Below are 72,089 nucleotides of genomic sequence, written 5' to 3'. Positions count from 1 at the left end.
GGTGTAGACTTTACCGTGAAATGCTTGCTTACAAGCCCTTCCCAATGATGCAGAGTTTAAAAATATATATACAGTATATACAAAAATAAAGAGGAATAAAATACACAAGAATGAAGCTATATACAGAGAGTACCAGTACCAGATCAATGTGCAGGGGTACGAGGTATTTGAGGTAGATATGTACATGAAGGCAGGGTAAAGTGACTAGGCATCAGGATAGATAATACTAAGAGTAAGAATAAAGAACAGAGTAGCAGCAGCATATGATGATTGTTAAAGTGTGTGTGTTTGTGTGTGTGTGTGTGTGTGTGTGTGTGTTGTGTCGGTATGCATGTATGTGTTATGTGTGCGTATGTAGTGTATGTGAATGTGTGTGGGTTTTGTGTGAGTGTCAGTGTAGTGTGTGTGAGTTGTTGTGTATATAGTGTGTATATATAGTCTTGTGAGTGTGCATAGAGTCAGTGCAAGATAGGGTCAATGCAGATAGTGTGGGTAACCATTTAATGAACTAATTATTTAGCAATCTTATGGCTATTTAGCAGTCTTATGGCTTGGGGGTAGAAGCTGTCTCGGAGCCTGTTGGTCCGAGAGCCTGACGCTCCGGTACCGTTTGCTTGACAGTAGCAGAGTGAACAGCCTATGGCTTGGGTGGCTGAAGTCTTTGGCAATTTTTTGGGCCTTCCTCTGACACCGCCTGATATGGAGGTCCTGGATGGCAGGGAACTCGGCCCCAGTGATGTACTGGGCCGTCCGCACCAACCTCTATAGCTCTTTCCGGTCTAGGGCGGTGCATTTGCCATACCAAGCGGGGATGCAGCCAGTCAAGATGCTCTCGATGGTGCATCTGTAGAACTTTTAGATGATCCGAGGGTCCATGCCAATTCTTTTCAGCCTCCTGAGGGGGAAGAGGTGCTGTCGTGGCCTCTTAATGACTGTGCGTGTGTTTGTGGACCATGTTAAGTCTTTAGTGATGTGGACGCCAAGGTACTTGAAGCTCTCGACCCGCTCCACTACAGCCCTGTTGATGTGGATGGGGGCGTGCTCTCCCCTCGTTCTCCTGTAGTCCACGATCAGCTCCTTGGTCTTACTGATGTTGAGGGAGAGGTTGTTGACCTGGTACAACACTGCCAAGTCTCTGACCTCCTCCCTGTAGGCTGTCTCATTGCCGTCGGTGATCAGGCCTACCGCCATCGTGTCGTCAACAAATTGGATGATGGTGTTGGAGTCGTGTGTGGCCATGCAGTCGTGGGTGAACAGGGAATACAGGAGGAGAATAAGCAAGCACCCCTAAGGGGCACCCGTGTTTAGGGTCTGCGTGGCGGAGGTCTTGTATTTGGTGTGAGAGGGATCCTAGTCAATATCAAAACACTCCTGAGTGGCGCAGTGGTCTAAGGCACTGCATCGCAGTGCTAACTGTGCCACTAGAGATCCTGGTTCGAATCCAGGCTCTGTCGCAGCCGGCCGCGACCGGGAGACTCATGGGCGGTGCACAATTCGTCCAGGGTAGGGGAGGGAATGGCCGGCAGAGATGTAGCTCAGTTGATAGAGCATGGCGTTTGCAACGCCAGGGTTGTGGGTTCGATTCCCACGGGGGGCCCCCCGATTCCCACTGGGGGCCAGTATTAAAAAATAATAATAATTGTATTCACTAACTGTAAGTCGCTCTGGATAAGAGCGTCTGCTAAATGACTTAAATGTAAAACTTTCCCAATTCTGTATCATTCATTTACTCTTTCTATTATTACTCAACTACTCTAGTACTTTTCCATTCTCAGTGTTCAAGGTCTATGCAAATGACTTTGGAGGGGTGTGAATGGTGTTCTTAGATATCAAGATAATGTAAGTATTTGTTTAAGGGTAAATAGCACATGCATATTTCAAGATGTTAATGATTATGTGTATTTCATGAGTCAAGCAAGAGAGCCCCCATCTACACACACACCCACCCCACCTCCATCTACCCACCCCACCCCCAGTATACATAAGAGAATAGGGAAGAAGGAGAGTTATTCAGAAGCAAATGAGCGTCAGTCTTACAGCTCTGAGACCATCAGACAGAAAGGACCTGGAATCCTCCTTGAGCTGCCAGAAGCTTCTACAAGACAATCCTGCCATCATCACCATGGACTTTACGAATGGCTGTCAGGATGGGGGCTAATTGACACATTATTGTTAAAAGAGCAACCAACTGACTACAGATTGCTGAATGCTTTTATTTCCGTCCAAACCAAAAACTGTGACTGTGTGGTGTGTACAGTATGTGTATGTGTGCACGTAAATGCACGCTTGTGAATGATTTTGGGGGCCCATTAACTTTTGCAATCCTTTGTGCCCCGAAATCATAGCACAGGCTCCAACTTTCTTCCGTAGCAGATATGAGCCATATAAGTATGAGTTTTTCCTTCATTATGCTTATCCCATTCCTTGTCTGGAGTCCCCCATGTTCCAAGGCTCTGTAGGCCCCCGCATGGCAGGGACAAGGTCCTTCTCTCTCCCAACGGCCTCCATTGTTCAGGGGACCTTTCCTCTCATTGCTGCCCATGGCCGGACATGGCCCCCAACCACCCACCCAAGCCAGTGGTATCAGGTCAGGCACGGCGCAGGCCTGCCCTCCAGACTGGACCCCCACCTCTCCCAGTTTGCGGATCACTAAACAGGACAATCACTCTATCCATCTTTTCATGGGGCATTGTGGAGCTGCCCAGAGTTGAGAAAGGGGCTTCTTTCAGTGGGAAAACTTTTCTCTCTTTTTTCATTATGCTTTTTTGGGGTTGCGGATGGGTTAAAAGAAAAGCCCTCACAGACTATGTGTCTCTTATTGCAAGGCCTTCTCCCTTTTTGGAGCACACATCCAGGATATGAAGAGGAATCAGGACATCAAAGCTGGAGATAGACTGAGCGTGAGAATGCCCCCCCCCCCCCCCCATCCTCAGTATTCAAACCAACTGTCAATATACCTATCAAGGAGTACATTTACATGCACACTAATAATTCAATATTAAACTGATTATGGTAGTAGGCCGAGTATGGCATTAGTCATGTAAACACCTTACTCTGCTTATGTTAATGGGTGTAAGGTCATAAAGAACTAAGCATACGCCGATTAAAACACCTGTTTTTCTGAGCAATATTTTGAATTATTGGGACATGTAAATACCTTAATCGGAGTTCCAGCGGTGTATTACAGATCTGTCATTCTCATTGAAACCAAGTCTAAGAAGCATTAGTTCTATGTAATCTAGTTCTATGCTTCGTGTTCTTGAGTTTGTTTTTGCATCTTTTACTTTCGGTTTCGTACACCAGCTTCAAACAGCTGAAAATACAATATTTTTGGTTATGGAAAATATTTTTCACAGTGGTTTAGATGGTACAATTATTCTCTACACAGTGACTGCTTGTTTTGTCACATAAACTGAAATTAGGCAAACTATTCGAATTTTAGCAACCAGGAAATGGCGGAGCGATTTCTGCATATTGCATCTTTAAGCAGCACAGCTGGTAATACACTGGTGTCCCCCAGCGACCAGTTCTTACATAAAACGTCCTCTATTCAGGCTGCAAAGGCGTCATTTTCCTCCTTCATTTGATTGAATGGCCCGCTCGCCTAAAAAAAACAGAGAAAATGTTTTTACTGTCTTAATAAAACCCACATTTCCACCACCATTTATAGATGTTGCACACCGCGTTCAGGTTGCAGCAGCCTGTAGTTTACTGCTGGCTGAATGTGGTGCACAACATCAGTAAGTAGCATTAGTCAATCTAGCATGGTGGTGACAGTATGCATATTTTACCTGTTTTTTTAGGCCAGTGGGTGATTAAATTTAGTTAAGGAGTAAACAGATGTCTTTGCAGCCTGAATGGAGGATGTTTTATGTAACAACTGGTCACTGTTTTGGTAAACAGCTGAGGGATGGGGCTGGAGAAATGTAACCACTCTTAAATTCATAGACAGAGCTATGGATGCAAGGACTGACCATCCATGATATCAACATTATAGTTTTAACATGTTTTGAGGCTATACATTGTTTTCAAACAATAGAGTAAAGTTTATATTTTGGGTTATGGAGTACAACAGTTGAATTAATCTCAAGAGGTATTTATAAGTTATATTCTTAGAGAATCAAAACAACTTAGGTACAGTTGTCAGAGGCTAATTATATTCCATGACATGTAAAGCAACAGACGATTGTTGTGACAGATATACATAAATATAAAGTTATTCAATTTAAATCAGCTGACATAATCACTCAAATGTAATTCATTGGTCTATGCAAAGATTACAATTTAAGAATGCCACGTGCTTCTAGTAACTGAAATTTCACTGAAAATCGTGAGTAAATCTTCTAATGATAGTGTTTTTGCACCGTTACACCCATAATGTGGGAGGACACTATTGTTGGTTAAATTGATAGACATGACACAAAGCTATACTGACAGTAGCAGGCATTAATTCATCAAAATGTCACTAACAGATTATTAGAGTGTGAAGCCAATTTCATGACTCACTTAACAAGAACTTGAATGAGCGACCTACCCACTCCAGACCCTTAATTTAAAGGCAAGATCCAACAATATGAGACAAGATCATAAAAAATTCAATCTGTTAAATCCTGAGTGAGATGATCAAGGTAAATACGCACTATTTAAAGGCATATTTGTAGTTTTGCAGTTCAAAATCACACACACTTCTATCACAACACACTATCTATTTCACCACTTACGCGACACACTGTAACGGAAAATTGTAATTTATAATGGTAATTCTGGGTATTATCAACAGTAAAATACAGTGAAACATATTTTGTTGGCAGGGAAAGAATTGCTGTATTTCGAATGATACTGTAATTCCATCCAACAGAATACAGTGCCGTACCGTATTTTTGGAGCGCCAAAATCCTTTTGACCACTAGTGGTTACATGGTATTGTTGTTTCTGTAGTGTAGCCTTGTAAGAGGCTACATTTGTTGCACCCGTTAGTGAGAGTGCTGTAGTAGTTAGTTGATATGTGGTAGTAATGCCCCATCAATTTAAAATGGATATGGGACAGATTGGAGTGGCAGCAAGTCTTAACCCTTTAAAGCGCAACTGCCCCTAAAAAGCAACTTATCGTTTTGAAAATGGCCTATGTGGCATCGATATGAGTCAGAAACTACAAAGTGTAAATATAATAATTTAGGTCATAAAGTCAGTCTCGTCCAAAACAGAGATATGCAAGATGATAGGTAAAAATTGTATGTCACGGAATGAAGGATACATCAACAGTTTTCCGTGGGTTGGGTTTATTTTAATCCTGCCCTCATCCCCACAGCTGGCAGCACCCAAGTAATCATCAATTCGGAGCGGGCTGCATAATGCCCATGGTCAATTTGGTTTGACATTCGATATCCCTATAGGGTTAGTTAGGGACCATCAGTAAATTACACAATGGTAAGGTCAATAGCTCCAAATTTCAATGACTTAAAAACCTCAAACCAACTAATTGTAGAAATTCATATACAAATATTGAAAGCATTTAATGAGACAACTAAAAGATGTGCAACATGAAAATATTGTCCAATTTACATTGTGTCATTTATTGACGGTCCTATCTATCCCCAGAGATAGGCTATCCAAAGGCAAACCAACTTTGCAACGGTAAAACACCAGCCGGCTGAAGTTTTTTGGCGAAATAATTAGGCTAACTCTTCCCACCTGCGAACACACACAAGAGACACCCATATTTAACCACACCCGGAAACCAACTCACGTTTGAATTCAATCATGTCATGGCAGCTAGCATTCCTTAATGAAACAAATCTAAAATGATGCCAAATCAGGAAGTGCAGTCTCCCTTTAATGGTTGAGCATTTTTCAATGTGCTTTTGGTCTGTTTTGCTCTGGAGTTGCTGCCAGTTTAGAAGTCTTTGTTAAGGCCTCTAGAAGTTACCTGGCTACCCAGACTCCTTGCTCTGGCCAAATGCTATGCCACGCCCACAGATGTTAGTTTCTTCTCCGAAATGAGTCTGGATCTGAGTACCTCCCCGACCGTTCACAAAATGTGAATACAGTCGGGACCGTCTGATTGGTCCAAAAACCGATAGGTTGGGCCAGAGCCAGAACTCGAATCGGTAAAGCAGAAGTTTGAAAATCCGTCATTTGCTTTGAAACTTGGATTGGTTAGAGACAATTCAATCGCTGATGGATTTGTTTTGTACAACGCCCCTCGTGCCCCTTCTCACCACAAACGACTTCAATGATTGCAGTCTCAGACTAAAGTATATATCGAACGACAGAGGAGCGGAAGAATTCAGTGTGAGTCGTCAGGCTACTCTAGAAGTGGAAGTGATATAAAACACAAAATATTCATTGATATGCTGTATGTGTAAACACATTACCTAGCAGCCAACCTGCTTGCACCAATCCCATGTAATTACAGTAAAATACTGTGAAATACAAACCCCACCTCCCCACAATGAATTTCATTCATCCATTTATTCACTCATTCATTTCAATTACAGTAGCATTTACTTTTTTACAGTATAATACAGTCAATTCTACATTAGTGTACTGTGTGTCATTACACAATACTTGCTTTGATACTGTATTTAGATTATAGTAGGTGTACTGCAACATGAAATACAGTAACTTACTTGCCAATGAGCTGCCTGTAAGTTACTGTCAAATTCAATGCTACCCCTTTACAGTGTACATTATAGTTTTACATGAGCACGAGTTGACCACATGAGATGGCCAACATAAAGCAGTTATGTCTGGCACACAGGCTTCCTCTGACCTATGAACCCGGAGATACTTCTGGTGTCAACCATGTTCTGTATGAATGGACCTACTGAATATCAGATGTGTTCCCTGTGGCCTTTTTGCCAGAGCCCCTGTTCGAGAACAGAGATTCCTGTCTTTCTCAGTCTGATGTATGGAGTCAGAGCGTCTCAAAACTCATTGAACCATTCAAGCAACCACACTTCTGAGAAACAGCACTTTGCGGAACTGTAATTCTTACTATGGTAGTCCCATCAGTAATCTATTTACTATTATTGGTCAGTCAGATAGATCAAGGCAAAGCCAGTGTCTCACCTACTCAGTGAGTTTTATGTCTAACCAAACATTTGAGTTTGACTCATTTTGTCTTTCACACACTCACACACACAGAAAGAGAGAGAGAGAGAGAGAGAGAGAGAGAGAGAGAGAGAGAGAGAGAGAGAGAGAGAGAGAGAGAGAGAGAGAGAGAGAGAGAGAGAGCAATCTGCCATGTCTCCATTAATCTCTGCAGAAAGAGAGGGGTCTGCCCAGGGTTTGGCCTCCACTGGGGGTGAGTTGGGAATCCATTTGACTTCATTTGGCACCAAATTAATCTTGATCACCATAAGCCAAAATGGCTTTGACGGGAGAGTGTCTTTGGGAGTGGTGGAGAGATGGATCACAGAGACAGTGGTGTGAGGGAGTGTTGGGCCCCTCACAATGAGATTAAATCCTGTGAGTCTCATTTTCAAATTGCATGCAATGGTGATGATGTAATTTGTGTGGAATAAATGTTATTTCAATAATCGAGGGGCCATGTATGTTAATACATTATTATGTGTAAGTGAAAAAACAGTGGAGAGTGAGAAAGAAAAAGAGATGTATGTACAAAATCTAATCAAATCAAATTGTATTGGCCGCATACACATATTTAGCAGATGTTATTGCGGGTGGAGCGCAATGCTTGTGTTACTAGCTCCATCAGTGCAGTAATATCTAACAAGTACTTGACATGGTGGCTTAGCTCTGTGACAGCCAAACCAGATCAACATCAACATACAAAACTTGTGTTTAGTTTATAATGATGGTGGCAAAAATGATTTATTATGACCTCTTTAAATTGAGCTTTCACTTATTAACATTGTTATGTGGAAGATATTCAGATTCCCCATTCAGGTTTTGTTTTTGTGCAGTGCAGACTTCAGAGCTGTTCTTTTGATTTACAGCAGGGGTCGGTGGGGGTCGGGCACTGCCATAGCCCATAGACTGAGAATGCTGCCCATTAATCTTTGATACCTGCTACACAGTACTTTAGCACTCCTTGTGTAGTTGGTTTTCCATTATAGGTCTGTGATTTATTGTGGCATCAGGGGGTCCCTGAGGTGGTCTGCTTCCAAGGGCCACGATTTATACTTTCAGAGACGTCTCAACGTAGGACCAGCCCCTCTAATGAAGGAGAGGCCTGGACCTTCATTGACCAGCTGGTTCTGAACTCTGTAGTACCAGGTCCCCATACTAAACTACTACTCACTGAAGAGTAAGACACTGAGAGAGTTGATCCATCAATGGAAATAAACCATCTACTCTGATTCGCATATTCACACAACAGAGCCTTTAACTAACAGTAGCCTATTAGTGTAAAGTCTTCCATTTTCACAGCTCAATATGTGTGCAATTATCAACTGGGCAGGAATCTCGCTCTGTAATGTACAATAGACACCCACATTACTAAAACTGAAACTTCATGACCAGCAAACTTTTGCAGAAGTTTACCGAAGCACATTTCACAATCCATAGGCTATACTGAAAATGTCGCCCCGCCCTTAAGTCGTTAACCTCTATAGGTCAAGGATGTCTTGAGGGATGACCCTGTATTAGCATAGGGTGCATGCATGACACCCTCTGAGGAAAGAAAGTGAACTCAATGCATCTGAGTCCATTGTGGAGAGTGGAGACAGTTGGGGGGGGCTTGACGAGTGTCAACGTGGAGCAATCATCAAAGACAAAGAGAAGTGGGAGGAGGCAGTGGCTGGGAGATGGTGGGAGGTGGTCAGGTGGGTGTTATGTTAAGTGATTGACAATCTGTAATCCTCTCATTAGGCAGCTATTTGTTTTGGGATATGCAGCAGCACAGGTTGGAGGCAAGACACCAGAATTCATCACCTGGCCTACAGCTGATTTACTGCACACCTGTGGGAGGGAGTTTCAACAGCAGCAGGGCCTCGGGACACAGTGTCAGGCCACCCTCCACTACACAGCAGCATTCTAATTCCTAGAAAATCTTTCTTTGTTCTCTCTCTCCCTCTCTGATAAATGACTGTGGTCCATTTAAACAGTGAGCATGTCCTCTTTAAAACACATATATTTCATATATTAACATAAACACAATACAAACACACAGTACTAGCTATATACAGTAGATAATACCACCCACCCTCCATTAACATGGAAGAGCACTCGTATTGTATGTTACTAACAAAGCAGAACTCCTTCAAGAGACTACATATCATCTCACTTCTACGGCTATAAAAAACGGCATTGCTTTCTTTCAGAAGGGGAGAGGCACATAATTGTAGCTTTGCTATCACAAAGAATAAGAAAGGAGTGAATTCCTAGTGCTCATGAAGCATTAAACCAACAGAAGGGCCATGCAATAATCTACCACAAAGCTCTGACATGTGAAATAGAAGTATGCATGTCAACCAGTGTGAGATCATCCAGGCTCTGTCGCCGCCGGCCGCGACCGGGAGACTCATGGGCGGCGCACAATTGGCCCAGCGTCGTCCAGGGTAGGGGAGGGAATGGCCGGCAGGGATGTAGCTCAGTTGATAGAGCATGGCGTTTGCAACGCCAGGGTTGTGGGTTCGATTCCCACGGGGGGCCAGTATAAAAAAAATATGTATTCACTAATTGTAAGTCGCTCTGGATAAGAGCGTCTGCTAAATGACTAAAATGTAAAAAATGTAAATGTAATCATGCTAACAAAGGACGGAAGGAGTGGTACTGTGTGCTGCAGCTGCAGAGGGAATGAACCAGAGTTGCCTATGGATGTCATCATCATTCATGAATCAGATACTTGCCAATGATGGTTCCCATTTTACAATAAGCGTCTCAAATACCTGTGTATTAATGTGGTAGTAAAATGCACATACAGTGCCTTCAGAAAGTATTCACACCCCTTAACTTTTTCCACATTTTATTGTGTTGCAGCCTGAATTTATAATGGATTAAATGTAGATTTTGTGTCACTGATGTACACACAATACCCCATAATGTCAAAGTGGAATTTTGTTTGTAGATTTAAAAAATAAATAATAACAAACGGAAAGCTGAAATGTCTTGAGTCAATAAGTATTCAACCCCTTTGTTATGGCAAGCCTAAATAAGTTCAGGAATAAAAATGTGCTTAACAAATCACACTCATTCTGTGTTCAATAATAGTGGTTAACATGATTTTTGAATGACTACCCCATCTCTGTACCACACACATACAATTATATGTAAGGTCCCTCAATCAAGTGGTGAATTTCAAGTACAGATTCAACCACAAAGACCAAAGGTTTTTCAATGCCTCGCAAAGAAGGGCGCCGATTGGTACAGACGCTGAATATCCCTTTGTGCGCGGTGAAGTTATTAATTAGGTTTTGGATGGTGTATCAATACACCCAGTCACTACAAAGATACAGAGTTCTCACTTTAATATGTCCAAGGATCATTTAGCAGACTGACAACCTTTGTACAACTTTGAAAATAATATACCTTTAGTTTACATGCAACATAAAATAGGCATACCCAATACAATAGGCTTACCGTGCGCAACTATGGAGCAAAACAGACGGGGTTGGCTTAGATTGATGACAACATGTAAACTACACTGAACAAAAATATAAGTGCAACATGCAAAGTGTTGGTCCCATTTTTCATGAGCTGAAATAAAAGATCCCAGAAATGTTCCATACGCACAAAAAGTGGGGGGCTTGATGAGTGTCAACGTGGAGCAATCATCAAAGACAAAGAGAAGTGGGGGGAGGCAGTGGCTGGGAGATGGTGGGAGGTGGTCAGGTGGGTGTTATGTTAAGTGATTGACAATCTGTAATCCTCTCATTAGGCAGCTATTTGTTTTGGGATATGCAGCATCACAGCTTATTTCTCTCAAATGTTGTGCAAACATTTGTTTACATCCCTGTTAGTGAGAATTTCTCCTTTGCCAAGATAATCCATCCACCTGACAGGTGTGGCATATCAAGAAGCTGATTAAACAGCGTGATCATTACACTGGTGCACCTTGTGCTGGGGACAATAAAAGGCTACTCTAAAATGTGCAGTTTTGTCACACAACACAATGCCACAGATGTCTCAAGTTTTGAAGGAGCGTGCAATTGGCATGCTGACTGCAGAAATGTCCACCAGAGCTGTTGCCAGGGAATTTAATGTTAATTTCTCTACCATAAGCTGCCTCCAACGTCATTTTTAGAGAATTTGGCAGTACGTCCAACTGGCCTCACAACCGCAGACCACGTGTAACCACGCCAGCCCAGGACCTCCACAGCCGATGTCTTCACCTGTGGGATCGTCTGAAACCAGCCACCCAGACAGCTGATGAAACTGTGGGTTTGCACAACCAAAGAATTTCTGCACAAACTGTCAGAAACCGTGTCAGGGAAGCTCATCTGCGTGCTCGTCGTCCTCACCAGGGTCTTGACCTGACTGTAGTTCGGCATCGTAACCGACTTCAGTGGGCAAATGCTCACCTTCGATGGCCACTGGCATGCTGGAGAAGTGTGTTCTTCATGGATGAATCCCAGTTTCAACTGTACCAGGTAGATGGCAGACAGCGTGTATGGCTTCGTGTTGGCGAGCGGTTTGCTGATGTCAATGTTGTGAACAGCGTGCCCCATGGTGGTGGTGGGGTTATGGTATGGGCAGGCATAAGCTACGGACAACAAACACAATTGCATTTTATCTATGGCAATTTGAATGCACAGTGATACCGTGACGAGATCCTGAGGCCCATTGTCGTGCCATTTATCCACCGCCATCACCTCCTGTTTCAGTATGATAATGCACGGCCCCATGTCGCAAGGATCTGTACACAATTCCTGGAAGCTGAAAATGTCCCAGTTCTTCCATGGCCTGCATACTCACCAGACATGTCACCCATTGAGCATGTTTGGGATGCTCTAGGTCGACGTGTACGACAGCGTGTTCCAGTTCCTGCCAATTTCCAGTCACTTTTAACAGCCATTGAAGAGGTGTGGGACAACATTCCACAGTCCACAATCAACAGCTTGATCAACTCTATTAGAAGGAGATGTGTCGTGCTGCATGAGGCAAATGGTGGTAACACCAGATACTGACTGGTTTTCTGATCCACGTCCCTACTTTTTTTTAAGGTATCTGTGACCAACAGATGCATATCTGTATTCCCAGTCATGTGGAATACATAGATTTAATGAATTTATTTAAATTGACTGATTTCCTTACATGAACTGTAACTCTGTAAAATCTTTGAAATTGTTGCATGTTGCGTTTATATTTTTGTTCAGTGTATATTTAGTTTCCAAATGTTTATTGAGAAGATATAAATACATTTGCACAATGAGCACTTGCTGTCCCTCAAATACATAGTTACAGTTGTTGGTTAACTAGCTAGCGAATTTTAGCCATATTAGCGTTGAAATGAAATCAGTCAAAACACCGCAAAACAATACCAGAGGGGTATCCTACGATGCAGTTTTGAGGAGTTAGCGAGGTAACTTTGGTCAACTCTGAGTTCAACTCGGGATAACAGATCATACAAAAGTGGCTCACCTTTTAGCCAGGTACATTTCTATGGCAATGAATTCCAAAAGCCTATTTTACACCATAGCCTGCTGAATTTGCAAGATAACTTCTCTTCTAAAATAAAATTGGCACAAATTAAAATGTGCCGCTGACTAGCCCATGGATTTATGTTTCAGCATTGTCTCAATGAAGAGTTTTGCGTTTGACTAGCCATGTGCAACATGCATGCGCAGTTACAAGCCTGCTATAGTTAGCGGCAGGCGGTCTAGCAATATCCACCATCGTAGTACGGACGAAGCCTGGGCTGGAATGTGAAGTTAACTGAAGCTGGTTAGCTTTAGAAAACCCTGAGTAGATCTAGCTTGCTTCGTAGGATACCCATCAGGCAGTTTGAGTTTGAGTTTCAGCCACCTACCATTCCCCACATGGCAGCTTCTTGTCATTGTTTCTAGCTATCTGACCATTCAGAATCATAACAAAGCAGGGATTCTGGCCCTATCCATGCGTGAGCATTATTTTGTGACTTTGTCAGCCAACCCATCTATGGAGAGTGGATTTACACAGCTGCAGGGAACAGCATGACTTTTCTCTCAAAACAGTGCAGAGGTGAAAGATGGCTGTGGTAGGAAATCCCCACTGTAATTTTACCATACCCTACGTTTAGCTGAAAGCCCCTGCTGAAAGTATGTAGGGATTTTGGCACATGATTTGCATAATGTTCAAAATGTATGAAAAAAGTTAACCTTGGGTTATAAGAATAGTAGGCCTACCTTTTAGGCCATATGGGTTAGTGAAAAAAGCACAACGCAATGAACATCGATTTTGATTGAAAATAAGTTTTTTGTTTAAAAACTTGTAATAGTGAAAGAGTCACCCACATTCAGTCAGCAATAGTAAGTCTTGACCAAAAAAAAGCCTATTTTGGTAGTTTTACGGTAGCTATTCAATTGCCTATGGAGAGGAATGTTAAGAATGTGAAAAGCTCCTATTCCTATTGAAACGACTGTGAGATTAAATGTTATTGCCACTCTTAGAAAAATTGTGACAAATCTGATTTCGACTATTCACAGAATTGATCCCTTATTTAGATCCTCTTCCACACAACAACAATAATATTGATCTTCCACTCCCATGACTTGCAACTGTTCTAAAGGCAAAATAACATCCCTTTCTGTTCAAACGTTATTTTTTATTTATTTTTTTGAATGTTATATAACATAAGCAGTTCAACACGTTTTTATTTGGCCTACAGCCAATGGTATTTTAACCAATCACATGATTATCGATAACTTTAATTTCAATAAAACATTTCAACACTCCCATTAGTGCTTCGTCATCTTCTGCCTGGTAACAGCAATTCCTCCTATTGGTTTAGACTCATTTCGGTCGCCTCCCTAGTCACAGAGAGAGAGAGCGAGCGAGCGAGACAGAGAGATGGGGGGGGTCAGGTTTTTGGGGGGGGTCAGGTTTTTAAACTTTTCTATCATAAACTTTTCTATCATTGACCACGTTATTCATCTTGTACAGTACTATGGCCACACACACACAGCACTGTCAAGTGAGGTAGTGCACTTTTGTTGTTCCACTTTAATGACATAAAATTCAACTGAAACCTGAAATCAATATTGTTAATAAGCTACTTTGTCTAAATTAGAGATGTTTATAATGCAATTATTATTAGGTTTTAACGTAAACGACTTTGCACATCATGATTTACTCTTGACTTTGTATAAATTAGAGATGTTTATAATGCAATTATTATTAGGTTAGGCTTTAACGTAAACGACTTTGCACATCATGATTTACTCTTGAAATATTCAATAGCCTGCCTTATTCAATGGCTCTGATAGTTTTTAATGCTTTTTAAAGGTTTTGTGATGCATAGGCCTATTGAATATGCCTGCAATCTGAACAAGTATATAAATTGCTGTATAATGATTACGTTAAAGTGATTTAAAAAAGACATGTCCTACTGTTAAGTGTCTTTGTGTGGTAGAAGCTTGCCCATGTGCTCACCTCATGTTCGACAGGGTGACGAGAAGAGAAGCCGGGGCTATTCTCAGATGGCTTTTTTCATGAATGTGTCTATACCGCCCCCTATCAAAATCGAACCAATTCACATTAATCTCTGCATTACCAATTTCCCTATACCGACACTAGCCCTACATCCCTCCTCCCTCAAACCCCCACCACTCAGCGTCCCTTCTCCTCACCCCCTCCTGACTCCCCTCGGCTGTATAGGCTACGCCACCCAGAATACTGGGACCTCCCATTTCCATACCTATAGGAGTGGATCAGCAGCGATGGGAAGGACTTGGAACTTTAGAGGGGTAGTTCTTTAGAGTTATCCTCCTCTCGCTATAGACTCCTTAGCTCGGCTCTCTCAGACTCGCTGTTGCTTTGATCTTCTCCTTAACAACAGTTAACGTCATCGCATAGCCCTCTGAAGGGGAGTTTTGTCTAGAAGGGTGAAGCGTTGGAGCTCTCAGAGGGCTTACACTGTAGGAGCAGCAAGCAGCATCTACCGAGGCTCACTCACTCCTAACAAGAAGCACCTCTTTTGATTATTTATTCAGCCCTAAAACGCAAGCTACTACCGCAAAAGACATGGAACACCAGCTGTTGTGCTGTGAAGTGGAAACCATCAGAAGAGCTTACCAAGATGCCAACTTACTAAATGACCGAGTTCTACAGACAATGCTCAAAGCAGAGGAAAATTACCTTCCGTCTCCGAATTACTTCAAGTGCGTCCAGAAAGAAATAATACCTAAAATGAGGAAAATTGTGGCTACATGGATGTTAGAGGTGTGTATATTTATGATGTCTAGATTTATTGCTTAAAAGTTTGTGTCCAAACACTAACCATGCACTTTGGACGCAATGTATGGAATTGGTCGTTTTATGCATCGTACGTTTTATGAGCATGACCATTCATATTATGTAAACTTACTGACATGTAGTAGGCTAATCTTTCATTTGTGTACGGTTGTCCAAGTAGGCTAAAATAGATTTGGAACACGGTCGTAGCATATTAGGCTATTTCCCATGTATTGTGTGTGTTCAGTAATTACAACACTTGCAATGTAGCTGCTCGATTATTTTATTTGTCGGAGACTTAGGAAATGTATTTAGATTGAAAAAACATTCCAAATTAATAGCAATGTACACGTATGCAGTCTTACTCTTGCCAGTAGTATGCGCCATCTTTGTTGTCGTATGCGTAGGTTTTTAATATCATTAAAAAACTTTAATAATGTCAGCAATGACAGTAACTCAATCAGCAAGTCGAAAAGTATATCTTGGGTATGCACTTATAATCCTGTCGCACGGATAGCGAAAAATGATTATATAAAACCATAAAGTTTGTTTCGGTTTACTAATCAGGCTGCTGTTGCTGCAGTTTCTGAAGGTCGCTCTGGAAACATGATCATTTTCACCAAAAATGTAAATAAGAATGCATTTTAAATGGTCGGATATGATACTATATCGATTAATCAACATTTACATGTAGTTAGAGATTGAGTTTTATGTCGACATACATTTTTTATTAATTTCAGAAATTGTGAGTCAGCACAAGATCTTAATGTCGCAGGCTCCACGAGAAAGAGCGGTGTCGTGAAAATTAAATTGTTTTCATATGTTTCCTATATGAAAATTCGACACATCTTGAAACTATCCGATAAGGTATATCATAAGGATCATTTACATGCTAATTTGACAAACCGGGACAATTTTTACATATTTTCTTTTCTTTTTTGAAAAGATGACGAACTAGAAATTTAAGGGGAAAGTTGCATTGACGCCACCTTTGTGTCTTAGTAAGAAGCGACTGAAAACAGCCTAAATTCTCAACTCTTTCAATTTCCGTTTTAATTAGGCCTAAGCAACTGTTTCAGTTTTTCTAAATACATGATTTTATGTTAATTGCATTGGCAGACTATATCCTACTTTGCGCCACCTGAAGCCTACAATTAGGCCATAGCTATTGTTTTAAGGACAGCCTTTAGGAATGGAAGGATAATGCAAAAAATGTGTTGTGTTGTCATTACAGTATTTCGTTTTCACTTATGGACGGGCATATTTATTGGTATATACAATCGACCTGAATGCACTTATAGTCCTATATTATAGGCTACTGTAATTTGAGGCTATAGGCTAAATTGCTGTTTTCACTTCTAGGTGTGCGAGGAACAGAAATGCGAGGAGGAGGTTTTTCCCCTGGCAATGAACTACCTGGATAGATTTTTGTCTGTGGAGCCCACAAATAAAACCAGATTACAACTCCTGGGAGCTACTTGTATGTTTTTGGCCTCAAAGATGAAGGAAACGGTCCCGTTAACTGCAGAGAAGTTGTGCATTTACACCGACAACTCCATCCGGCCCATCGATCTATTGGTAAATGAGCAATGTCAATCTTCTAAATAGACACTGTATATGGCTGTAGTTATAATCCATCCAGTTGTGTTCATTTTAAAGACAGTTTGCATCAAAGAAAGAGTTTGGTTTCTTGTACATTTCACATGGTAGCATACAGCGGTTAGGCCAGTGTAGCGCAATTACATGACGAGGGCGACATCTCCCTCTAGTGGAAATAACGTAAAATGTAGAAGAAATGATGTGAAGCCACTTGTGAAGTTCGATTGTCTCATTGCGCCCGTCTGTCTTTCTTTGTAGCAAATGGAACTACTGACTCTAAACAAGTTGAAATGGGATCTAGCATCAGTAACACCGCACGATTTCATAGACCATTTCCTCTCCAAGCTACCGATCCATCAGAACACGAAGCAGATTCTGCGCAAGCATGCCCAGACATTTGTGGCTCTCTGTGCAACAGGTAGGCCCAGACATGAACCATTGTCTGTTAAGTGTGAGCTTTTTCCTGTCACTGCTCCATAACCACTTTTTCAGGGACCAATGGCTAATATATATGTCAGATGCAAGATTTACATTTTGTCTGCATTTTTCCCCACTTGTGAGGATAACTCTTTCTCCTTGAAGGCCCCCGGGTGGCCAATGGTCAATCTAAATGGTTGGGGGTATGGGCACTGGTGCAGGAATGTTTGAGTGTACAAGGCCTAGCATGTTTTATGGAGGGTGTCTCAGTCACTTTGTAGTGTGGACAAGTAGAGGAGATACTGGAATGGAGTCAGTGATCTCTTTTTCTCCAGATCAGTTTGATGTGATTATGAGTTTGCTTCTCACCACATTGGTTTGTTTGCTTAGTTGTTTCTCCCCAAAGTCAGGGTTTGCTCAATAGAATTTGAATCAGTTGTCATTGGGGGTATGTTTTAGGGCTATTGGAAGAGCAACAGGATATCCATTGTCCCCTACCTCATTCTGCCAGAGCCTAGAATGGCCTTCCTCACATACCCTCCATCTGCTGTGGTCTCTCTCTCTACCCCTATATACAATACTTGATAGCTTTGTCTGTTTTATTTACCACATTAATCCTATTGAAAGCTCAGGTGTACCATTTAGCCAATGATCTGTTTCAGATGTTTTGCTTTACGACTCAAGTACTTACCATCTCTCTTTCTTTTGTCTTCCCTATAGATGTCAAATTCATCGCCAACCCTCCCTCCATGATCGCAGCGGGCAGCGTGGCAGCAGCGGTACAGGGGCTGTACCTAAAGATCAAAGACGGTGCACTGTCATCCCAGAACCTAACCAACTTCCTGTCCCAAGTCATCAGGAGTGACCCGGTACGTCAAACACAGCTCCCCAGACCTTTACATTGCACCACACACATGCTTGCATTGACTGTTTGTCACAAACCCTTTCGCTACTATTGTCTTTAAGGTATTTTGCATCATTATGCTGACAGTATCTCTCTCTCATCACAGGACTGCCTGAGGTCGTGTCAGGAACAGATTGAGTCTCTGCTTGAGTCTAGTCTGAGACAGGCACAGCAACATAATGTCTCCACAGAAACAAAAAGGGTAGATGAGGACGTGGACCTGTCCTGCACCCCTACAGATGTGAGGGACATTAACATTTGAGTGTCATCCTCCTCATTTTTTTGGAAATATTTTTGAGGCTCTGGCCTTACCAAGAGGCCATCTGGGAAAAGAGGACATCAGCGCACCCTCGAGTCGTCACCCTCTGAACACCCTCTGGCAAACGCTTTTGTGCCACACCTGTTACGGTGCCCTGGCCTATATGGCCTCCCAGTGACGTGTGGCCGCCCTCAGCCAGGGCTGTCAAGAAAAGACTGAACACCTCACTTTTCTGAGACCACCAGTCATGTTCCCTCTCACTCTCCCATCCTGTCTGGCTCAAGACATCAACAAGGATGATAGCAAAAACGAATTCTTATGAAAGATACACAACTATATGGATGAAATGAAAACATTATAGTTTATGTGCAAGAGTAAGCCACAGAAATATACATTCTTACCACCCAATGTTGTACTAGGATTTTTAAATACCATAGACTGACTCTACATGCTTACTTAAAACATTCAAAATAACATCGAGTAGGAATTTTTAGTCTGTCTTTGTGTCTAGGTTTTTATTTGAAGTATAAATTCATTTATAAAAGAGAAGGGGCATTTTTTTTCTCTCTATTAGATAGGCATTTTACTTGCTATCAAAGCTCCCCTGTTTTTTTTGCAGTCTAGGCATCTGTGTATCCCCGCTTGCTTATGCGTTGTCACTTTATTATATTGTCTAGACTTCTAAAGAAATTCTGAGCCCCTAGTTTTGGCCTCTTCTCTTTTTAACTGGGTTGTATAACTCAACAGTATACTTTTAGTATATATTGCTCTGTTTTATTGTTTAGATGATTGTGGATTGCTGGTGCTGAGATTTGCCAAATAAGTTCATTCATTCTTCAATATAAGGACAATTACTTTATATTCAATTAGGAGTAAATTGAATGAACCAGCATTGTTTGGCTGTTGATTTATGATTTATTTTTTCCTCATTGTACATATTTCAAAAGCTAGCAATGACACGATAAGCTAAAGTCTAGCATTAATTGCAAATCTTTACCATGCAATCCACAGTTACGTTTTTTGTGTGGTTATATCTTACTTTCTAATACCATTCCATTTTTAAAAGCACTTTTAGTCAGTTTTTTTCTGACTCATAAAAAAAAATCACAGAAAAAATTAGAAAAAATGGAATGGGGTGGAGCAGGTCTCTTTTAACTGTGGTGTTCTGTGTGTTACAATTTTGCGTACAAGTCAACGCAGCCCAGCAGCAATCCCGTGTACCCTTGATGTAGAAGGGTATTATTTTGGAGATTGTTATGCCACAGTTCTTACAGGAGGGGTCTATAGTGAGACGAGGATTGTGTGTGGCATGTTTCAGCATCCTGTATCCCATCGCTTGAACGGCATCCAGAGCATTTGAAACACTAAAGTATCAAACTTGAACGCTAAAACAAAGATTAAGTGTGTTTATTATTGCATATTTTACTATTGGAGCCAGTGCAGATTAGAAACAGGATGCCAAAGTCTGTCTCTAACATTTTGTACACAACTATTTACCATAGTGCTTAACACATGCCTGCCCTCAAAATCATGTATGACAGTGTTTTCTCAATACAAAACTGAAAGAAAACACCATAGTTAAAATGCTGTTTAGAATGTGTAATTGAGGGGATAAAAATACAAAAAAAATGTTTTTGTTTAGAGATGATTTTGCACAAACCTGAAGACTTAGGCTATGTTTATGTGGCTTGCCTAAGAGAAGTGGATCACTAAGATGGGAAGGGTAACGTTGAAAAGTGGGAGTGGGAAAAAGGGAGGCAAAAAGGGTGACAGCTTGACAGCAACAAGTTTTTGTTGAATTGCTGAATTAAGGTGTTTGATTGTACATTGAGAAAAAGAGATGAGAGAACAGGATAATGGGAGAGCACACTCCTCCTTTTGAGCTGCTATGGAGGAATTCCCAGCAAAGTGTAAAACAAAATGAAAAACAACAAGAAAAAAACAATGCTTTTTCTCCTATTGTTTGCTGCTATATATTTTTTTAATACATATAAATGTCAATATACTGCCATGTAATAGGTTTGTAATTTTCTATGAGAAAATTATGTTGACATCTTTGTTTTTGTAGTTTTATGTCATCAGTTTTTACTTTAATATGATTTCATTGCTATTCCAAAAAGAGGAAAAATTAGACAATAGACATGGTTTTTATCAACAATACCTCATATTACAGTCAAGATTATCTTTAATTTAGTTCTTTTTTTTTTGTTCTTTTTTTATTTTACTTGTTTGTTCAGTGGCTGATAGTCCTGTTTAAACTGCTAATGGTAATGCATTGATCATTATCCAAATGGGTCCTGATGAGAGCAAGTAGAGAGAGCATTGATTGAAACTGGTGCCATAACAGACCGGATTGTATAACTCTTTTGAGTGTTAAGCTGTCTCATTGAAAGTCTTCATCCCCTTTAGGCCCCTGAAGGCCCATCTATTTTATATTTATAAAGCATTTGCTCGAGTTAAAACCCTTAATGAGTTTGAGTTTGTTAAATACCAAGCCATAGAATTATTTTCAAATCATCATGCCGTTATTCCACACAGTTCAGTTCATGCTATTCTAGATATCTTGTCCTCCACCAAGAAGCATAGCATATTTATATTTGTGTCAACTGCACAATAAACGGTAAATAGATTAAATCTTGGAACACTGCAGTTTTTTCTTAACTGATCCGCTACTGGAACATTGAACCAAAAGAATGGGCTACAGATATTATTGGCACACTTCCATCTGACCCAGACATCCTTCAATCAGAGTAATGAGTGTGAGAGCCAACAGTGGTTCACTTAGCCATAGACATGATGCTGCTATATGTTCTGGTTGTAGATGTGAGGTAGGTCTAGTGTTGCCAAGTGTTTGACAAATGATGTTGCTGCAAGCTGCTGAAATTTCTACTCGCTAACAAAGGACCCATGATGGAAATATTGTTTTTCTGTCTAGTGTAAGGAATAATTGTTACCTCAAAAAATGAAAAAAAATACATGTTGATGCCCCTGTGCTCAACTAAAGATGACATTACATATTTTTGTCATATTAATAAAAAGTGTTGTTAGTGAAAATAAAACAGAAGGGGTGGAGATCTTTGTCCAAACTTTTCAACAGAATGTGCTGCAGTGCTCGCCACCAGCTTTTTACCATTGCTTCTATTGTTAATGACGGTCGTGTGGGTCGCCCCTCTTACTGAGCTGTGGGTCAGGATCTGTGTTCATTGCAATGGGTCAAAGGTCATCTGGGGTCCAAGAAAATAAAGCAAAGATTCTGAAATGTCTGCTTTATGATGTCTGTTTTGTGTAACAGTCGCTGGTCTGAAATGCACAACCTTTTGCAGATCCATTCTAGAAACATGATTTGAATATCAAACTAAACTAGAATTAAAAGTGGATAAAAAACATCCTGTTTTGTCTTTTCTTGATGGGAAAACAAAAAAGAATGTTAATGTTGATGTATTTTACAATGTCACATGATACATATTTATTTCTAAAACAAACAGTTATAGTATTCCATACATTCCTCAGTTAAGATCAGTAATCATCCATTTTGAATAGGAAGTTATAGATTACTGACACTGACAGAATAGTTTAAAGCAACATTGATATACATGATGATATTGAGGACATTTTCCAAAATCTAAAGTAGAAATGCTTTTGTGGGGCTAATGATTACCCATGCTATTGGTTAAAGCATGAGTGTGTGACAGTACTCATTGATGTATTATGCAAATCATTCCTTTGATCAGGGTTTTCTATAAAGAAAAAGGCGTGAAATTCTAATCCTTTCCCACAGCCCTGCAATCGTGAGCTGGACAAACAGTGGATAAAGGGTTTCAGCACATAAGGCAATGCGGCACCAAATCCCTGCTGGCACACAGACATCTCTCTCTGTCTCTCCCTCTCAACATCATGCCACAATGTATCTTATAGCATTTGTAAACTAAAGGATTAATAAAACTGCAGCCATAATGCTCACTATTTGACAAGCACCAAAACAACTATCATAAGATGTCTAATCTAACCCAGGGTTATAACTGTTTTACTAATGATTTATTAACCCTAGCCTTAACACCAGCCCTAGCTTTAACCTGTTGTTGATTATATCGTAAACCTTTTGCATCCATATCTGACCATTACCATATGCCGGCAAATTCTGATATCTTTATACTAATTGGTCCTTTGACCAATCAGATCAGCTCTTTTGCCAATAATCAGCACTGCATTTTATCACTGGAGACAATTTTCGTACACATCACTGCATTTTGTATAGTTCTGTTGGCTGGGCCCAGTACTGGCTACTTTTCGTATGTAAAGTTGTTCTTCATATACTCCCCCACTACCTCAGTGCACGTATTAACTGGAGATCCAGCTATTTTTAGACCCGCTCTCTGGACTGGTTGGTTCTGGAGCTCCTGCGGGTCTCCACTGACCTGGGGAAAAATGCTTTTTGTTTTTATGCCCCCAGCTCATGGAATAGCCTTCAGGCCACCTTGAAATTAGACTCGCTTGTCTCCATTGGACAGTTTAGATCGAGCTTAAGGGAGGTGAAATGTGAAGGTTGTGTTTGTTTTGATTAAGCTTGTTTTATTTATTGTATTGATATTATTTATTGTATGTTCATGTTTTGCATTTGTATTTATTAAGGATCCCCATTAGCTGCTGCCAAGACAGCAGCTACTCTTCCTGGGGTCCAGCAACATTAAGGCAGTTATATACAATTTAAAATATTACATGACATGACATATTAATAACACTTTTCACAACATGTTCACAAGGCTCCCTTGCAAATGAGACCCTGGTTTTATTGGTGACCCACCCTGTATAAATATAAGTAATTTACAGATAGCCAGGGGCACACTCCAACACTCAGACATCATTTGTATGTGTTTAGTGAGTCTGCCAGATCAGAGGCAGCAGGGAAGACCAGGGATGTTCTCTTGATAAGTGCATGAATTGGACCATTTTCCTGTCAAAATGTAATGAGTACTTTTGGGTGTCAGGGAAAATGTATGGAGTAAAAATTACATTCTTGTCATTAGGAATGTAGTGAAGCAAAAGTAAAAGTTGGCAAAAATGTAAATAGTAAAGATACCCCCAAAAATGACTTAAGTAGTACTTTTTAAGTATTTTTACTTAGGTACTTTACACCACTGTGTAAAAGCAACTGATTGTTGGGTAGGTCACAATAAAATGTCAAAGGCTTTCAGATGGGCCAGAGTAAAGAAAAGATGGTACCCACTGGTCTAAGGCCCTGGGCATTTGTGAAGGAACTCTTGAGTATTTCACATAAACCTGTGGGCGTCTGAGGTTCGCATTAATACGGTGTCCTCAGCCTCTGACATCTTAGCGCTTGCGGTTTCAGAGGAAGGATCAACATTGCTCCCCAAGTGCCATCAAAGGGTACAGGGATGGACTCATCAGGACATGCTATCTCAGTGTGGTATCCTTTCAACATTTTTACCCATGTCTGTAGCTATGATGCAGTGCAGACCTTCACAACTGAGAATTAGGCATTTCTCACTCATGCCATTGGTAAACAGTTTCTATGCCAGGCAGCCACATAGGAGAATGCTGTGCTGACCTGATCCCTCCTTGCCTTTGAGCAGCTTGTGACAACATCATGGATCAAATCAAATCCTATTTGTCACATGCGCCGAATACAACAGGTGTAGACTGTACAGTGAAATGCTTACTTACAAGCCCTTAACCAACAATGCAGTTTTAAGAAAAATAAGTGTTAAGTAAAAAATTGATAAGTAAAAAAATACAATAATAATAATAATTAAAGAGCAGCAGTAAAATAACAGTAGCGAGGCTATATACAGGGGGTACCGGTACAGAGTCAATGTGCGGGGGCACAGGTTAGTTGATCAAGGTCTTTTAAAAAGTTATCCTGACTTCCACAGTGATACATATCAACATTAAAATATTAAATTGAGTAGCTGATTCTGGGTGCCAAGATTAATCGTAACTGAATGTTCAAAAAACAAAAGCATGAAAACTTATACTGGCATCCTTCAGATCTACAGACATACTGCATAATGGGCTAGCCTATAGCCATCTGCCCCCAGGACTGGAATGGCCTGATGTTAGCATGAAATAGGGGCCCTTGTCTCAGTTGTGTGGCCTGGCACTTATTGTATGTGTTTTGAATGGGAAATTCACATTTATCATGAATCATGCAATGCAGGCAGTTCATCACAGAGATGGGGGGTGGGGGGTGCATATGAGGCACCAAGGCAGGGAAAAACTCTATGCCACCATTTAGTTTGGGGATGCTTTTCCTCGAAGTGCCTGGCGGTTTCATTTGTCACGTCTTCTTTTCATGTCACCACTCGCCACCTGCTCCAGAAATTCCAGAACATTCTCTAAACCCTCCAGTGCCCCCATAGCCCTCTCTGCCTCCACCCTTTCCTTGGCCCCATCCAGTCTGCTCGCCTAACATGGAGAATCAAAGAAACAGTGCTGCAACAGCTTTCATTCACTGGCTTACCCTCGCTCTCTCTGTTCTTTTTTTTTTGCCTTGGACTCAAACACACACAAGTAACTACGAATCAGGTCTGACTGCACAAAGATAAGCAGTGCACTGGCAGTTCCTTCTTCCCTCCAGCTCATTTGGGCTTTATCTGTCCCCCTCAGAAGGTGCCGCGGGGCAGTGTTCACCTGCTGCTGCACAGTGCACCAACCAGCTGCCACTGGCCCCCACCATCACTATTCCCCCCCCCCCCCCCTGTATATCGAATAGAAAGGGGGGCCTTGAACAAAAACAAGCGCGTCGCAACCCCCGCCATCGCTGGTGCCTCTTGATGCCATTGTTACAGCCAGAGGCCAATCCCACACATGACCCAGGAGAAGGGGCCGAACATTAACCGACTAGTGACCACCCTTGAAATCAGGCTGAAAGGCCCAGTGGTGGAATTTTATGGGGATGGAGTTGGTAAAAAAAAAAAAACAGACAGACAGTGATTGCTTTGTGCCTCTGGCAGGTGAATCAACTCTCCTGTCATCTGTCATACTGTATATAAAGTAGTTTCACAAAAAAAAGTGGCTTAGAAACACATACCACCTCAGTTTGTATTGCATAGTAAAGAATTGTGGTTTCGGTCACTTATTTAATATAATTGTGAGTTGAATTAATGCTTGTAAACTAATACACCGTAGCTGATGGAGGAGATCCGTCTCCATTCTACATTATCTCAGCAGGAGGAGCTCCCTAAAACATGGGTGTGATATTTGTCATTGACCACACAGTGGGGATGTTGTAGAGTTGAAGTTTCTGGCTATCCATATGACTTCCAACTACTTGTTGATAATTTCAACCGCTGAAATTATGCATCTCCTTGCGACCATTTCATAATGTTTTAGCAAGTATGAATACAAAAGGAAACAAATGTATTGGAATATGCTAACATACATACTTCACACAAGTATTTGAAAGAAATAGATTTTTATTATTATATTATTATTATTATTATTATTATTACACATCAACCAGTAATTTTAGCAATCTCACAGCACTCATTCTCAACCAGGTCACTCAAAATTGACTTACACTATTAGAAAAAAAAGGTTAATTTGGGATCTGTATAGAACATTTAGGGATGTTATATATATGAAGCAAGCAATAGAACCCTTATTGGTTCCATTTGGAACCTTTTTTCCAAAGAGTGTACATCATAATTCCTGTAGATTAAAACAAAAATTCACTTGTTTTATATAGAATCCTTAGAATGACAAAATAATTGATGCAACTCAGCTCTCTCTTACCACCCAGACAAAGCACTAAACATCCAGGACTATGGTGTATATAACACCAGTTAGGCCTATGTAGCACTTTCAGTTCACTTTTGTGTTCTCAGTGGCACTCCATATTTCTAAACTAGACTGATGCCCAATCAATTGATATCCTAACCTTTGTCATTCGTAAACACCAATTCTTCATAGTACCAATCGATAGCATACTTTATGCTCCACCCGTTAAAAGTCAGTTAACTACACTACAGACCAACTCAGGACCTCCTGTTTACATAAAAGCAGGCCCACCTACAGGTTCCTCCTCCTCAACTGTTCTCCTATCTTCTCGTCTTCAAAGCCACAATGCTTCACAGGAAAGGTTGCATTCAAGGAACCCCCTTCAGATCCACAAGCCGTCGACTTTAGGGTTGCCAGTTCTCTTCAGAAGGACATCCCCCCAGACCCTCCAGTCTTCACATAATCACTGAAGTCTGCTGGCACATTTAAAATAGAGCAGACCTAAAGGTGAAAGAGATTAAGGAGAGCCAAAGATCAGTACCTAGTTTTTCAGTAGACATTAGATTAGCCATCAAAATAAGAGCATGAAAAACACTGCTAACCAGTGGTCAGCTTAGGTCATGGATAATCTAAAGGCTATGAACCTTCACATTGAAAAATGGTTGAGTCAACCATTTGTTTGTTTCTATGAGCTTATTCACACAATTGACTAGTGGTTTGAGTGAGATAGTCCTACCTGTCTAAACTTGGCCCGAACCTTCTCCATGTCCTCCTGGAGATTTTCATAATGAGGTTCTTCATGGGGGAACTTTTGAATCAACCCAAGAAGAGATTCCAAAGCTTTCAGCCTTTTTCTTAAACATAAAATAGACAAACTGAAGATCATTTTATTTGCGTGAAAGTCAACAGGAACAAGTGACTAATGAGTTGATAGGTATTTTATTACTGCTGATGAGAGGTCAAACCTGGCCTTCACATCTGTGTTGTTTTGAAGAAGGCATTTCCAAGTGATTCCAAATCCATAATAGAAGGAAACCTATAAAATGAGGTGAGTAGTTTAGAAAGTTATCTGTAGTTGGGGAGAAATTTGTTGTAAAAACACAAATCACACTTATTTAACAAAGCTGTTTTCACAAACCAGTAAGCATATACATGTAATGTGCATTTAACAAAATAATATGTAGGACTTTAGCTGAGTAACAATCAGCTGCTGTAACAACACTGGCTTGCCATGCCTGCCCTGGGGTTTTGACTAGCTATTAAAAATAGTTACTAGTCAGACCATTATTACTGTTCCAGCTGGGTGATATGCGTTATTACGTAGGTCATGTTAAGCATAGCACAGAGAATTTTCAACAAACCTTTACTTGGCGATAGGATACTTCCTCAATTCCCGACTTGGAAGAACGTTAGCATGGGGAAACAGTGCCAGCGAAACTAAACCAAATCATGGATTGCTGTCATACCTTGTCCATAGACTGCTTACAGGGTAAGGAAACCAATGTGTAATTTTGTAATTTGGGTAAACTATCCCCTTAATAGCTAGTGTTGACTAGATGGTTTACAGTTTATGTCAGAATTGACTTTTTGTAGCATGTTAGAACTTACGCTGTAGGTTACGATAATTAACGTAGCATGTTAGGATAATTAGGTCAAGGTTTGGAAAATCGTTAGGTTTAGCTCAAATGCAAAAACAAATATCAACTTTTGACGTCAATTTAGACATGACCCTGGGTGAGTGATGCTCAACTTGCCTCCATTGAAAGCTTGGCGCCATGTGATGCTCCATGTTTACGACCATCAATCATTCCTTGTCGCGTGCCTTCATCGAACCCCTCGCGGTACCCCTCTCCATGGAACCTGAAATCATTAAAAACTCATACGTTAATCAATGAACATTGTTCCAACTCTAGCTAGCTAGCTAACGTTAACTATAAACAGACAGGCGTCATGCTAGCCTAGCTAGTACTGGCTAGCTAGTTAACGTTAGCTAGCTAAATAAACTAGAGCAAGGCAGTGTTTAGCCTACCTGTTGTCCGCCATGAGAATACAGTCAAATAAATCTTCACTTTTGTGGGCCATTTTCAAAGAGTATCGCCTATTAAAAATGTTACTTGGTTAGCTATCTAGCCAACAGCTGTCGCTTCCGCAAACATCAGTTTGTGGCTACAGCATTGCTTTGGACAGCCCAACAGTTAGCTCGCGCATCACTGCCATCTACTGTGTTGGAGTTTGTTGGAGCCGAGGTTCCAGTTAAAAGCAGTAAAGAGATGCTAGTGCTGAAAATAAACATAACATTTAGCGCTACATTGTCACATCTCGCAATGAACATGACGACTAACACCATGGACAGTGCCACGTAATAACAGCCAATGAAGGTATCTCAATGACTGTAGTGCTCTAGCAGCAGTGCAAGCAGTGGTGTAAAGTACTTAAGTAAAAATACTTTAAAGTGCTACTTAAGTAGTGTTTTGGGGTATCTGTACTTTACTTTGTTATTTATATTTTTGCCAACTTTTACTTCACTATATTGCTAATGAAAATAATGTATTTTTTACTCCATACATTTTCCCTGACACCCAAAAGTACTTGTTTCATTTTGACAGGAAAATGGTCCAATTCACACACTTATCAAGAGAACATCCCTGGCCATCCCTGCTGTCTCTGATCTGGCAGACTCATTAAACACAAGTGCTTCGTTTGTAAATTATGTCTGAGTGTTGGAGTGTGCCCCTGGCTATCCGTCAATAAAAAAAGAAAATTGTGCTGTCTGGCTTGCTTAATATAAGGAATTTGAAATGATTTATACTTTTACTTTTGATACTTAAGTACATTTGAGCAATTCCATTTATTTTTTATACATAAGTATATTTAAAACCAACTACTTTTAGACTTTTACTCAAGTAGTATTTTACTCTGTGACTTTCATTTTTACTTGAGTCATTTTCTATTAAGGTATCTTTACTTTTACTCAAGTAAAAGTAGTTGGTTTTACAAACATCAACAGCATAATCCCAGAAACCCTAGACCCACTCCAATTTGCATACCGCCCCAACAGATCCACAGATGATGCAATCTCTATCGCACTCCACACTGCCCTTTCCCACCTGGACAAGAGGAACACCTACGTGAGAATGCTATTCATTGACTACAGCTCAGCATTCAACACCATAGTGCCCTCTAAGCTCATCACTAAGCTAAGGATCCTGGGACTAAACACCTCCCTCTGCAACTGGATCCTGGACTTCCTGACGGGCCGCCCCCAGGTGGTAAGGGTAGGTAACAACACATCTGCCACACTGATCCTCAACACGGGGGCCCCTCAGGGGTGCGTGCTCAGTCCCCTCCTGTACTCTCTGTTCACCCATGACTGCATGGCCCGGCACGACTCCAACACCATCATTAAGTTTGCCGACGACACAACAGTGGTAGGCCTGATCACCGACAACGATGAGACAGCCTATAGGGAGGAGGTCAGAGATCTGGCCGTGTGGTGCCAGGACAACAACCTCTCCCTCAACGTGACCAAGACAAAGGAGATGATTGTGGACTACAGGAAAAAAAAGAGGACTGAGCACGCCCCCATTCTCATCGACGGGGCTGTAGTGGAACAGGTTGAGAGCTTCAAGTTCCTTGGTGTCCACATCACCAACGAACTATCATGGTCCAATCACACCAAGACAGTCGTGAAGAGGGCACGACAAAGCCTATTCCCCCTCAGGAGACTAAAAAGATTTGGCATGGGTCCTCAGATCCTCAAAAAATTCTACAGCTGCACCATCGAGAGCATCCTGACTGGTTGCATCACCGCCTGGTATGGCAACTGCTTGGCCTCTGACCGCAAGGCACTACAGAGGGTAGTGCGTACGGCCCAGTACATCACTGGGGCAAAGCTTCCTGCCATCCAGGACCTCTATACCAGGCGGTGTCAGAGGAAGGCCCTCAAAATTGTCAAAGACTCCAGCCACCCTAGTCATAGACTGTTCTCTCTGCTACCGCACGGCAAGCGGTACCGGAGTGCCAAGTCTAGGTCCAAAAGACTTCTCAACAGCTTCTACCCCCAAGCCATAAGACTCCTGAACAGCTAATCATGGCTACCCGGACTATTTGCACTGCCCCCCCACCCCATCCTTTTTACGCTGCTGCTACTCTGTTAAGTATTTATGCATAGTCACTTTAACTCTACCCACATGTACATATTACCTCAACTACCTCAATTAGCCGGTGCCCCCGCACATTGACTCTGCAACGGTACCCCCCTGTATATATAGCCTCCCTACTGTCACTTTATTTTACTTCTGCTCTTTTTTTCTCAACACTTTTTTTGTTGTTGTTTTATTCTTACTTTTTTTGTTTAAAATAAATGCACTGTTGGTTAAGGGCTGTAAGTAAGCATTTCACTGTAATGTCTGCACCTGTTGTATTCGGCGCATGTGACCAATAAAATTTGATTTGATTTGATTTGATTTGATTTGAAGTATGACAATTGAGTACTTTTTCCACCACGGAGTGCAAGGAAGGTCCACATTTTCTTTACCCTAAAAAGGCCTACCAGGAGATGAAAGCTGCCGGAAAATACAGAAAACAAACAAATATTTATTTGTATATATGAATGACAAAACATTGATGAAAAAATAACAGGATTCGCTACATTTCTGTCCATGCATTGGTGACCTATCAGTTATCATACTGGCCTAGTACTTTCCCTATGGTGGTATATTTATTGTGTTATATCTTTAGTAGGCTACTGCCCCTCCCTACCTTCAGTCTATGCGCAAACCCTACACCCCAACCCGAGCACTCCGTTCTGCCACCTCTGGTCTCTTGGCTGTGGCAGGGCTTGCAAATTATTCTGAAGTACAAAGGGAAACCCAGCCACGAGCTCCCCAGTGACGCGAGCCTACCAGATGGGCTAAATGTATTTTATGCTCACTTTGAGGCAAGCAACACTGAAGCATGCATGAGAGCACCAGCTGTTCCAGAACTGTGTGATCACGCTGTCCGTTGACGATGTGAGCAATACCTTTAAACAGGTCAACATTCACAAGGCTGCAGGGCCAAATGGATTACCAGGACGTGTACTCAGAGCATGCGCGGACCAACTGGCAAGTGTCTTCACTGACATTTTTAACCGCTCCCTGACTGAGTCTGTAAAACCTACATGTTTCAAGCAGACCACCATAGTCCCTGTGCCCAAGAACAAGAAGGTAACCTGCCTTAATGACTACCGCCCAGTAGCACTCACATCGGTAGCCATGAAGTGCTTTGAAAGGCTGTTCATGGCTCACGTTAACACCATCATCCCGGAAACCCTAGACCCACTCCAATTCGCATACCGCCCCAACAGATCCACACATGACGCAATCTCAATTGAACTCCACACTGCCCTTTCCCACCTGGACAAAAGGAACACATATGTGAGAATGCTGTTCATCGACTACAGCTCTACGACTACCTGATGTTTTTTAGAGTTCCAAAACTGATAAAGAATTGTGTGACTTCGAAAACGTTCAGTGTGCTACAATTTACTACATTGTGTCCCAATAATAAACATTTTTTTTGCACACAGCTTGTGGCATGTGGTAATCTTGTTGAACCAAAAATTGCTGTGAGAAATGAATCATCAATATGACTTTCTAGAGCTGATGACTGATGGAATGATCAAAATGCATTCCAATAACATGGGGGGCCATCAATGAGGTGGCAACAATTACACATTTTGACATATTATTTCACATGGGTGTCTTTGGTCAATTTGAAAATGTAAATGCAAACACATACGAGTTAAAATTAAGGCCTAAGCTAAATGCATTATATATATATAAAAATAAAGCTGTACAAATATATAAGTATTTACAAATATCTACAAAAATGTAGACAAAAAAGTGCATACAGATTCCCATATTTGTTTTTCAAAATACATGGATCAAGTATTTTCATTACATAATATGGCTAAAAAGTAAATTAAATTAAATGGAGAAAAAAAAATGGAAGAAAAAAAATTAGAAAGAAATACTACAATTGATTTCAATCCAGTTCTTCTTGGGCCTGTATGTTTGGAGTGGTGTATAATGTCATGTGCAAATTATGAGTTTGGAGACACCTTGTAGATATAGAAGCTTCTTAGTGTAGGTTGTATGTTAGCACCACCAGTCGCTCATCTCTTATTGAAACTGGGGCTTTGGATCGAGATCTGTGAAAGTTTCCCAAAGGCATCCATAGTGTCTATGTCCAGGCTTGACTGAGGGCCTTGCTCGGGGTGGGCTGACAAGCCCAAATCTGTTGTTATATCCAGGGGCAGGGTGCTCACCCTTGGCAGAAACTGGGACAGTGCAGGAATGCCTCTGTCTCGCCCTTGGAGCCTCTGCCTGCTGCCACCCAGGCTCACCAGGGTCCCATGCTTGTCGGAGACATAAATATTGTAGCCGTCTGGGAGGATGTTTTCCTTGAAGGAGCAGTCATCTTTCATATAGGTTTGCTATGGGAAGAGGAGGGAGAAAATAACATCTAGTGTATATGGAGTGACACACACAGGCTATTTGTCAGACCCTCTTCATCCTGACTGACTCCTGCCAGGAGTTATTCGAGAGCTATTTGCATAGCATATACAGAGTCACTAGAGGCCAAGGTTATTATTCCAGTTCCTTTCCAATAAGGTTTTAACTTTTAAATATATACCCTACCAGTGGACAAAGGTTGCTGCAGTGACATATAACCTATAGTAAACCATATCATTCTCAGTATTTGCCAGATGTATTTTAAATCTGGTATGCAAATGTTAATGTAACATTTCATGCAAGGAAAGGTTTTAAAAATTTGACTATCATGAGCTATGATCTTTGTGTTGCCTATATTTTACTATATGCATTTATATCAAAACCTTAGGATTATAGACATCTGATGAAGGATGATTTTTTAGATAATTTTTAGATAATTGGATAAACTGTCACAAACACTTTCTCAAAATGAGTATGTTTATTTTTTAAAGTTAATTTGATATAAATGTCGATTTATTAATGCTCCTCCAAACTATGAATTGCTTGCTGTTATTCACAAGTCGGAGCTGCATCTGAAATTGTGAGGTTTTAGTCATTCCAATCAATGTGAACGTTACATTAATTTTACAGTCAAAAGTCAAATGTGAGTGCTCTTACGGATGCGTACAGTCTTCCATTCCCTTCCATGCAGAGATACTGCGAGGCTGCCACTCCTTTGATTGCGACACAGCCTGTGTCTACAGGTCGGATTTCCACCAAACCTGTATCAACACAACAGGTCATTCAGTTTACTTAAATGTTTATTGTTATATATTTATATTTCCAAATAATAATAAAACAGTGACAGCAATACATAAAGACATACCAATAGACAACCACAACACATGATAATACAAATAAAATAAAAAGACAAAGACAAAACATATAAAACAGACAGAAATATAAGTTTATATTGTGCCTAATCAGAATAATACCTCAAATTTGGGATGAAATGGAAAAAGTTCAGTATTTGGTCATGAGCTGACTCCTCTCCTTATTTTGGATGTTATGAAGGAGAAGGGCTAGGTGGATATTGTTGTGGCTTTAGCTCTGTGGATTCTAGCGGTGGATCTCTCCAGGGTTAAGATGACAATTATAGATCCACAGAGTGTTCAAGTGAGCTTCCTGATCAAACCATGCTTTCAAAGTGGCCTTTTTTGCTGCAGTAAGTGCAGTTATAAGTTGATATTACTTTTTGGAGTTTAGACAGGTTTACACACTTTCTAAATGTATTGTATTGACTATTAGGCATATCTCTGATGTATGTAAGTATTATGTACAACCTAATAGAGTTACCATTTTATAATCCACAAATTTCAAATTCATAATCACAAGTTTTCAAATTACTTTTTCAAAGGATGCCAATACAATGCTCAACCAAAAGTAACCACCGCTTTCATCAGAACAACCCATCCAGAATATTAATTTTGGTTATGCAGTCTCCAATCAATATTGTGAATGACCTAGCCAGTGATACTGAAAGATGGCAAAGCAAAGGCAAAGTTAATGTCTCAACAAAATAAAACTGTTTCATTGCTGCTCTATTTATAGTGGTAGCCTACTTACTGTAAGAACTCTGCTCAGGAGATCCGTGCACCTTGCCATTCTCGTTGATTAGCAAGTGCAATCCGCGTTTGGCCGCATACAGATGTCTGAGCCGGACCGTCTGTCCCCATCCGTTGGCTATATGAGGCCCGGAGTCTGGCAGTGGCAGACAAACTCCAACAGCAAAAAATATGTTGACCATGCATACTGCAGTAACTGCAGGTGTCCTTTTGCTCATTACTATGTCAAATGTTCTTTCCTGATGCTGTTCTCTGTCTATTATCCCAGACCCTCTGCCTTCTTTCTATCTGTCGCTATTTTCTAGTAAGACAATGTCCCAGCCTTTTTAAATGTGCTGCTTATCAGTCCGATCGATAACCCTTTTCCTAAAGCCAATTCTGGGAACAACGTAACACACCCTCTCGACATGCAACAGAATCATAGGTGACTGGTGGCACATGCCACAACCAAGGATTTATAAGATAAGTTAGGCCTTTAGTTATCAAAGTCAAAACATTGATGATCATAATGTATTAGAATTAATTGATTATAATTATATGTTTAGTTTAAATATGTATACTGCATTTGATTTATAGCCCTATGTAATTTATAAGGTATTGAGAAGTTGAAGTGAATTATAGGCTACTGGATTAAAGTTTAGCCATCCGCTCGTCATTATAATATAACAACAACCTTTTTAAATTTGTCTATATTAATGAAATCCGGTTTGCCATTGCTCAATCAGGGGGAACATTTAGTTATTTCACTAAATGCCAAGTGTACACTGCAAGTCATGTGTAATTCAAACCAGCTCTGACACAGGAGCATATCTGTCCTTGTTGGACTTGGTCAACAAGCACAAATAACAGATTTACCCCTCTGTTATCTGATTTTGACCGAGGGTTTCCGATGCTTAGTGCGCACGCGTTGTCAATTGACGAACTCCTCCGTGGACCGTGAAATGTAGGCTACATAAAAGTTAAACAGTAATTTAGAGCAAATATCCCCATTCATGAAAATGCAGCCGAGGACCTACATTCCAAAGCGCAATATATCAGATCAGGTAGTATTAAACTATGTGGACGGTCGAGACAACATCTATCGGTGGGTAGCTTATTCCAGTAGGACAATATTTGTCAAAATACATGTTTTGAATTTTTTATCAAACTGATGTATTTAACTTTATTCATAACATTATGATTTGACCGACTAAACGGGAGACTATTTGAAGATTACTGACTAACCCATGACTAACCACTACAGACCGTGCTCTGCCTAAAATAAATAGCCTACTTATTCTGTAAACCAGATTTATTTTCACTCAGTGGTCCATGTCATTATACTCACTAGGTGGCGCACAATACCACATTATCAATTTTACATTCTAAAGTGCCTTCGTGAGCGTTGTGGGCTCCATGTAGTCTTAAATTGACACATGCAATTGGTTGGTGAAGTTCGCGCCAACGACATCGTCAAAGGTTACACGTATGCTGGATAGGATAGGCCTACTTTTCCGCACTTTTACACCTTGAATTGGGTGCACTGCGCAGGTGCCCCTCCTTATTTGCACGGAGGCTAGCTGTCTGTTCAGGGTGATAGAGGGTGATGGTGAGTAGGGGAACCTAGGCTGGTTAACGACATTAGATGGTAGCCTTAACACTTTATAGCTACATTTAATTGTGGGCATACCGAAAAGGAAAAGTCATATTGCCATGCTGTTGTTGTGCCTTTTACTTTTGATCAGTATGGCTTGTCAGTCAGTATCATTCCCATAGTCTCACACAGGCTTCTGCCCTCGGATGATAGAATGACCTCTTAGTAAGAGTCAGTTGGCGTGCCTCGACCAATGGCCTCCTCAACAACAGTGAATCGAAGGCCTGCACTGCAATACTGTGCTGTGACCTGATGGTGACATTTGAGAGAATGCCTTCATGCTTTGGATGAGTGAATAATGTTCATTGCACTGCTTGAGTCACGGATAAACTAGGCTCTCTTGCCAGGCCAAACTGTCTGGTGAAAGACTTTAGAAAAATGATGTCATGCTGAAATGAATGCATGGCTTCTGTGTGATGTGCAGTGCAGAGGATGTAACATTCATAGGCCTACTGATGTACAGTACTGTTGACCTATGTGGTCATCCTGATTTCCCATCAAATGAGAGTTGATTGCTCTGCTAATGCACTCACTGGCAGGCAACTCCTATCCGTTATCATACATATATTGTAGTTTTATTGTAACGTAGGATAACATAGTGTAAGGTAGTGTTGATCACCTGTTGGCCAAGATTTATTGAGGCCACTCCTCTTGGGGCTCATTCAAATAGACCTTACAATATAAATATTCAGAGAGAAAAGAGTAGAGCATATAATGGATACCATCGTCCCCCCCATAAACTGCAGATGGATTTTGTGCATAGAATGCACAGCTTTTGTAGTGCATTGGGAAAACTGCTAAACAAGTTGACACACACCAAGTGATGTCATAGGCTGCATAATACTCATGTGTTACTCAAAGTCAAGTTCTAGTTCCCAAGACGTAGGCTTAACCATTTTCTAAAGCTCCAGGGAAATGTGTTTGTGCATGAACTAAGGCAAGTGGCCCATGGCCTCCACTGTTTCTGCTGAAATGGTGACCATCGGCCCCTTGATTACAGGGCAATGGTCCATGTCATTTCCTAAATGCCCCAGTACAGAAAGCATTACACAGCATGGAAGTGAAAGAGGGGGAGTTTTTTCAGCACCTTTTCAAGTACCTTGTCTTTATAGGTAAACATCAGGAGGATCTCAAACAGACACCTCACAGCTGGCCCTACAAAGAGAGTATGGGGTACAAACACCCTCTTTAAGTACCCCTTTACTCCCTCAGGCAGATCACACCACCCATAATGTTTGCACCGCGGCGACTAGCACGAGATATGTCTCAAACGTTTTTCGTTCTCATGCTAGGCTAGCAAATGCTAAAGCTAGGATAGCATGAGGACGAAAAAGACAGTTTAATAAAAAACGAGCAGTATTTTAATTCTTCTCGATTTGTCATTTTGGATAATGGGATAATTAGGAGTACAGCAACATCTTCCATCCCTGGATTGAGGTACGTTTTCGAGCCATATCCCACGCTCATCACCGCGGTGCAAACATAATGGGTGGAGTGCATTTCGACTTAAAGGTACTGACCCTCAAGTCGAGTTTTGGCTAATTCAATCCATAGTGTGATTTAGCCATTTAGAACAAAAATATACTTATTTCCATCACTCAGTCAGTGTCGTAGTACATTTCAAGTGAGACACCATCAAGGTTTTAATAACTGTGTTACACTGAAACATTAAGTTATATAATAATACGTCTCTGAAATGTGCAGCAGGGTGACGCCCTGGCTCTGATGCCCTCCCACGTGCCAAGTTCTGCAACCCCACTCGGTCTGCCAAAGATGCCGCCTATTATCATGGCTGAATAAAGCTAAACCAAGGGTAACACTGAGGAGCCAGTCACCTGATACTACACCAGGTGTTTATTAGCACAAACGGTTGTTTGCCTGTGGTTTAGGCCAGGTGTGGCTATTTGAATGTCCTTGCGTCTGGCTGATGTGCTTCAGTGCCTCACTGTTTTGGTTTGCTCTGTCTGAGCCCATTAACAGTGTCATAGTGCCATAGATCAAAACTCCACTTATTGAAGTCTTGAGAGAAGTTAGTAAATCTGAAGCATCTATATTGTGGTTGAATAGCAGGGAATAATGCAACCTTAGTAAAAGAAAACAACCACCAGAAACATTCCCATTATATCCTCTCTGTTCTGTGCTTATGAGGGATAGCCCCACACAATCTCCTTTTGTTTTGACAGTAGGGAACAACTGAGCCCTGTCCCGCTTCATCCATCTCCTCTCATTGCCCCTTTTCCCCAGAGATGATCCAGTCTCACTAGCGTTAAAGACTCAGGCTTCGCTTGTGTTTGCCTGCAGGATAAAGCAGCAAAACCCTATAAGCTGGGGCTTAGAAGGTGCGATACCCATGGAATCCAGGGACTCTGTGAGGGGGCCTAGATAACTAAGTGCTCAAGGTGCCCCTGCCAGTCAGCAACACGCCTGGCCTCATCCCAATGCAGCATGATGTTTTAATCATTCTTTACAACTGGGATCTACACAGATGGCTTTGGACACTGTTGTTGATCTTGGAGTTAAAAATACTGATTGGTGTGTATAATGTATATGTTGGGGGTGCATGCGTGCAGGTGTCAGTCTTAAATAGCTTTTGGCAGTGAAAAACATAATTTGTGGAGATTGTTTATGCCGTTCACAATTCTGCATATTCACTTTTATTTTCCATTTTTTTGCTGTTTATTTAACAGACTTTGATACTCTACCTCACATCACATGCCTTGTGTCAGTTCCCCAGTGCTGAACCCCTAGTATTAATTGAAATCTGTTGTGGCAGAGGGACAAATTCACATTGGAAATGTAGAATGGCTGCCTTCATCCTACCTCAATGGAATCCTCCAACACCTTGCTGCCAGTTTACATAGTACCATCGAACAACCATTCAATTACCCATCTCTGTTAGCGAACACATCGTTGCAAGTTCCCCTGACTGTCTCTGTGAAGTCTTTGTGTTTTACAGAACTTGAAAGGCACATCTGAAATAGAAAGATATGTTGGCCCTGGGTGGATGGATGTTTATTTGGTTGACAGACAATAGAGTCAAGGCAGATAGATAGAGTGTAGCCACTATTTTTAGGGATTGTTTACAATCCTTAAACATTGCAACTTCAGTTTACTGGAGCAGAAAGCTGTAATTCTTTCAGGCAAAGACAAGGCTCCATTTAGCTCGAGCTATCCAGTGGACAGAAATACATGTGTATTGAGTGGCCACACCTGTCTCACTCTTCCAAGGCTATTTTTCTTTAAGAGGCATTTATCAAAATGGACAGTTCAACAAAGAAATAACTTGGAATTTACATAACTTGCTTTCCTCTCCTCAGTTTGACAAATATATTTCTGGTTTCTCCATTGAATAATGTGTATTGTAGTACGATAGATACAATATAATTTGATGTAACATTAGTTTGAAAAGTTAGAGAGCCATTGGAATTCTGAAACCCTATGTTATCACACTTCTTTCCAAACCTTTCAGTCAATTATTGTACAATTGATGTTGTCAGAAACAAGTATTAGTCTTGGTAGACCTGTCCTAACAAGGGTTCAGACATGAAAGAGTCATTTTCTACAACATTGGGAGTTTTATTAACTTCAAATTTAAGTTAGGCATTAGTCATGTGCACAGCACATACATCAAGATATTTAACAAGACCTGTATAAAACTACAGATAATATCTAGTAAATATAAAAAAGACAATGGAAACAAGAGTAACAAGACCACAGGACTCAAAGACACGTGTTACTTGAGACCCAAGAGCCCTCCCCTGGAAGCAGAAACAGCACAGCAATGGAAGAAATAAGCACCCATAGGAGACAATAGATCATGAACATTTAAACATTTAACACCGAAACATGCTCATTATTCTGCATTTTAAGTTCTTGTCTCTGTACCATCTCATCAGATAGATTCAGGGATAGTATACATGGCTGAACAATTGTTCAAACTAATGTCTTGTCTATAAGGTGCACATTTCAGAACATTGTGTTGTGTTGCTTGTACACTTGCTGTATAAGCAAATGAGGTGACTCTACTGAGGATGGATCAGGGTTCACAGAATATTTGCCAGTGGCTTCTCAGTCTTTTGTAAACATTATGGTGAGCCATGCAAAACAGTCTATTGGGGAACATTTGGCACAGCTGTGGCAAAGGAAAAATAATTATGGGATTGGCAGTGCAGCCTGATGTCTTGGGTGACTAAATAATATTACCAACAGGTGTTTGAGCATCCAGGTCATATGTGACAATATTAAGTCAGGGAGAGCATCATAGTCTTGACTCATTTTGGCTGCCATGTGCTCCAGTCTTTTTGAAGGGGAAGGTGGCATCCAGGATAGGATTGTTTTACGGGAGACAGAGACTTCCACAGCAGGTGTTTAGACATGGACACAGAGAGTTCACCAACAACACCCTGAGATATTTGCTGTAGCTCCAGCCATTCTATTTTTTACAACCAAATGATATGTTTTCCATTGACTGAATTTAGCAAAGCTATTTGCTGTTTCAAAGTTACGCCTCATTAGATTTCTTAGGATTTGGACGCTATTGTTACTATTGTTATATTGAATATAGAACAATGGGCCATCGCCTCCAGTTTCAGTTGTCTAAAATCAGTACTGTACATTGTAAACTACCATGGTATGTGGAATGTTGATCCTGAGATGGAACCCTCTCAGAGGAGAATGAACACCATCGTACAATCTAGAACTATTCTAATAGTCCCAGTCGGTATTAGATAGAACGTTGCGGCCCTGCCCGCTTGTGGGGAAAACAACTGGTGGTTACATAGGTTACCTATTGGCCTATTACCTATTGGCTCAGAGTAAAAACTTTACCTTTTTAAAACGCAAATTTTTTGTTGTCTGCTTGTCTTAGTCAATTCCAAAACTACATTTAAGAAAAGTAAAACATGCCTAAAGATTAATTTTCAACATTGCCAGCTTCCTAGCATTCTCAATATTGAGAAAAAACGTAATATTGTAGGTCTTCCCTTATGCCCCTTTTCATGACAGTGCTAGCAGCCGAGTGAGTGAGTGAGTGCTAGCTAGCGAACGTTAGCCAAGACCAACAACAAACAAACAGACTGTACACTACAAGTAATGAGTGGAGTTACAAATGGACTATACTATACAAGTTAAATGTCTTACCTGTGATTAAATGTTTTCCACACACATAGCTACGTGTAGCCTACTTGGACACCGGCTCCCCACATTTCCCGTTCTCCCACGCCAAATAGCCTGAAGCCACAGCACAGCGCTCTTCTTGCAGGCTCTATTTCCCTACGTGGGAGCATTGCGAACCATAGGTCAGGATTTTTGACCTGGTTACATTGAACAACACAGCAGCTTTTGGCATGTTTTGTTATTTGTTTTGTTATTTCTGTATGACAAAAAAAACGATGACGAAGTTGCTTCTTTTACAATGGGGGTCAATAGGAAAGAATGTTGGTTTTCCCCAATTTGTGGACGTGGTCGAGGGGAATTCCTTATTATTACGTAAATACCGACTAGGACTATAGAGGGAGAGAGACACCCTCTGGCATGGACCATCTCCTGGTCAATCCCCTTAGTCTGTGAATGAATGTTCCCAAAGGAGGAATAACAGACTTTGAAGCAGCTTCGCTATGCTCTGCCAGTTACCAGGGGTTATATTTACAAAATATATAAAGAAAAATATAGGGTTACTGGTTGAGCATATATTGCAGTCTAACAGCTGTCTGTAAATATTTCCACCATGATCATCCTTTCTAAAAGTAAATCACAGGGTAAAGATAGCTCAAACGTGACAAGGCGCAACTAGGACGAAATGGCTGCCTGCACTTCTGCCTATGGCATGGTGCTCCGAAGAGATTGGGGCTAATCTCAAACTGTTTCAATAGAATGACTTCAGGACAAACTCTAGAAAGGATTTGGGGGGATTTGTTGATTAAGTGAGGTAGATAATAGATAACAAGGAAAGTGGGGCAATGGAGAGAAATGGGAGCCAATACATGTCTCCCCAAAAAAATAATTTATAGCTTTTCGGTGTACACACTTGGGGAAAACATAATCATTACATTATCTTGGCTTCTTTTTTTGCACTCAGGGAGGAGCTCTGATCCTTTTGAGATCCAAATATCCTCCATACTGCTGAGGACTTTGATTTTTTACTTCCCATCATAAAAGCTGTACGTTATAGAGCCATGGCTATGGTTTCTGACTTGGTGTCAGCACACTGACCTTGCCTTTAAACTCTCAAATTCTCTGCTTATACAATGTCAAGAAGATGCCTCTCTCTATCCAGAGTCTTATAGATCTGACAAAGATTGACTGCAGAAAAGTTCAAAGTTCAACCCCCTGGCAGAGCTAAAAACAGATTTGAGAGGGTAGGACTTCAACGCGGCTCTTTCTGTAACCAGTAGTAAGCTGATACTGTTTCAATTAGACTCCAATGCCATACAAAGAGTCCTGCCATTGGACAATTGCTTCTGCTTCTAAAACCAATAATTTGATATAATTTCACTTGTTTGAACTTCCGTCTAAGACTTAAAAGTTATTTCCATAGAAGAAAAATAAGTAATATAAAAGTATCCTTTGCTCTGTCACTGTATAATATTTTGTCTATAAACAGTGTAAAGAAAACCATAATTCAACAAAGGAATCTCACTTACCCAAACACTTATTAGCAGCAGACTTCTGATAAGTTAAAAAACATAAATAAATGTGTTGATCTCTGAAATTCCCCCTGAAGTCAGGACCTGTTTCCCCCAAATACAAAATAGTTTTACATAATAAATAAACTGATATACAAACTTATACATAACATTTAAGCAGGATGATACACTTAGTCTTGCATAAAACTCCAGTTGAAAGTGCATCGTTTTGAGTCCCCCTCACCCCACCTTATTGAGGTTAAGTCTATTTCTGAGTGACTCAGATTCTTGGCAAGAAATGCGTCACCGTCATGGCTGGTGACACTCGGTTTCCTCTTTTTGTTTTACCGGTCTTGCTTAGTCCAATGTACATCCTCGGGTATGCCACCGATTCGTAAGCATTGTAATTATTTGCCAGGAGAGTTTCTTTGAATGTGCACTCGTTGTTGTAATGAACCTAAAACAGAGAAGATTAGAAAGATGTTTAATTATAGGCTATATGTTTAGTATGAGCAGTATAATGGCAAAGACATGACCTAGACGTGACCTACTTTGTAGAAATTGAAACTTGACAAAATAGTGTATAATGTTTCTAACAGTTATATTCCATATATCCTTAATGAATGCCATAGGGGTTGGCTAGTCCATTTGACTGCTTGGTTTTGTCTTTAATGTTGATGCTTTTGTGTGGTAGGGATAACCAGGGCAGGTGATAAAACCGATTATGTTAGAGCCACAATCCAACTATTTAACTATCCCATCAAGAACATTAATGAATGTGCTGTGTTGTGGGGTCTATAGACAGTGTGTGTGGGTGGTATTTTGGGCCAGTTCATCTTTACTCTGGGAAGGACAGTAGGTGCATGTGGTGGCTGGCAATGCTAAGAATGGAATGCGCAGTCTGAATGATCTACTGCGCTACCGTTCCTGGGTTTATCCGGCCCACAATGAAAACACGACCAGGCACTGGAAGCATGCCATAACCCAGCCCAACAATGTGACACGGAAAGGAGCTGTCGGGGGTGCTGTGGTGTATGTAGCAGAGGGAGTGGTTGCTACAGCTCAAGTGGTGACATGTCATCGAGTAGGCTACTGATAAGAACATCTACCGGCGGAAATCAACCGTAGATCATCTCATACACTCACAGATCCGTACAGCTTCCCTTTGCTGTTCATAGCCACGAATAGACCGCTTTGGACGCCAAAGATTGTCACAACTCCTCTCTCTACTGGAGATATCTCAAGGAGACCTGGAAAGAGGAAAACAAATAGTCTTGTATGTGGTTCACATGCAACTATCTTCATATCACGTCATCAGTTGATTTCACTCATGTCTGGAGACAGAAACAAACTTTCAAATTGCGCGAGCATGCATCCTCCAAGAAAGAGGCTTGTAGTCGCTGTCAATTTAGAAGCTTTTGTTAAGGCCTAAAGTGCAAGGGAAAGAAAACACCAAATATCAGTTGGTATAGTGTAATATATAATTAAATATTCACTATTAGCAATTGTGAATATGAAATATTAAATGGAATTCAACAATAAAGTACTGTATTGCTGTTTTGCTATGTATTTACTGCAGCATACTGTAAATGATTGTGCATTGTGGAGAAATATTGTGGCAGGAGAAAGAATCGCTGGCTCATTAACATATCTTAAGGCATGCCTTGTAGTGGCTATATTGGTTGCATCCGATCGTGAGAGTCCTGTACCAATTTAAGTGATATGTGGTAGTAGTTCCCTAACAATTAAATGTATAGGGAACAGATCAGAGTGGTAGCGGGTCTTAAACCTTTTAATGGTTGAATATTTACCCATGTCCATTTGATCTGTTTTGCCCTGTAATCACGGACAGTTTGGAAGCCTTTGTTTAGGCCTCTAGAAGTGCAAGTGATAGAAAACAACAAGTATTCATTAGTATGCTGTAATATGCAAATGCATACAGCCAACTTGCTTGCTCTAATCCCTTGTAATTACAGTAAAATACTGTAGAAATAATTTTCTTACAGTTTAAGAGTCACTTGTAACGTATTGCACTGTGTTTCATTGCTCTGGCATCAAGTTACCGTGAATATCTCAGTATTGTATTGACACTATCCAGAGATAGTCAGAAAATTAAAGATATCTTGTTGTAATTGCAATTATTTTGAATACCAATGTATCCTCAACTACAACAACATTTCCAGTAACGGTTACAGAAACGTTTTACTTGCTATTACTTTTTACTTGCTATCAACCTTGGTTGAATACACTGACTGTAAGTTGTTAATGACAAGAGCACCGCTAAATGAACAAAATGTCAATGTAAAAATGAAAACTTGCAAAGAACACTGGGTAACATGTCGCTGCATGGGTAATTCCAGTAATATCCTGTAAAGTATATTACAGTAACATTTTTGGTACCGTAAAATGGATTACCGTAAAATGGATAACAGTAGCTGTACTGTAAAATAAATATTACTGCCAGTAAGTTAGTGTACATTTTACAGGAAATGTTTGACAGTGCATTAACAAACATTGACACATTTGTTACAGATAAGGTCAATCAAGCAGCTATGGACCTCTGGTGCTGTTCTTGTGCCTTTTTATTAAAAGTGTCCTAACTGAAGCATCATATGTCACCTGTCCAATTTAAGTCCTCACTTGTACTTTACATCCTGGACTTTTGAGTCCAGAATGATGTCTGGCTCCCTTTTTTAAAGGTGTTTTTATGGCGACTAGAGCTGTTCAAACAGTATCTGTGTAATGGATCTCCCTTGAATTTTATGTCATGTCTCAAAATAGGCCAAGGGAACACAAAACAACCTTTAAGTTCACAGGCAGACCTTGTCGATATTGGCGATAGGGGCGTATTTGTCACATTATATCGTTGAGAAGATACAGGGTCATGTTTGCAATGACAACTGTCAGACAAGTAAATGTTTGTTATTCTTTGTGTCTGCAAATGTAATCGAATATGACTTTGTCTCGATGGGACATTAATTTGACACGTAAGGCCAAGGGGTTAATTTACCGTAACAGATCGCCGTCCTAACTTTAGGACGTATTGGATATTGGCTTGGTTCCTAGAAATCTCTTATTTCAGACACTGGTTTCAGAGTGGAAAGCACCCACACATCATTTTTAGCCTCCAGATGTTCCAACGCATACCTACCTTATTCTCTCCTTTGACACAAGACACTTAGACCTATTTATTTAATAGGCATTGCTTTTTAGCTAGCTAGCATAGCACTGCATGTTACCGATGCCACACAGACAACGTATTTCATCAGCAGTGAAATAAGAAGCACATTCTAATACTGCAATCAAGTCATATCTATTCCACTTTCAAATTAAACACATTGGTGAGGCATTTCAAACCGTGCCAAGATAACCCTGCCCCGACACTGACACTATCACATAATATGCCAGATATTCATATCGTGATAATATGTTGATGAAGACACGATCTAGCAGTCTCTTCAAATAAGTATAGGCTAATTGGAATACACAAGTGGCACATAAAAACATGTTTTTATACATCTAATTAAAAAACATTTGCGTAAGTCACTTAAGTTCTTTATAATTGATTGCATGAAATATGTTATGAAATATGAAATATTTGATTTCATTTTATGAAAGGCCTATTCTAATACCAATGTCTCGCACGGGAACGGGCTATAAGTGCATGGAATGACCAGGCAGGCCAGAGTTCAGGTTGGGAATGACAGCACAAGAGGTACATGCAACTAATGTGAGAAGACAATCTAATGCGTAAAAGTGCAATAATCATTTTGAACTTACTGTAACGGTTTTCATTGTGCACTCCTGTTATTCTCCCATCGGGTGAAACTTGAATATGAAACCCAATTCCTACATTGCAATAAAGGCGTCGTAGCCGTTTAATGCCCATAAGATAGTCGCTGTCCCGGTTTATCTCTCGTTTCTCCCCAGGGATCCGAGCCAAGGACCGCGAGTACAGTGTCTCCCAGCGTCGTTCCACTGTGCCATTCAGCCTGCCAGGGAAGGGGGCACAACGCACCAAACTAGACATCAGTCCCAAGACCAATATTGGTAAGAGGGCCGATTGAAAGGCCATCCTTACCAACACTGCAGTAGCCTACAGTGTTTGTTGAGGGAGTTTAAGGGACAACAAATATCACCACTGTGCCGGCCTTTAAGTTGGACTCCGAATAAGAAAATGCGAACGAATGAAAAAAAGCAACGAAAGACTCTCATTCCAAGACAAAGATGATGAGTTCCCTTTGGTGCGACATCTATTCTTGCTTGGTATGACTGTTCTCTCCGAGGTAACGTGTATAGATTCGAGTCGAACTTGTCCAAGTATAAGTTGAGAAGTGTTGGCCGTCTAGGCAAGCGCCGCTCAGCCATGCCGCTTTTCCCTCTCCGACGATATTTATATCTGCTGCGAAATTACATCACGCACTACCTACTGCATCACGGGACAGTATTCTAAGCCACTCTAAACAGACGGATCCCTCATAATGTACATGCTGTGCCAAGGGTGGGGAGGGAGGGGGGCGTTTAACAAATGTAAAAACTAGCCTTGCCCAGATAACAAAACAACATTTGCCAGTGTTCACTCATATTGAAACGAGCAAGACCGCGGGAAGTTGTCTATACAAATAATGCCCTTATCTAATAGTGAAAATTAGAATAAAGACTTTGTAATAGGGTTTCTTTGTGTAAAGCTTCCTTCATTATCGGACTGAAATAAAATTATTTATGTATGGGAGGATGTAAAATAGGAAATAGCCAAGTTTACAGACTGCGGTGTCAGACAGGAGACAGTTCTATAAATGAACAATAACAGGAAAAAACAAAAGTTGAATTCAACGAATCGAAAACACTAATTTAAGACTGGCAGAGAGAAAAAAATTACCCCGGTTCTTAAAGAGAACAATGGTGAGACTAAATAGAATATGAAAAGCATGATAAGTAGCTCCGACTGAAATCTGCACAGTGAAGATAGTGGCACAGAAAAGCCATTCACAACTTATTCAGTGTTCATTGCCTGCCTTGTGGAGGATATCGCGACAATGTGAGTCATTGGGCTATTGCTGGCTCTAGCTCTGTCATAGTTCTGAATTTATAATAACATCAATAAAGTAGTAGACTATAACATCACTGATAATGATAAACAATTATTACTCAATTTACGAATTCATTTGCAGTGCCAATGCTTCATTAGGAGAAAGATCATTTTGAGAATGTGGACAATGCAGAATTTTTGGTAGGGTTTAATGTGGCCCATAAGCTTAGTTAATATTTTTTTGGGAAAAAGGTTTGTGTTACATAGCCAATATCAGGGTGTCCCAAAGCAATGAAAGTGTGTCCAAATAATGCCCAAATTCCATCAGTGACAGTCTGCATGAACTGTCTACTATAAGCCACCAATTTGCTTCTACAAGACTTAAGTTACTTACATCTCTACACGTTGGTGAAATGGATTGGGGGAAACAACATTTTCACTAGGCTAGTCAAAACTTTTAGGTAAAATATGTTTAATCTTGAATGCGCACTTGTGCCATATAGCGTTGTGAACAGTAAGTACCCTCCTTCATCTCTAATAAAAAAGTTGTTTTGCCTTTTCGTGTATCTCTAATAACACAGAGATCTCTATGCACACAATGCTTAGAGAAAGAAACACCCCTTGGAAATCATTGATGGGTTTACAGGCGCTCTTGGGGACCCTGAACCCCCCAGTCACAAGCTGATGATTCTCATGAAAACGTTTTCTCATGTTCACGTTTGGGTAATCCTCAATGTATAGGCTAATAACATTCCGTCCCTCTATGCTGCAAATTGGAACTTTGAATGCAGTCAGATCTTGGAGCCGTACCTCGAGTTGCTCAACCTTTAGCTTGGCGACCCCTCTCTCCTGGGTTCGCTAGTTCACTAAACGCTGCCTGCTGATGACACAGAAGACGCGTCTTTTTCAGTCGGTTCATTTGATATTTTTCTGTGTCTCACAAGTGGGCTGTTTGTTCTCTGCCTTATGGATAATCAAAAAGATCGGGAGTGACGTTTGTTGTTGCGTTGGCAGCGATCACTGAGCTACACTATGGATTATCATTCATTACCATTGTACACATCCAGTACAACTTTGGACTATTTGTACACGTTTGAGCATCGACTCTGGAGGTTTTCCCCCATGTCAACTGAGCTTCAGGCCTATACTTTCCCCTGGTTTCGTTTTGGATCAATTCCTTATAACTGATGGGAAATAAACTATTGTGTAAATGAAACAGACATACATCACTGTTCTGGACAAAAATCTAACAACACAAACAAATATTTTAATAATGTATTTAATAACTTGCAGACTTTTCAAGCAAATATAATGGACTTACACGGTTTCTAACTGTCCTTTGAAGATGCACGTATTTGCCCATACTTCAACAAGTGACGTTTTTCCTTTCATGTAGTCCTGTGGTGCCGCTCTCCATGGTACTGTAATTTGTCTCCGCATTTTTAAGTAGGCTACACATCGCGCTGCATAGGGATTCGCTATGAAAGGGTAATGTTTTGTTTGACTTTTTAACTGTGTTCATGTTAGTTGTTCGGTTGCTCAATATCTTTTCCCTGACATATTTGACTGAATACATTTTCGACGTTGCTGTCTTGATAGCTTGAGGTTACTCCACATCTAAGCCTGTAACTTTTGAGCATGTCTTTAAACTTGTTAAATAAGGACAACATTAATGTGTAAAGAGGATGTTTGCATCAGACCTTGAATCTGGCAGCACTTTCATCAATTGGCAGGTGGTTGTAGTTTGTTTTGGTCCAAATCTATTGTTCCCTTGGTTCAATCTCTCCTGGTCAGCAAGGCAATCGACAAGTGTCTGTGATGTCCTCTGCTTTCGCCCTTTACCTGACGAGATCGAGGGACACCGTAAACTTAAATTGCCCTCAAGTCTGCACGTGAAAACCCATCCCTTGTCCCCTTACAAAAGACAGCTGGCAGAGACCTATAGTGTATTATGCAAGGGACTGTTCACAGTTCCATTTACTCAACTTTAAACCTTTTGTTTTTGTTGTAATCGGCATTTAGAAATAGAAATGTGCAAGCTTGAAAGGACATTGACCAAACTGCATGCAACTGTGATCTATACACTGGAGTTGTAGGCTATGCGTTGATAAGCTGTGATAGTCACACTTCAGTGTTTTGAGTTTATGTGTTTCTGTTACCCATAACTGCACATTAGTCATAAAACAAACACATACAAACCGTACAAGCTATACACTCGATAACCCAACTTGAAATCTATTTTGTTAAAAGGAACATGATGACAACATTTTAGCATGCTCTAGGTCTAGGATTATGCATTTTGCATAGTGCACCACATTACCTAACATACTCGACTATGTATTTTATGAGTAAAATCATTAAAAGCTGTATTCGATTTGTTTAATATTTCCTCAGTGCTGAAACTTTGAGCATTTTCCCAATTGTTAATTTGAATACCGGGTGGTATTCAAATTAACAATTGGGAAAATGCTCACTTGATGATTTTCAAGTTTGATTTGGCCTGTGTCAATCTTTTTGCCTATAAAGGGAGAAATCATCCTGGTTTGATTTTCTTTAATGCCTGCTACTGGCAGTTGCGTCAGCCAGGCTAACTGGCAGTTGCTGGACAAATCAGCCATTTCAGTGACTATAATTTCTTTATAGTTTTAGTTCTGGTGAAAGAAAATGAAATTGAAAGTGAATGTCACTAATTGTGTCAAATGTATTTACGAAAAAAAATAGTATAACATACTTTTGGTATTGACTCAGGGGTGGATGTTTTCCAGGTAGGCTACATCACTTTTATTTTAAAGTTAATAGATCAATAGGGCTTTGAAGTAGGCCTATCACTCTTGTGGGATAGAAGTCGTGATTTTAACACTTTTGCTCATTATTTTATGGCATCTTATAAATACTTGCTGATGTGCACCAAATATTATTTGAGACAAAGAGTCTCACACAATTTGGAAATGGTGTCTATATTTATTTTTATATAAGCACAATTTAGTTCACATCAATATGTCACTTCTCAGTCAAGTTATTTGACCATTATGGGAAGATGCTCAACAAATAAAATATTTGAAAACCAAAACAGTGAAGTGTCTCTTTGGCTGAGAATTCATGGTAAGCAGTGCAGACGGCCTGCAGAGGGCAGAGACAAAAGCCTCCCAGGTTCTGTGAAGGCGGAATTCCTGGCCACACCAATTAGGCAGGCATAAGGGCCTGTCTCCTCTTGGAGAGACACTGAATACCTGCGCTTTTAATTTTTTTAGGACACATTTCACTGATTGTTAAGATTGCATGTTCAAACTACAATAGCAGCAACAATAATAGTAGCGTATTCAAATTCTTCGATTTCTTCATCTTTGCATCATCACTCCTTCTTTTGATCATTATTCTGATGATCGCTTGGTTATTATATTGAATTTGCTCAAATTATGACTTGCTGTTCATAAGCTCATTATTTATTGATATAGGTCACATTTCCTGTCATATATGCGTATATAAGCATTTGACGTTTCAAAGAAAAAGTATTTGCACTCCATATACACTACCAGTCAAAAGTTTGGACACACCTACTCATTGAAGGGTTTTTCTTTCTTTTTACTATATTTTACATTGTAGAATAATAGTGAAGACATCAAAACTATTAAATAACACATATGGAATCATGTAGTAACCAAAAAAGTGTTAAACAAATCAAAATATATTTTATATTTGAGATTCTTCAAATAGCCACCCTTTGCCTTGATGACAGCTTTGCACACTCTTGGCATCCTCTCAACCAGCTTCATGAGATAGTCACCTGGAATGCATTTCAATTAACAGGTGTGCCTTGTTAAAAGTTAATTAGTGGAATTTATTTCCTTCTTAATGCGTTTGAGCCAATCAGTTGTGTTGTGACAAGGTGTGGGGGGGTATACAGAAGATAGCCCTATTTGGTAAAATACAGTCCATATTAAATAAAGTCCATATTATGGCAAGAACAGCTCAAATAAGCAAAGAGAAACAAAAGTCCATTATTACTTTAAGACATGAAGGTCAGTCAGAACGGGACATTTCAAGAACTTTGAACATTTCTTCAAGTGCAGTCGCAAAAACCATCAAGCACTATGATGAAACTGGCTCTCATGAGGACCGCCACAGGAATGGAAGACCCAGAGTTACCTCTGCTGCAGAGGATATGTTCATTAGAGTTACCAGCCTCAGAAATTGCAGCCCAAATAAATGCTTCACATAGTTCAAGTAACAGACACATCTCAACATCAAGTGTTCAGAGGAGACTGTGTGAATCAGGCCTTCATGGTCGAATTGCTGCAAAGAAACCACTACTAAAGGACACCAATAATAAGAAGAGACTTGCTTGGGCCAAGAAAAACAAGCAATGGACATTAGATCGGTGGAAATTTGTCCTTTGGTCTGGAGTCCAAATTTGAGATTTTTGGTTCTAACCACCATGGCTTTGTGAGACGCGGTGTGGGTGAACAGATGATCTCCGCATGTATATTTCCCACCGTAAAGCTTGGAGAAGAGGTGTTATGGTGTGGGGGTGCTTTGCTGGTGTCTGTGATTTATTTAGAATTCAAGGCACACTTAACCAGCATGGCTACCACAGCATTCTGCAGTGATACGCCATCCCATCTGGTTTGGGCTTAGTGGGACTATCATTTTTTCAACAGGACAATGATCCAACACACCTCCAGGCTGTGTAAGGGCTATTTTACCAAGAAGGAGCGTGATGGAGTGTTGCATCAGATGACCTGGCCTCCACAATCCCCTGACCTCAACCCAATTGAGATGGTTTGGGATGAGTTGGACCGCAGAGTGAAGGAAAAGCAGCCAACAAGTGCTCAGCATATGTGGGAACTCCTTCAAGACTGTTGGAAAAGCATTCCAGGTGAAGCTGGTTGAGAGAATGTCAAGAGTGTGAAAGCTGTCATCAAGGCAAAGGGTGGCTATTTGAAGAATCTCAAATATAAAATATGTTTTGATTTGTTTAACACTTTTTTGGTTACTACATGATTCCATATGTGTTATTTCATAGTTTTGATGTCTTCACTATTATTCTACAATGTAAAACATAGTAAAAAATAAAGAAAAACCCTTCAATGAGTAGGTGTGTCCAAACTTTTGACTGGTACTGTATTTGCTGAAAAATCCAAGTTGGTGCCACATTGATGTGCATGCCTCATTATTACAATCTTTGTTTGGCGGAAAAGTGTAAAACGTTTATTGTTAATGTTTCACGTTATAAACGTTTGGCCTAATAATGAATAGCAAAATGAGGCTATGTTGTAATTTTCTGTAAAGCGTTTGTCTTATTAGGAAACCACTAGCCTAACGTCCTACCCCTAGGGTGCAGTATCTACAAGTTAACACAAGATATGCTTTCCATAGATGGGAAAAGGGAGTCTGTGCTTCCTTACCTGTGATAGCCTATGGCTTATCCCGCCGTCTGCCGTAGTTGTGGAATATAATGCCTTCAATCGCTGGATGTCATTACAGGTTTTACCGCGTCGACTGTGGGAGGGAAAGTTTGCTAGTGCGCTAATGAGCATCTCCCCTTGACATGGCGACAGCCAGACACATCATTGTGTTGTGCGGGTCAACATAAGTCGCCCGGTCGAGACGCAAACTAACTACTGAGCTTTTGTTTACTTGCTTAATGCCACTGAACTAATAAGAGCGCCATGTGCCTGAATAGATGTTCTGCGGGAGCACGAAGGGGAACAGGAGAAAAACATGATCTGTGTGGGAATATGCAGAAGGGGCCAAGCTGTATGGTAGCCTCCATTTCTACAATTTAAATCAGTTTTAACTCCTGATTTCTGTATGCTTCCTATTAAGTTGAATGAACATGTCCCATAAAGCCGATATCAACATTTAATTGGGGGTTATCAACCGTTAATTTTTCATTTTTGTACTTTGTTTGTTGGCCGGGTGTAATTGTGGGTCTAAAATATAGGCCTAGTGAATAACCCAGTTGCAGTTATGATGGCAGACTAGGCTACAACCTTTACACTCAAACTAAATGGATCCTGGCACTTTATTTTCCTCTTCAAAAATGCCAGGGGGTCCCACATTGATGATGGGTGAATTTATTGATTGTGTTGGTTAATTATACTGAACAAAAAATATAAACGCAACATGTAAAGTGATGGTCCCATGTTTCATGAGCTGAAATAAAAGATCCCAGAAATGTTCTATATGCACAAAAAGCTTATTTCTCTCCAATTTTGTGCACATCCCTGTTAGTGAGCATTTCTCCTTTGCCAAGAAAATCCATCCACCTGACAGGTGTGGCACATCAAGAAGCTGATTAAACAGCATGATTTCACGGGTGCACCTTGTGCTGGGGACAATAAAAGGCCACTCTAAAATGTGCAGTTTTGTCACACAACACAATGCCACAGATGTCTCAAGTTTTGAGGGGGCGTGCAATTGGCATGCTGACTGCAGGAATGTCCACCAGAGCTGTTGCCAGAGAATTTAATGTTCATTTCTCTACCATAAGCCGCCTCCAACATTGTTTTAGAGAATTTGGCAGTACCTCCAATCATTTTACATTTACATTTTAGTCATTTAGCAGACGCTCTTATCCAGAGCGACTTACAGTTAGTGAGTGCATACATTTTCATACTGGAAAATCAGCCTCACAACCACAGGCCAGGTGTAACCACGCCAGCCCAGGACTCCACAACGGGCTTCTTCACCTGTGGGATCATCTGAGACCAACCACCCGGACAGCTGATGAAACTGAGGAGTATTTCTGTCTGTAAATAAGCCCTTTTGTGGGGAAAAACTCATTCTGATTGGCTGGGCCTGGCTCCCCAGTAGGTGGGCTTCCAATTGGGTGGGCCTATGGCTGCGCCCCTGCCCAGCCATGTGAAATCCAAAGATTAGGGCCTAATGAATGTATTTATTTCAATTAACTGATTTCCTTATATGAAATGTAACTCAGTAAAATTGTTGAAATTGTTGCATGTTGCGTTTATATTTTTGTTCAGTATATATAATTATCTTCTAATGCTCTCCTGGGAAATATCATATATTTTCGTCAGCCAGTGGATATTAGGCTACATCAGAATGTAGATTTTAATGTCCGGCTGATAAATGCATATCTTTGTTGGGGCGACCGCTTAGCCTAGGCCCTAGTCATTAGGCTATGGAGATAGTTGAAAATAAGACAGCAGGCGGGGAAACACAAAGGCTAATTCAAGTACTTCCACTTATCCGAAGTCCCACATTCCTGTTAAGTAATATTAGAGTTTGGCATTCATAACAAACTATAGCAAGGTGTTACACTTTCTATGACACATTTTCTTTTTCAGGAGGGATTTCCTTGTTTATTGGATCTGAGGCTTTGGTCAGTGTTGAAAAAAAGCAGAATGTCTCGGGCGACACGGCTTCCCAGGTTCCCCCAGAGACGTTCTATTGTCATGCTCAGGAAGCTTTCAGACCCTCAAGGTATAGGATAACACTTCTTTATATGCTCCTATAAATTTAGCAACACAGTTAGTGGTTGGTTGCTAGGTTCAGTTTTTCATATAAACTTTAATTAAACATTCAATGACAGATTCAGTGCATGCAATTAAAAAACACTCACTTTGAAAAAAAATATCTTATTGTGTCCCTAACACTTTCTCTCTCATTAAAACAGGTGCAGTCACTGTGAAGGGATAGGTACAGCACAGAGAAGGGATAGGTTCCCCTGAGAGAGTTCCATTCTGCTGGAGGCCATGAGAGCATTCTACTTCAGGACTGTGGGATCACACTATTGGGGTTGGTGAAGGCAAGCTACAAAGTCCTGGTACTTGAAAATAAAGAAACAACCATTCAGCTTTTAAAATGTACATTTTGCCATCAGTAACCTATATTGTTTTTGAAACTGTGTAATAATCACCTCACCTTGACAGAAATAACTCAGATGCTAAAACTAGACCTCCCTCTTAAATCCCAGAAGCCTTTTTAAACACAACGTTCACAGGTTAAACATTTCCTTATGACATTAATCCAAATACTTGATCGTTTATTGTTTACATGTTACAGTGTTCACTATAGCCTCATGACTCAACATTCACCATAAAATAATTGATTGGTGGTGAAAAAAATCATGACAATTACATATTTGTGTTAACATAGAGTGGAACAAAGCTGCATCCCCCATGCTCTGAACAGAACGGCAATCTATAAGCAACATGGAAGGCCAAAGCTAGGCCTACCTGGTGTAGGAACAGTGGTGTCAGAACTGACAGAGATGAACCCAACCTGTGGTGAAGTGCAAAACATGGTCATGGGCAGGACAAAATAAAGTCAGCTGAGTGTGGTCTCATGCCCAAAAAGGGACAAATAGGATTCAGTAAGTAAATTTGATGTATTTTGTATGTTCAGTTGCACTAGCTAGTTACACCAATTAACAAAACAAAGTAATGTTTGACAAGCCAGATTGACCATTTGTTTTGACAATATCTCTTGTTACCATACATTTGAGTGAGGGGTACGCCTGGTTGGTTACAACAAAGTAAAAAAGAATAACATTGGTAAATGTAGAAACAATCTCATCAATAACTTAAAAAACACAGGTACCAAATAAATATTCATATCATTAGTAATATACAAAGTACTTCTCGCAGTTTACAGACAGTAGACTATCACATCATAAGTACATTTCAAAATAAATGTGTTCCCATGTTTTTACTTGTTTTCTTTTTACGCTAATATGAAAAAGTGCTTTGCTGTATTTCTACTTCTCTGGAGCATACCACCTCCTTCGTATCTGTAAGCACATGAATGATGTCCAGGTCTTACTCTATCTCATTTCCCCAAATTAAAGCTGCTGATAAATGAAACTGATATTAAAAAGAACTGTACACATATATACATATATTATTTATGATCTTTAAAAAGTTCCACAAGAACACAAAAACAACTTGTCTTTTTCCAGGTAATACAACAATAAGAAGATATCCAGCTGTGTTGACTTTGGTCACATTCACACGTGTATGTACAAAACAAACACAAACCTTATCATCCTTTCATACTTAGATCAAACTTTAGCTGTATGTGCCTAACTCGAATTCCCAGGCAAATCTTGTGTCGGTATTGCAATAGTTGTGGGGGATGGTTCAAGTTGCATGTATCTCAAGCAAGGATGTTGGCGGGAGCTTGTACAACAAAGTATAGCTTGCTGCCACTGACTGATCCAAGTGAAATGTTCTCCTTCTAAGGCAGATATTTCAGTAAGTCCATTATTGGTCCGTTTCATGTGCCGTAAACTGGTGCTCCTCAGCTGAGAAATAGGGCCTACTGCTCTCAGACAGTGGCTAGTGTCAGTCTGTCACCAGGCCTCTTGGTTCTGCCCTTTCTACCCCGGGCCCGGTGTCTCCGTCTCCGGTGCTCAACCCGGTCCATAGGGGGACTCTGCTGTCCAGCTGGGTGCCTCTGGCTGTCACGGAGCTTTTGCACCATCTCATGGTCCTTATTGCCTAGCACTCGAGGCAGGAAAAGGGAGGCTTTGTCAGTGCTGCGTGTCTTAAAGCCCCTCCTTGGCCGGCCTTTCCCATTGATGGACACATACCACTGCCTCTTGGCACTGGCTCGTCGTTTGCCACTGCCACCCCCTGCAGGGGGCTGCAGGGTGGAGTGGTGTCGTGAAGCATAGGTGTTGTAGCCCAGCTCATGAATCCGCTCCAGGAACTCACACTCCTGGTTGAACACATCCTGAAAGAGAACACAATGTCAATTAACCTTTCATCATGGTCAACCTTTCATCATTGTCAATCAGTCCTTTCATTAATCCTTTCATTTATGGCCTTGGACCAATACTCAAATAGACATGAATCTATGAAATCACAATTTCACATGATTACTGCGAAAGCTATTCAATTAGGCCTCCTTGATTCACGGACATCTACACACACACACACGTTTGTTTTGCCATCCTTGTGGGGACCGAACAATTGATTCCCATTCAAAAACCTATTTTCCATAACCCCTAAACCTAACCCTAACCTTAACCCCAAATCCTAAACCTAACCCTAAACTTAACCCTAATTCTAACCCTAACCGTAATTCTAATCCAAACCCCTAAACCTAAAATAGCCTTTTTCCTTTCTGGTCCCCACAAAGATAGTAAAACCAAACACAGACACCCACACAAACGCATTCCATTTTATTGATCATATTGCCTTGCAATGATGATAGGCTGCTTCAAACTCTTGAGAACTATAGCAGTGACCAATTAGTTGGAGCAGTCACACAAGCCTCGTATAAGAGAGGTTGAATAGGGAAATCACTACAATTTGGTGCAATTTTATGCAAGATAAACACCACAATGGCTAGATGGAATCAAATAGCGTTCCTTTTTACCCGAATCCTCTAAATGCATATCTAGATATCTTGGCAAATGTGACATAACACTTACCGAGGCGTATAGACGTCCTTTATCATTCATAGCCAGATATCTCCCGGAAAATATCCCCTTTATCGCTACCACTCCAACATCCACTGCTGTGATCTCCATGATGCCTGAGAAGATGAGACCAAATGTTATGCATTGATGCATTCTGAAGAACATTTACATCCAGCTATAGTAGACTGTAGGAGTAGTAGTACTCTCCTTCATGACGCTATCATTTGGATGACATGCAGTGACTTCCCAGTTCTCGGGCTCCATTACGCACAGAACTACATTGGGCTTATCTGGATAATAAACGTTATGCGTTTTGGTAAAGATGTAGAAACACAACGACTATGAAATGTTAATAACATAGCTTGTACTGTGTACATTTTTAAATTGTTGCTTGTAATCACAAAAGTCAATTTGCGCACAAATAATTTGGATTTATTAAAAGCCAATTGGATGTTTAGAAGATGTAAGCTTGAACAATATTACATTTGGGTTTATTTGCTCTATCATCATCCATTGATTAGTCTATGTAGGTTATTCAGTGGTTTCGGATAATCGTAATTGATTGGATAAATACATCAGCTACGACCCAGCTATTGGGTCTCTCATAGTCTGTTAATTCTGATGTTCATATGGAAATAGGCCTCATTTTCGTGTTTGGGTTTGGCTAATGGGCGCTCTATTGCCTGATAAGTGGCTAGGCCTAAGTGTTTAATAAAACAGATAACAAGTGTCCTCTGGTCACGTTTTCAAAGATATACAAACATGATTACACTGCCCAAGTCAAATGTGCAAGAGAAAACCATTCAGCATACCAATTATCTGTGAACGCCGTAATTGTGACCCTGATGAAGTAGCCTGGGGGCAGTTTACGTAGGGGACAGTGGGAAGTGATCCGTTTTGGAAAGATTGCTTCACAAGTATGACAGTTTACCTACTGGTGTTGTCGTCTATATGATCTACTGTAGGACCCCATAGGGTAATTCTGTTTTATAGAGAGCATGCCTGACCTATTTTAAACCAACGTTTTCCCACAGAGGCAAATATACACTTTAAGATACACACACATTTCTAAATCTTTCATGAAAAAAGTGGGAGCCAAATGTAGGCTATATGCTACCACCTTAATACAGCTATGAATGAAAATATAGTCCAAATCGCATGGAATGGTAATTCCAGCGCCACACAATTAAAACATAAATTATTACATTCAACAGATATTTCCATCATAATTTAGTTATTTAAATGCTTATAAAGACAAACAGTGTTCTTTAATCACGAGATCTTCAATATAAAACAAAATATATACACTCTTAGAAAAAAAGGTTCTGGATAGAACCAAAAGGGGTTCTATTGCTTGCTTCATATATTATGGCACCCCTAAAGGTTCTATATAGAACCCTTTTGTAGGGTTCTTTGATCAGAACCCCGGGGGTTCTTCTTCACTCAACCAAAATCGGTTCGATATAGAACCCTTGGGTTCCATAGGGTTCTATATGGAACCAATTTCGGTTATTGATAGAACCTTAAGAGGTGCCATATATGAAGCAAGCATAGAACCCTGTTTGGTTCTACCCATAACCTTTTTTTCTAAGTGTAGGCTACACATAGAAAATAAATACAACATGAATTATAGCCTATACTTACTAAATTGGTTGTTTTCCTCAAGAGAACCGTCTATTTTCCCGCTTGGATGTATTTGCAAATGATATTTAGTTGCACAGTAAAGTTTTCTGCATCTTGGTGCTCCTCCGAGGTGCTCGTAGACTCCACCGCGTCCCCCAGCATCTCTCCGCTGCCTTGGGTCACACGCCTGGCCCCTGGCACAAGGAGCCCCTGAAGTCCTAGCAAGCCTCGGAGACAGATAATCCTGCTTGCTTTGGTCCAAGAAACTCAGCAACAACAGGAGCTGAATTATAACCATTGTGGCATGGCTGTATATCGTAAGATTCTGGCAAGAATGGATAGAAATGGCATCCGGGGTCCCATTAAAGAGTTGGCGTTTGCCTTTGCCGTAGTGTCGGCAAAACGCAATGATCCTGCCCAAGAAACATTGGCAAGTAGGTGTGTTCCCCAGCCGTCTCTTTATCTGAAGTGATCTGGTGAAGCCGTGGTCATCGATTAGGGCCGGCGCGTTGACAACAGTGTGGTCTCGTTCAGGCGGTTGTCGTCTCCTTTGCTCTCCCTACAGCGGACTGTAAAAACTTCTGGATCCTACAAGGAGCCAATCGGGAGATTTCGCTGATCGACAGCGTGCACAGATATAAAAGAACCTTCCAGTGACAATAGCCTGAACTCCGACCAATTGATACAAAGGAAAGGGGGAGGCAAGGTATCAGCCTTGTGTGAATCAAGAGAGTGCAGCGTGGATAAAATTACACAGCATTACACACAGTGGCTTATTGCGGAAAACCGCATCACAAAGAGCGAGCCAGGCATCTGATGGCAGAGTTTTCCTCTGAACTCCTCTTTTGAAGTATCCCAAAGACCAATTACATCCCAAATTATACACCGTGGTTTAAGACATGTGTGCCTATCCAAGTACCCTGTCAATTCAGTTTAACAGGTGAAGGTAGGAGTCTAAAACAAAAGAAAATATTTTGGTCGTGGCTCAAAAATAGGGTTATTTGAAACATCTGAAAACTTTTATATAATTTCAATTATCCTAACCAAGCACTCAGGGATCAGTAAACCAACTTTTTAGGGTTCAGTTTCTTTCGCCTATTAGGTCCATATTAAAATAGTGTCTCACATAATATTATAAATTAGGCTACGGTTTGTCTAAGTGATTTAACTGAGCATTCCAGAGCATTTCATTTGTTTGATCATGCCTTCGGTTTGTGTCAATTATTTGCATAATTATGTTACATTTCAGTCTTTTTCCTATTGGATTTTGATCAGAATATCTAACCAGCCTAACATATATGAGGTGTTTCCACTATCATACTCTCAAATAATCTAAATATATTCGTTTAAATATTCAGTCATTTTTAGAGTGTTCCAAATATCTCAAGTGACTGTCCTACCAATTTATTTACGCTAATAGGTGTCATTAAAGATTACACAATACATTTATTATTATAAGCTTTAGTGTATTATAATTTGCCCGAATCTTTATTTTGGTGAGATCCTTTCACAACGGAATCTTCAAGCAATGTGCCTCTGATGGAGAGCATCGCCTATCTCCAATAACTCATGAAACGCACGGGGACTGAACATGGCAAGCTACAGAATAACTTTTGGGAATCAACCTTTTGTCACAGACCGGTATCCTCAGAATTTCATATCATCGCCATCCTGGAGAGCAAACCGTTAAATTCCATATTGACCTAAAAATATCGACGTGTTTTTCTATTATTCTCCATGATACATTTCCAGCAGATTTTTATTAAGCAGAGAAGCACCATTATTGGCATTAATCCAATGTTTGAGTCCCCAGTGCAGTCCACAATTGTATTGTCTCCTCCTGCACAATATGCGCATTCATTCCTCTGTCTGAGATTGTGAAGTCCTAGGCTATTCTATTCCTAATATTAAGGCTCAGTCTATGTTGCAGCCGGTGGGCGGAAGAGTAACACGCAAATGACTACTGCCTAAATTGCTTCCATCTTGGTCGCATTATGGTTACCATTCTCGTAATTAGCACCATCTACAAATCTCTCTGCCATTTGGCGCTGCTCCAGAGCATACTATAAAGGCCATGGTTCAAAACTCCCTAAGGAGTGAACTGTTCATTTGTCTTCCCTTCCCATACAGTATTGTGGTAGCCCTGTCTGTCAAATAAAGTAGTTTACTTGAATCAATAAAAAGGTGGCAATAACATACTGAGCATTGCTCATCGTAGACGCCTGCGAGTCAGACAACATACCAAAACATCAGCCAACCGATGTATATCATACTTTGTGCTGGTGAACATTTCTGAGAGAGACTGTCTTGATGTGGCTTGACTCTGACAGAGGGTGGGTTACTGGGACTTAAGATGTGGTCTGCTGTTTCTTTCAGAAAGTATTTTAATTATGGCCTATAGCAGCCCACAGAGCATCTCAGTAATAATCAGTATGAACAGTCTGATTTGTGCGACACACACACAGAGGGAGAGGGAGGAAGAAATAGACTGAATGGTTGATGCTCAAATTATTCTTAAAAATACTTTTTCATTATAAATGACTAAATGGTTTGAAAATGTAATAAACCTGTTATAAAACTTAGTGACAAACTCAATATTGATTTAATATGACCTATCTTTCACAGTGTTTGACCTATCTTTCATCAAACCTTTTGGAATAAAGACCCCCTTAAGTTGGGCATAATCAAGTTTTAACAATTGAACCAGACTGTAAATGTCCGGCTTGATTTGGTTGTTTTGAGTTGTGTTTTGGTTATGGTTCCCCAGTTGTATCCATTTTAGTCATTTAGCAGACGCTCTTATCCAGAGCGATTTACAGGAGCAATTAGGGTTAAGTGCCTTGCTTAAGGGCACATCGACAGATTTTTCACCTAGTCAACTTGGGGATTAGAACCAGCGACCTTTCGGTTACTGGCACAACACTCTTACCCACTAAGCTACCTGCCACAAGTAAGTTAAATGAATAATCCACTCCAAAACTATATTTTGGTATGTTTTTCATTAGTCCACTGTTGATACAGCCCCAACATGTTTTGCATGTCTGCAATCAATCTTTCAAGATATAGGACTTTCAAAAAGCAAATTGTAACTTGCTGCATCATCATGATGATGTGTTTTCCATCATATGATGCAAAACATGACATGCAAAACATGTTGGGAGTGTGTCAACAATGGGCTAATGAAAAAATACCAAAATATAGTTTTTATGTGTGGATTATTCCTTTAAACAATGTGTCATTTCCATGGTCCATTTGGTTAAATGTGTTAGCAAGACTGCTTCATTATATACCACACTCTTAGAAAAAAAGGTTCTGGATAGAACCAAAAATGGTTCTATGCTGGCTTCATATATAGCATCCCTTAAGGTTCTATATACATCAAACCGAAATTGGTTGCATATAGAACCCTATATGGAACCCAAGGGTTCTATATGGAACCAATTTTGGTTCAGTGAAGAAGAACCCCTTGGGTTCTGATCAAAGAACCCTACAAAAAGGTTTTATATAGAACCTTCAGGGGTGCCATATATGAAGCAAGCAATCAAACCCTTTTTGGTTCTATCCAGAACCTTTTTTTCTAAGAGTGTACACCCAACTATTGCACCCAAGTGGTTATCATTCATTTGACAAATGATTAAAAACTATGCTATATCAAGTGCAACCAACACATACATTTGAACCTTTTTACTTGAAGAATGAAAGCAAGAATTTCAGGGCTTCTTTTTTAATTGACCCCAAATTCAAAACAAAGTGCACAATAGGGTGTTTTCTGACATTACAAAGGTTATTAGCCACAGGTCCTTTTCTTGGCCCCTTTGCAGAAAAAAAGGAGGCACCAATAATCCAGACCAAATCAAAGTGACCTTTGAACCTTTTTTGCTGTACTTTTTCTCATGGCATGGTTTCTTTAGCGAGCTAGTGATCTGAGGGCCCGGCCAAGGCTGCAGCCACTTTCCCAGACGGGAATGCTTCTCGTCCCCCTGACAAATCACTGCTGAGCCTCTTTTGTCCACTTTTACTTTGATCTCACCTGCTTGTCAGAGACTAAGAAAGAACTCCCGTACAGTTCGAACGCATTGCAAACAAATTGGCAACAATTTTCTTCTCTCATACCCCTTTAACCCAAGTTGGTTTGAAAATGTTAACCCTAGTTTCGCATCCGCATTGATTTTCTGCAACACTTTTAGTGATTGTACAATGATTTGTAAACGGAACATGATTTTGGCTTCCCCATTCAGATTTATTTTGTAATAGACTGTGGGAAGTTATAGTCATCTACTATATATTTCTTCTGATGGAGTTTAATCACCAAATCTTCGTATAGATTTAGATAGTATGGATGTTGCCATGTATATGGCCAGATATTTTAGCAGTATGAATATATTTTTTAACCACAGAATTATCGAAATTATTTGATCTAAAATAGTATCTGGGGCACTGGAGCAAGACACATTGGATGTATGGTTGCCACAGCATCTGTGCTGGAGTTTTGGATGTGGATATCAACCTCTCTCTCAATATCTATGTTTGCCGTGTTTTCTATTGACTTACTGCAGGTAAAGCTCTGACGATCTCTGTATATACACTACCAGTTAAAAGTTTGGACACAACTACTCATTCAAGGGTTTTTCTTTATTTTTACTATATTTTACATTGTAGAATAATAGTGAAGACATCAAAACTATAAAATAACACATATAGAATCATGTAGTAAACAAAAAAGTGTTAAACAAAGTATATTTTATATTTGAGAATCTTCAAATAGCCACCCTTTGCCTTGATGACAGCTTTGCACACTCTTGGCATTCTCTCAACCAGCTTCACCTGGAATGCTTTTCTAACAGTCTTGAAGGAGTTCCCACATATGCTGAGCACTTGTTGGCCGCTTTTTCCTTCACTCTGGGGTCCGACTCATCCCAAACCATCTCATTTAGGTTGAGGTCGGGGGATTGTGGAGGACAGGTAATCTGGTGCAGCATTCCATCACTCTCCTTCTTCGTAAAATAGCCCTTACACAGCCTGGAGGTGTGTTGGGTCACTGTCCTGTTGAAAAACAAATGATAGTCCCACTAAGCCCAAACCAGATGGGATGGCGTATCGCTGTAGAATGCTGTGGTAGCCATGCTGGTTAAGTGTGCCTTGAATTCTAAATAAATCAAAGACAGTGTCACCAGCAAAAGCACCCCCACACCATAACACCTCCTCCTCCATGCTTTACGGTGGGAAATACATATGCAGAGATCATCCGTTCATCCACACCGCGTCTCACAAAGCCATGGCGGTTGGAACCAAAAATCTCAAATTTGGACTCCAGGCCAAAGGACAAATTTCCATCGGTCTAATGTCCATTGCTCGTGTTTCTTGGCCCAAGCAGGTCTCTTCTTCTTATTGGTGTCCTTTAGTAATGGTTTATTTGCAGCAATTCGACCATGAAGGCCTGATTCACACAGTCCCCTCTGAACACTTGATGTTGAGATGTGTCTCTTACTTGAACTCTGTGAAGCATTTATTTGGGCTGCAATTTCTGATGCTGGTAACTCTAATGAACTTATCTTCTGCAGCAGAGGTAACTCTGGGTCTTCCATTCCTGTCGCAGTGCTCATGAGAGCCAGTTTCATCATAGCGCTTGATGGTTTTTCGACTGCACTTGAAGAAACGTTCAAAGATCTTGAAATGTTCCATATTGACTGACCTTCATGTCTTAAAGTAATGATGGACTGTCATTTCTCTTTGCTTATTTGAGCTGTTCTTGCCATAATATGGATTTGGTATTTTACCAAATAGGGCTATCTTCTGTATACCCCCCCACACCTTGTCACAACACAACTGATTGGCTCAAACGCATTAAGAAGGAAATAAATTCCACTAATTAACTTTTAAGAAGGCACACCTGTCAATTGAAATGCATTGCAGGTGACTACCTCATGAAGCTGGTTGAGAGAATGTCAAGAGTGTGCAAAGTTGTCATCAAGGCAAAGGGTTGCTATTTGAAGAATCTCAAATATAAAATATATTTTGATTTGTTTAACACTTTTCTGGTTACTACATGATTCCATATGTGTTATTTAATAGTTTTGATGTCTTCACTAAAAACCCTTGAATGAGTAGGTGTGTCCAATCTTTTGACTGGTACTGTATGTCATATTGGTGCTCAGGTTCAGTGGTGAACCTTTGACATGTGTTTGTTTATTTGAAGGACAACAAAAGGGATGTTCTTTTTATTATGAGAAGTAGATCTAATACAAAGTCACTTCAAACTGAAGGTGCAACCACTGCAGCACTCAAGCAAGGAGCAGGTACTTTGGAGATGTAAACACATAATATCGTGTCACCTCCATGCACATTTCCCCTTGTGCAGGATAGCTCTGATATAGTGCACTGGATATATGAGCACTATGTGAGCATGGATGGCTTGAGGGGTGAGCATACTTCATCCACGTACCTTTTGTGAGAGACAGGTACAGATCTGTGTGCTGTGCCTGATTAAACAGCAGTACTTCAAGTTGTGTCCTGGTAAGAGGATTTTTTCTCTCTCTCTCTCAATTCAATTTCAATTCAATTTAAGGGCTTTATTGGCATGGGAAACGTGTGTTAACATTGCCAAAGCAAGTGAAGTAGATAGTAAACAAAAGTGAAATAAACAATAAATATTAACAGTAAACATTACACTCAGAAGTTTCAAAAGAATAAAGACATTTCAAATGTCATATTATGTATATATACAGTGTTGTAACAATGTGCAAATAGTTAAAATACAAATGGGAAAATAAATAAACATAAATATGGGTTGTATTTACAATGGTGTTTGTTCTTCACTGGTTGCCCTTTTCTTGTGGCAACAGGTCACAAATCTTGCAGCTGTGATGGCACACTGTGGTTTTTCACCCAGTAGATAAGGGAATTTATCAAAATTGGGTTTGTTTTCTAATTCTTTGTGGATCGCTGTAATCTGAGGGAAATATGTGTCTCTAATATGGTCATACATTTGGCAGGAGGTTAGGAAGTGCAGCTTAGTTTCCACCTCATTTTGTGGGCAGTGTGCACATAGCCTGTCTTCTCTTGAGAGCCAGGTCTGCCTACGGCGGCCTTTCTCAATAGCAAGGCTATGCTCACTGAGCCTTAAGTTTGGGTCAGTCACAGTGGTCAGGTATTCTGCCACTGTGTACTCTCTGTTTAGGGCCAAATAGCATTCTAGTTTGCTCTGTTTTTTTGTTTGTTCTTTCCAATGTGTCAAGTAATTCTCTTTTTTTTTCTCATGATTTGGTTGGGTCTAATTGTGTTGTTGTTGTTGTTGTTGTTGTTGTTGTTGTTGTTGTTGTTGTCCTGGGGCTGTGTGGGGTCTGTTTGTGTTTGTGAACAGAGCCCCAGGACAAGCTTACTTAGGGGACTCTTCTCCAAGTTCATCTCTCTGTAGGTGATGGCTTTGTTATGGAAGGTTTGGGAATCACTTCCTTTTAAGTGGTTATAGAATTTAACGGCTCTTTTCTGGATTTTGATAATTAGCGGGTATTGGCCTAATTCTGCTCTGCATGCATTATTTGGTGTTTTACGTTGTACACAGAGGATGTTTTTGCAGAATTCTGCATGCAGAGTCTCAATTTGGTGTTTGTCCCATTTTGTGAATTCTTGGTTGGTGAGCGGACCCCAGACCTCAGAACCATAAAGGGAAATGGGTTCAATAACTGATTCAAGTATTTTTAGCCAGATCCTAATTGGTATGTCAAATTTTATGTTCCTTTTGATGGTATAGAAGGCCCTTCTTGCCTTGTCTCTCAGATCGTTCACAGCTTTGTGGAAATTACCTGTGGCGCTGATGTTTAGGCCGAGGTATGTATCGTTTTTTGTGTGCTCTAGGGCAACGGTGTCTAGATGGAATTTGTATTTGAGGTCCTGGCAACTGGACCTTTTTTGGAACACCATTATTTTTGTCTTACTGAGATTTACTGTCAGGGCCAATCGCTCTCTCTCTCTCTCTCTCTCTCTCTCTCTCTCTCTCTCTCTCTCTCTCTCTCTCTCTCTCTCTCTCTCTCTCTCTCTCTCGCTTTTTCACTCTCTCTCTCTCTCTCTCTCGCTTTTTCACTCTGTCCCGCTTGAAACCGGATAGGGCTGTCCTATACTTCTAGTCCTTTGATTCCTACCTGCAGATCTCAAATACCTTTTGGTGGGACAGTGGAGTGCACTGCACCTTCCAACAGTAAAATGATTGTGGTGGGTTGTAACTCTATAAGCCATCAATGGATGTCACACACCAAACAGTCACGGGGCAAGGGTTAGCCTGTGGGAGGGACAAAAACAGTAGCCCATTTCTTGTCACAGGTTGATAACAAGTGCTCCAAAACAGATGTCCTCAAATCGTTAAACTCACTCAAAAGGCATCCAGTTGTTCGATGAAAAAGACAACCACAGTAATATATTAACACACCCACAACCATTGCTCCATTTAAACCCATTCATTTTGCAATACAACTAGATTAATTACAAACATTCTATCTAATGATCGTTTTTAGTTTATCTGTCAAACACTCCTCTCACCGGTTCTAGAGAAGTTCCTCTGTGATTCCCACCCTTTGCTCTCCCCTCAAGTGGCTGGACTTACCATCAGGGCTTGGGAGGTGGGCAATGCCGTCCCCTTGTCGCAGCGAGACGAATGGTGTGGATTGACAGCGACGGAGCAGATGTCGGGAACTCATTTAAAACTCAATGTCACCTAATTTCCCTTTAATATAAGGCCATTGACACAAGCGGTGGGGTACTCCACAGGGGCCACTGCATAAGAAAGCTGCATGTTTATAGTGTAAAAGACGGATGGCAGAGGAGTGTTTATAGCATGGTGTATTGTTCTCAGGTCTCCTTTTCAAAGCTTCTCAGTGACATTTATATGGACCCTCTGTGGACTTTTACTCTGGGCTTCTTTTGTGCCCCCCTCCAGGGAGACACACGATAGAAACCCAAGAAAACACCACAGAGGCCACATGAGTATGCCCCTAGCTTCATGCTTAGATGGTTAAGCTGTTATACTTCATTACATTGATGTATGCATCATTACATTTTAGATATATGAGGTTTGTGTTTGTATTTGAGGATGGAAGGAGCTTGATGAGGCTTGATCATGTTTCAGTGTTTTTTTATGGATGGGAATTTTGATAACCAGTTTTGGCATGAAATCAACCCAAGCGTGAAGGTGATTGCACCATAGAGCAGTTGGCTGGTGTGTCTGTGGAGTTTGCATTGACCTGTGGAGGGCCACGTGCTGCAGGGTTTCTGGGTGGGCTAGTATCCATCAACACCTGGCTGGTCCAAGGAAGAGACCAGGATGACCTATGACATGACTCAAGGAAGGACGATGGTTGTGATTTGTCTTCACACAAACCAATTCAATTCCAAAGAGGTTTCTATATGGAACCCAAAAGGGTTCTCCTATGGGGACAGCCGAAGAACCCTTTTGGAACCCTTTTTTCAATGAGTGTACCCATATTTACAGTAGGCTTCTGCTCTAGAACTGGGCCACCTTCCTAGAGTGTCTCTCCCTGGCCGCGTTCGCTCTCCTCAGACAGCTCTGTCTGTCACGATTTGAGCAAATTGGCCCACTGACAGATCTCTGTCCTGCAGGTACTTAGCACCACAGCACTGTTTGCTGATGTCTTTCAGCCGACAAGACTGAGCTATGTTAATACCATTCTTTCTGATGGGTTCTGAGTGACTCTCCCAAAATGGCACCTCGTGTGTGAAGTGGTTCCACATAATTCATCACCCTGCTGGATATAGTACCTTTAAGAAGGGGAGAGGGCATATGTGGTGCTGTTCCTAGGAATCAGACAATAGCTACAGCATACATGGACACAAGTGGATGATTACTCTTCTCTGTAGTCACGGTCATAGTATACATCAGAAAAAAAAACTGCCACATACAAGCATTTCACTACACCCACAATAACATCTGCTAAATATGTGCATGCAACCAATAATTTCATTTAGATTCTGAATGAAATGTAGAAGCATACCAACCCAGGGACTGAAGTTGATCCTCTATTAGAAAGTGGTTGTGGAAAAGACTGCCAAACGAGATGAAATGCCACATATTCCTTTCATACTTCCAATTGTATGCTCTGCAATTTAGGTAAATGTTGAGGCCATTATAAAGGACATCATACAACATTGCAATTAGTGATAACACTGAAGCATGTGGTAAGGCTTGGCTTTTGCTCTCTCTCTCTCTCTCTCTCTCTCTCTCTCTCTCTCTCTCTCTCTCTCTCTCTCTCTCTCTCCCTCTTAACTCTTGTTTGTGAAGAGGGGATTAGGATTATCATTGAATTCACTATACAACAAAGATTTAACCTAGAGCTCTTAGAGGGAGCGTAAACTCTTGTCAAAAGCAAAGGAATTAGCGTTTCTGCAATAATGCACTGACAACATATATGAATACGTAACTTAAAATTGGTTTGTGTAGTAGTATATTATAGTTTATGCAGTATTGTGATGGTCATAAATAAATGAAACACTTATTGCAGGGTTTAGCCATGGAACTTTTGATTATCCAGAAAATATACAATGATATGCATCAAACAAACAACACAAACACAAGGTTTTAGTGATGTAGTACTTTAGAACCTGTAAAGACCTCCGGCCGGAAATGTGTTGAAACCAATTTTCCAACCTGGAGCCTGCTTTGTTAATTTACACTGTCGAAAAGCATTCCTGACACCCCATTTCGCAGGAATCGTTATGGAAAGGATAATGTAAATTCTATGTTAGATTGGGGTTAAGGGCTAGACTGGTCGAGGCGGGTGCGACTGGTCAGCCTGGCCGGTTGGCTGGTTGGCCTGGCTTCTTTAGTGATGAATAAAGACACAATTGTTTGTCAGTTAGACTGAGAACAGGTGTTATAGAGCTGCAGACTGTAAAGCTAGAGGCCAGTGGCCTTGCTCTCTGATTTCAGGGGACAGAAGAGAGGGGTTCCTATTATGTGGCCCGGCACAGTCTATGGCCACTGGGAGAGTATTGCCTATCTGAATGCGGAGACTGTCGCTACTTCTGACATACTGGGTGGTAACTCTAGAATACGTATGTGCGCACACGCATTCTTCCTCCCTGGTCAGAGACGCTAACCAGCTTGTATCCACCCCCTTAGGGAATAACAACAATTTGTATTAGGAGCAAAAAAGGGTTCTTGGTTTCTATTTCAACATTCTACCAATGTTTCATGGAAATGTCACAGATGTGTATAGTTATGCCATAATGGTAGTTAAGAGTGCTTATATTTACTGAGGATGCACACATCAACCAAAGAGTTAAAAAGCTGTAACTGGTTGCAGGAAGCATGCATATGATATTAGACAGTACAGCTGGAAACCACAGCAATGCTAATGTTTTCCATTTACAGCCTTTTCATCAACCTGGTCTCAGAGCATTTCATATTATTTTGGACGTAAATCTGAGACACTCCATTTAGTATGATATGTTATGTTTCGTATGGTAAGTATTAATTTGTGGATGTCCATCACCCATTTTGTATGATATGTTACGAGTTACAATTCATATTATATGTTCCGAATTTGCAAAAAGTACAATATATTATGAATTTGCAAAACGTGCAATGTGTTACAAATTTGCAAAACATATGATATGTCACGAATTCTAGCTAGGTGGCTAACGTTAGCTATGCTAGGGGTTGGAGTTAGGGTTAAGGGTTAAGTTTAGGAGTTTGGTTAAAGGGTTAAGGTTAGGGGAAGGGTTAGCTAAAAGGCTTAAGGTTAGGGTTAGGCAAAGTGTTAGCTAAAAGGGTTAGGGTTAGAGGAAGGGTTATCTAACATGCTAAGTAGTTGCAAAGTAGCAAAAAGTAGTAAGTAGGTTTTTCGTCCCAACCCCATTTTGATATCTGAAAATTGTTGTGAAAAAAATTCACATGGAAAAAATGTCCATATGAAAAGAATTATGTAATTAACAGCCAATGTTTACTTTTTTATTTGGGTCTATGGCAGTGAATTATAAAACATTCTAACAGTATTTCTGATTGTCTTCTTAACTCATGATCACATACTTTTAATGTGGGGCTATGACAGTTAATTGCAAATTAGTCTGACATAATTTCTCTAATGCCTCATTCAAAACAACTGGGAACTCATAAATCTCCCACTTCCGACTTTAGTTCGTTCAAGACAACTCTGTAGTGACCCGTGAATGCGTTGTCTGTAGCATTCGGTCACATGACAGCTCGAAAGGCCCCTCTTGACTGTTGCACTTAAATCATTCCGATTCAAGCGCAACGGTCAAGTGCGGTCTTTTCCCACAATCTAAGGCAGCGGTTTCCAAACTAGGGGTCGCAATTGAAAATTATTTAAATCTAAAAGATCAAATTCAACCAGTGCCCTTAGATTGTGGGAAAATGCTGCAACAGTCAAGTGGGGGCCTTCAAGCTGTCATGTGAACGAATGCTGAAAA

General features: G+C 40.6%; 5 protein-coding genes and 1 long non-coding RNA gene across 6 annotated transcripts; 2 read left to right on the top strand and 4 right to left on the bottom strand.

The window, feature by feature from the left end:
• The first annotated feature begins 15,006 nt into the window (after positions 1-15,006).
• Positions 15,007-20,427, top strand: LOC311111629 (G1/S-specific cyclin-D1-like). The gene is made up of 5 exons (XM_084154401.1): positions 15,007-15,324; positions 16,699-16,914; positions 17,194-17,353; positions 18,073-18,221; positions 18,363-20,427. Exons 1-5 carry the CDS (start codon positions 15,127-15,129, stop codon positions 18,516-18,518), a joined length of 879 nt encoding a protein of 292 aa, XP_084010527.1. The 5' UTR covers positions 15,007-15,126; the 3' UTR covers positions 18,519-20,427.
• Positions 20,428-26,581: 6,154 nt separating this feature from the next.
• On the bottom strand, positions 26,582-28,427 carry LOC311111918 (protein LTO1 homolog). Its single transcript, XM_084154841.1, has 5 exons — positions 28,282-28,427; positions 28,007-28,112; positions 27,218-27,288; positions 26,989-27,106; positions 26,582-26,753 (listed from the first exon to the last, which is right to left on the bottom strand). The coding sequence occupies exons 1-5, from the start codon at positions 28,332-28,334 to the stop codon at positions 26,676-26,678; spliced, it is 426 nt and encodes a 141-aa protein (XP_084010967.1). The 5' UTR covers positions 28,335-28,427; the 3' UTR covers positions 26,582-26,675.
• A 2,401-nt stretch (positions 28,428-30,828) lies between these two features.
• LOC311111105 (fibroblast growth factor 19-like) lies at positions 30,829-34,685 on the bottom strand. Its single transcript, XM_084153772.1, has 3 exons — positions 34,355-34,685; positions 33,407-33,510; positions 30,829-32,730 (listed from the first exon to the last, which is right to left on the bottom strand). The coding sequence occupies exons 1-3, from the start codon at positions 34,569-34,571 to the stop codon at positions 32,410-32,412; spliced, it is 642 nt and encodes a 213-aa protein (XP_084009898.1). The 5' UTR covers positions 34,572-34,685; the 3' UTR covers positions 30,829-32,409.
• Positions 34,686-35,330: 645 nt separating this feature from the next.
• LOC311111232 lies at positions 35,331-56,444 on the top strand. Its single transcript, XR_014610758.1, has 3 exons — positions 35,331-35,437; positions 54,949-55,084; positions 55,278-56,444. It is a non-coding gene; the product is annotated as an uncharacterized lncRNA (long non-coding RNA).
• On the bottom strand, positions 42,890-46,684 carry LOC311111511 (fibroblast growth factor 4B-like; the record flags this gene model as incomplete). The annotated part of the gene is made up of 3 exons (XM_084154246.1): positions 42,890-43,066; positions 43,756-43,859; positions 46,390-46,684. The coding sequence occupies 3 exons, from the start codon at positions 46,682-46,684 to the stop codon at positions 42,890-42,892; spliced, it is 576 nt and encodes a 191-aa protein (XP_084010372.1).
• Positions 56,445-56,929: 485 nt separating the features above from the next.
• On the bottom strand, positions 56,930-59,949 carry LOC311111325 (fibroblast growth factor 3-like; the record flags this gene model as incomplete). Its single annotated transcript, XM_084154048.1, has 3 exons — positions 56,930-57,337; positions 58,041-58,144; positions 59,673-59,949. The coding sequence occupies 3 exons, from the start codon at positions 59,947-59,949 to the stop codon at positions 56,930-56,932; spliced, it is 789 nt and encodes a 262-aa protein (XP_084010174.1).
• Between the last annotated feature and the right edge of the window lie 12,140 nt (positions 59,950-72,089).

This window comes from Coregonus lavaretus, assembly GCF_964263955.1.
Source record: "Coregonus lavaretus genome assembly, chromosome: 37".
NCBI lineage: Eukaryota > Metazoa > Chordata > Actinopteri > Salmoniformes > Salmonidae > Coregonus > Coregonus lavaretus.
The sequence above is the reverse complement of the archived record's forward strand: the minus strand, read 5'-3'. Positions and strand labels throughout refer to the sequence as shown.

Bases quoted from the DNA above. Each gene is read 5' to 3' on its own strand.
- LOC311111918 (XM_084154841.1), bottom strand. From the start codon at position 28,334: ATGGCCCACAAAAGTGAAGATTTATTTGACTGTATTCTCATGGCGGAC. The intron at 28,113-28,281 runs GTAGGCTAAACA...TAATGATTTCAG, and splicing joins ATTCTCATGGCGGACAACAG to GTTCCATGGAGAGGGGTACC. The intron at 27,289-28,006 runs GCAAGTTGAGCA...CTCATTTTATAG, and splicing joins GCGCCAAGCTTTCAATGGAG to GTTTCCTTCTATTATGGATT.
- LOC311111105 (XM_084153772.1), bottom strand. From the start codon at position 34,571: ATGAGCAAAAGGACACCTGCAGTTACTGCAGTATGCATGGTCAACATA. The intron at 33,511-34,354 runs GTAAGTAGGCTA...GTGTTGATACAG, and splicing joins TCCTGAGCAGAGTTCTTACA to GTTTGGTGGAAATCCGACCT. The intron at 32,731-33,406 runs GTAAGAGCACTC...CTCTTCCCATAG, and splicing joins ATGGAAGACTGTACGCATCC to CAAACCTATATGAAAGATGA.
- LOC311111629 (XM_084154401.1), top strand. From the start codon at position 15,127: ATGGAACACCAGCTGTTGTGCTGTGAAGTGGAAACCATCAGAAGAGCT. The intron at 15,325-16,698 runs GTGTGTATATTT...TTTCACTTCTAG, and splicing joins TGGCTACATGGATGTTAGAG to GTGTGCGAGGAACAGAAATG. The intron at 17,354-18,072 runs GTAGGCCCAGAC...TCTTCCCTATAG, and splicing joins TGTGGCTCTCTGTGCAACAG to ATGTCAAATTCATCGCCAAC.